The sequence below is a fragment of the Neoarius graeffei genome, chromosome 19 (assembly GCF_027579695.1).
Source record: "Neoarius graeffei isolate fNeoGra1 chromosome 19, fNeoGra1.pri, whole genome shotgun sequence".
Classification (NCBI taxonomy): Eukaryota; Metazoa; Chordata; class Actinopteri; order Siluriformes; family Ariidae; genus Neoarius; species Neoarius graeffei.
This window is the reverse complement of record NC_083587.1, coordinates 47,191,243-47,263,331: the sequence shown is the minus strand read 5'-3', so window position 1 is coordinate 47,263,331 and position 72,089 is coordinate 47,191,243. Positions and strand designations below refer to the sequence as shown.

The window sequence follows — 72,089 nt, the reverse complement described above, 5'->3', positions numbered from 1 at the left end:
ATACCCTTGGGCAAAGGCTTAGACGTATACAACCCACACTTCTCAATGCCGAAACCTGGCATTGAACCAGGGACCTTTAGATCTTCAGTCTAACGCTCTCCCTACTGAGCTATTTTGGCAAGCCCAAAGAAGACAATTATGCAAAATAATTTAACTTTTCCACATCACAATAATTAATCAAAACATTCAGCATTTCATTTAGTGAATAATAGTCAATAATTAGTACTGACCAGTGAGAAATCATATACTCAAGCGCACACTTTTTTTTTTTTTTGGCCTTTTTTCATTTGAGCTCTTTATAAACTTTGCAGTGTATGTTTGTCACACTTTATGAATCCTGGACTGGTCAGACATTCCATTCCGCTTAGTCAGCATCTTAACAAGGCTAACAAGGAGACTGTCACTACAAAATCAGTCCCAGCTGTTGCAAAGAGAGGCGCAGACAGGAATGAACAGAAGGAGTAGGGTTGGGGTTTTTGTTGGTTTTTTTGGTGGGACCAGGTCTCTGAGTAATTCAGTAAAAATTATTTTTATTATTTTTTTTAAAAACCTGTACTCTTACCCATTTGATCATAAGACGCCCAGGCTAGATTTTCTCCAAAGTTTCCTCTACTCGATTCAACACTGTGCTTTAAAATCCTGGTGCTCGCCAAACTCTCGGAATATCTAAAAGAACACAGTCCCAGTGGGTGGTGCAGAGCAAATTGATATGGAGCAAAAACAGATCAGGACATTATCATCAGTGCAGCAGACATGAATTTAACCTACTTGTCAGTCACTCACTCCCACCGTGTAAACATGTGTGAGCAGCCTTACCTCGCTGCCTCTCTGCAAAGTTTGTTGCAGAGCTTCAGTGGCGGTGCTTGATGCTTCTTTCTGTACTCATTATGAGATTTTAGCACCTCCTCACTGAATATCCTCGAGGCTAAGAGAGAGACATATAGCCAACAGTAAACGATACGGCTGCAGTGTATAAGATGGCACGAAACACTTGTATGATTAAGGGCACGTTTGTATTATAGAATACTGATTGTCCGTTTTGTCAAACAGACACCCAGTGTACGATTGACATCCCACCATTGAAAAAAAGAAAAAAAGTGAGCATTTTAACAGTATGTACACTGTAATAAGCACACACCCTTGTTATATACACTAGAAGAAATAACTTTATTTATAATAGCTTACAAATGATGTAGTTTTTTTTTCTTCTGCTAAACACACAACCTTATTCTTACCAGCTACAGGGACCACATTATATCAAGGCAGGACATTTCTAAGCCTTATTTTTGCCAGATTGGGTACTTAGCAAGATTCAGACATGAAGGATCTTTAAAACCTGGACCTTAGACTTGAAGTTAGCACCAAAAGTTTAAAAAATGCATCCTTATAATAACAATAATTGTGGCAATTGAAGGAGCCCATTTATAAAAAATCAATTGCATCATACTAAATGCTGAACAATGCAGGGACTATGCTCTCTCTCTCTCTCTCTCTCACGCACACACACACACCCACCAAACAAACAAATACACACACCAACCAGGCCTGTTTCTTATGGAAAATTACTGTTATTAAATATAAGAAAATGATGACATAGGCATCCAAAATTCAGTTCTCTTACCTGACTTGCCCATGACGAAGAGATATTCTTTTCCTGGCCTTGTGCTTTTTTACTGCTCTTGGCAGTCTCTCTCTCCTTCTCTTTCTGTGCATGAGAAGAGAGAAGGAAACCTCTTCTTTGATTACATCATCAGTGTGAGCCATGTGACCTTATATGGGACTGGCACGCCTGCCTTCACATGGAAACAGTGATCCAGAGCACAACTGTAGACACACAAATGTGAAGTGCTCAAGTGCAATGAGTGTATCTGATCAAACTAGGGTACAGAGTACCAACATGCTGTCATGAGAATGACTTTATGAGAATGTTTGTAATGGTTTGCAGTTTTCCCTCCTGCTCTTTTATATTTACACACATTTTTCCTCATCTGTTTTTTTTTTTTTTAATACAAGCACTTTCCAAGTCTGGAAGAAGAAAAAAATCAGGGGATTAAATCCAGACTGAAGAAACAGATCACTCATATTCTTAGTTGTCAACTGGGATATTATATAACAGAAAAGCAAGAAACGGTTTAAAAATAAAAATACATTTATAAAGGAGAAGATGGCAAGCAGGCGGCACGGTGGTGTAGTGGTTAGCGCTGTCACCTCACAGCAAGAAGGTCTGGGTTCGAGCCCAGTGGCCGGCGAGGGCCTTTCTGTATGGAGTTTGCATGTTCTGTCCGCGTGGGTTTCCTCTGGGTGCTCCGGTTTCCCCCACAGTCCAAAGACATGCAGGTTAGGTTAACTGGTGACTTTAAGGCTACGTTTACACTAGACCATATCTGTCTCGTTTTCTTCGCGGATGCACTGTCCGTTTACATTAAACCGCCTGGAAACGGGAATCCGCCAGCGTCCACGTATTCAATCCAGATCGTGTCAGCTCCGGTGCTGTGTAAACATTCAAAATACGCGGATACGCTGTGCTGAGCTCTAGCTGGCGTCTCATTGGACAACGTCACTGTGACATCCACCTTCCTGATTCGCTGGCGTTGGTCATGTGACGCGACTGCTGAAAAACCGCGCGGACTTCCGCCTTGTATCACCTTTCATTAAAGAGTATAAAAGTATGAAAATACTGCAAATACTGATGCAAATACTGCCCATTGTGTAGTTATGATTGTCTTTAGGCTTGCCATCCTTCCACTTGCAAGTAGTAAGTGATATGCACTGGGATCACACACACACAGCGGCTCAGTCCCGAATCGTGGCTTGTTCACTTCACTCGCGCGCTCTGTGAGCTGCGCAGGGCCGGAGTGCGCACCCTCCAGAGGGCACTCGCTGTTCAGGGCGGAGTGATTTGGAGCACAGGATGCCTGCGGAGCCGAGCGTATCCGCATATTGGCGTTGCTGTGTGCACGGCTAACGGTTTTAGTGTAAACGCGAATCGTTTTAAGAACGTTAATCTGATGATCCGCTGATTCGACGTAATGTAAACGTAGCCTTAATTGACCGTAGGTGTGAATGTGAGTGTGAATGGTTGTCTGTGTCTATGTGTCAGCCCTGTGATGACCTGGTGACTTGTCCAGGGTGTACCCCGCCTTTCGCCCGTAGTCAGCTGGGATAGGCTCCAGCTTGCCTGCGACCCTGTAGAACAGGATAAAGCGGCTAGAGATAATGAGATGAGATGAGATGAGATGAGATGAGAAGATGGCAAGCATTCAAATAAAGATATAATACATTGCTGCATGAAGAGTGTTAGTGGCAATTATTACATTCACCATCACAAATTTAGTTTAATTTAACAATCATATGGCTTCCATCCTCGTTATTTAGCATCACATCCTGTACTATTTGCAATGAAGTACAGAGCCTAGTATAGCCTAGTACGAGGGTAAGTCAAAAAATTCTAAGACAGATGTTATAATTTCAAAAGGAATTCAAAAGAATTCAAAAAAAGGAATACAAAGAAGGAATTCTCCGATAGAAACATCGCTTGCAGAAGCGTTTAGACTTAATTGGAGGATATGTAGAGAAATAGCTTTGCTATTTTCATAAATAAAGATTTTTTTCAGTTTGTCTTAGAACGTTTTGACTTACCCTCGTATTCTTCGTGCGCAACCATGTGACAAAATAGTGTGACGTATGCACCCACCGCCATGTTGGATGATATACAAATCCAAAATGCTATCTCATGCGAACAATAAGATGCATCTCCGACTTTCTTGAAATATGATGATTCTCTGGAGTTCTCTGCCAAGTCATGATTCAGAGAAAAAGCTGAAATTTGTGGCTTTGACCCGTATATGTTAAAGCAGTCCGATTATACAGAGGATTTAGCCTCCTTACCAGCGACTGAATACCCTGATATTGTGAACTATCTTGTTCTACAAACCTCGTGGACAACCAAGGCACAAATGAAGGCTTATAGACCTTGTGCATGTGACGTCATGGTCACGTGATTATCTGTTTACACCGCCATATTGGGGATCACGCTTTCGCAAGTTTGTTAGTGATACCCGCTGTCGCGATGTCATCTTCTCAAGTCTGCCTCTCGACTTATGCTGAGTCCCTGGATGCCACAGCAAAAAATCGCTATAGAGATAAGATTGCTGTCTTAGGGGTCGACCCATCATTAGTAAGAGTGAAACCAAATCTGCACTTGATTGTTCAAGTAATGAGCTGCCAGACGTAAGTTACCCCGATGTATATCACTATCTAATCAACATGCCAGGGGGTTACAGTGGTCAGTCACTAAAAGCCTACAAGTCACTAGAAGCTTACAGATATTTTTCCTCAGGATGGGTACGGAACGTGCTAGTTCATATGTGTGAAAAGCGTTTTGTTATTTCTTCACAGGTGCGTACCATACATTGACTTTTCAGAATAGATCTTATTTGCATATCGCTATTATCGAAGTTGAAACGAAACGTGATACAACGAATCATGTAGCATGATTCTGTTTTTTAATTAGTAGTAGTACTAACTATTATGTATAGATATTACTAGATCTATTACTAGTTTTAGTAATGGCAATGTAGAATGCCATGAGTCAGTGATATAGGAAACATAAAAATTGAAAATGCACAAGCGTATCATGTTTATTACAAAAATGTATATTATTTACGCATTATACTGAAACAGTTACAAAACAACATTACAGGGGTAGAAGCCACTTGTCTGACACGAAATGTTGGGCACACAATCTCAAGTGTTGGCTTGGTTCCCAGTCAACACGTTTAACGGCAGCAATCCACTTCTTCCTCCGCTCTTGATCAGCGGGGAACCGGTAAAACGATAAACCCTTCATGCTTTTTCTGTTAGAGCACCCTACTGCCACACAACAAGCCATTCTGACTGAAAATGTTAATCATTCTCCAAAAATTTCCGCGTGTGAAGTGAGCTGCGGCTTAATACCCAATATGGCGGATAAACAAACTTGACCTCTGACCTATGAAGTAGGTGCACAAGGTCTATTAGGTGGGGTTTACATTAGACCATATCAGCGGATCATCAGATTAACGTTTTTAAAACGATTCACGTGCACACAGCAACGCCAATACACGAATACGCTAATCACATGACTAATTAGACGGCACGCAAGTTGAAATGTGTAGTGCGGCTCAGCACTTCCTCCTCAGCGGCTCGGCTCCGCACAGGCATCTTGCGCTCCAAATCACTCCGCCCTGAACAGCGAGTGCCCTCTGGAGGGTGCACACTCCGGCCCTGCGCAGCTCACAGAGCGCGCGAGTGAAGCGCACGAGCAGTGATTCGGGACTGAGCCGCTGTGTGTGTGATCCCAGTGCATATCGGGCATGCGCAAGTCACTCACCACTTGCAAGTGGAAGGATGGCAAGCCTAAAGACAATCATAACTACACAATGGGCAGTATTTGCATCTTACCATGAACAACATTAAGAATGACAAAGCAAAGCATTATATTCATACTTTTATACTCTTTAATGAAGTGAAGTCCGCGCCGTTTTTCAGCAGTCGCGTCACATGACCAACGTGGCATGACCAACGCCAGCGAATCAGGAAGGTGGATGTCACAGTGACGTTGTCCAATGACGACGTCAGCTAGAGCTCAGCACTGCGTTTCCTCGTATCTCAATGTTTACACAGCACCGGATCAGATACGAACTGGGTTGAATACGTGGGCCCTGGCGGATTCAAGTTGTTCCGCCTGTGGAGTCGTTTCCCGGCGTTTTAATGTGAACGAACAGTGCATCCGCGACGAAAACGAGACAGATATGGTCTAATGTAAACACCACCTCAGAGCCTAGATTGGTGCCTGCAATTTCTTTGTGTCTGACTGGATTGGTAGTCTTCTCACCAAAGAATTAAAAGACGACAAGGTGCTTGTTCATGCTTGTGTAAACCATTCTCGACGATCTCAAGAAACACCGCTCAAAAATTCAATTTAATCAACAGAAAACATAGCTTTAATTAGCAATGAACTCTTATCAGATATAAAGTGGTCGCCACACACGCAGGTGTAATTAGCTTTTTCCTCAGTTAAGTCCTTACGATGTATGTGTTTCAACCTCGGCGCAAGGCTTTCTCTGGACAGTTCTTCATCTGTTTTGTCATCATTTTTAATTCTTTTGGGAATTCTGAAGAACTGTTTCTCTTTGTCATGAGTAGCATTATTACCGCAATTATATCCCACACACAAAGTCGGCATTGTCTTTCTTCAAAGGCAATGAAATCCAAAGAAAATCACAAAGTGTTGCAGCAGCTCTTATGTGAAGCGCCGCTATCTTGGTTGTTGTTATCATTCAACATGGTGGACTTCCGGTTTGGAAAATAAGCATGACGTCACGTGTACACGAAGAATAGCATCAAGTAAAATTCAACTCTAAAAAGCTAAGCTGTATTTGGCTGCTCTAACAAGGCAATTTATCTTAAAAGATCAAGGGTCTTAAAGAAGAAACTTCACTGATCAAGATGCAGTGTGTTTCAGTGGATATTATTTGGCTATAGTAGGAGACCCAAACTATTCCATCTCAAGCACAATGACATTCTCGATAACAGATGGAAAATGTCAGACTTCAAAAGACGTCAAAAATCATTGCTCAGTTGCAAATGGGTGTGGACATGTACGTTTATGGGCGGCAAGGCGGTGTAAGTGGTTAGCATGGTCGCCTCACAGCAAGAAGGTTCTGGGTTCGAACCCAGCGACCAGCGGGACCTTTCTGTGTGGAGTTTGCATGTTCTCCCTGTGTCTATGTGGGTTTCCTCTGAGTGTTCTGATTTCGTCCAAAGACATGCAGTTAGGTTAACATGGGACGGCCTTGAGCGAGGCACCTAACTCCCAACTGCTCCCTGAGTGCTGTTAGCATGGCTGCCCACTGCTCTGGGTATGTATGTGTGTGTGTTCACTGCTTCAGATGGGTTAAATGCAGAGAGGAATTTCACAAGCATGTGATGAATAAAAGTTGTTCTTCTTATCATTCCATACACCTTGTTATCAGTGCAAACACCTTTGCTCTAGGAAAAACTCCATGCATTGCTTTTATTGTAGCTTCTTGGCTGTGGGCAAGAAGGTTCTGGGTTCGAGTCCAGTGGCTGACGAGGGTCTTTCTGTGTGGAGTTTGCATGTTCTCCCCGTGTCTGCATAAGTTTCCTCCCACAGTCCAAAGATATGCAGGTTAGGCTAATTGGTGGCTCTAAATTGACCGTGAGTGTGAATGGTTGTTTGTGTCTCTATGTGTGTGTCAGCCCTGCAATGAGCTGGCAACTTGTCCAGGGTGTACCCTGCCTCTCGCCCATGGTCAGCTGGGATAGGCTCCAGCTTGCCCTGCGACCCCGCATGGGATAAGCGGTTACAGATAAAACAAACAAAACTTGGCTGTGGGAATGATGGGAGCATTCACTGTCATGAGACTAAACACATTTGAGAGATTTTGAAGCAATTTCTTAGACTGCTACTCTCATTTTTCAGTGGAACATCTTTTCATTTGCAGGTCTCAACCTGATACACAAATGCCCACACAGGTGAGACTCAGCATGCATTACTTGCTAGTTCTACCTACCTCCACTCTGGCCATAGCTGATGCCCGACCACACCCCCACTGCCACTCATATCCTTTGGAATAATGGTGTTCAGCCCACTAGTACAGTTGTGGTGACTTGTAGAATCTACATCACTGTTCTCTGAAACTGGTGGCCAAAGACCTTAATAAGATTCATTCTTTCATCCATCCATCTTCGGTAACTTCTTTTTTCTAGTCAGGGTTGTATAATATTTGTTTATTGTGGTTATTCCAGAGCACATTGATAGGAGAAATTTCTATTTTTTTCTTTTCTGAATTTGGGTTGACTAATAATTTACAGAATAACAATTTTAATGGAGACATTAAAATCTAAAATGTTTATTTTAGAATATTGGGCTCTGTATATATTGTGTTCAAATGTTTTTCATTTTTCAAAATGAAAACAAAAGGATGATCCAATGGTTAGCACTGCTGCCTTCCACAGTCCAAAGACATGCAGATTAGGTCAGGTAGGCTACTTTAAAACCCCTTTCAAACCAAATGGCCAACCAGGGTTATACTCACGTTGATTTGTGTTTGAAAGGGTCAACCTATGTTGTCTGACTCAGCTTTGAGACCCACATCTCAAAATGTGTTGGACAAGGGTCGATTTCAATGTGAATGGCATCACCTGGGTCACTAACAGCCAGGTCAGGACGAACGAATCTCATTTGCAAATGGGGGTGCACAGTGCTTTCAGTGTTTTGTTCTGCAGGCACTTACAAAACTTAACTTTCTGTCTCTCTCTCTCTCCCTCTGATCTGTGGGAAAATGAAATAAAGGTGCAGAACAATGCAGCCAAGAGGAAAGTAAGTGTGCATGAGGTGTGAGATATCTGCCCATTTCCTGCCTGAGTTAACTGACAAAAGAAGGGTTGAACACTGGTCAAATAGCCCAGGTCTGACCCTGGTCATTGGTTTGAATGAGGCATAAATTGCCCATAAGTGTGAATAGCTATTCATCTCTGTATTAGCCTCATGATAGACTGAAGACCTGTCCAGGGCGTACCTCGCTTCTCGCCTGAAGTGAGCTGTATAGACCCTTTTCAGTCACGTGACCTTCGTAAACGCGACCACCATTTTGGACATGTAGCGGACTTCGGCTCGAATTGGTTTGAATGCGAGGAAGGCGACAAACGGAGAACATACAAGAAAAAGGAGCGAGATGCAGAAAACACCTTCACTATCCAGTGACGTAGGGCATTTACAGGGCGAGCAGAGGGAGAAATAACAACAGTAACGACACATTAGCAACGCCATACAGAAATAACGGTTTATGGCACAGACCCTTTCGGTTCTCGCTCATCTAGCTGCTACAATGACTGCTTAGACTGCAACAATAATACCTAACACACATTTAAGTATCCATCGTAAAGACGTGAAACTCATCGAGTGACGAGTGTGTTCATTGCTAAGCTAATACAATCTAAAAGTAGACATACCATCACGCTGCCCTGGTGCTGTGTACAGTTTCCCTTCTATGGTTTGTGCACTCACTATTTGCCATTACTTTCTCCAACCGTTGTTACAGATTACAGGGAACGGCCTGGATTTAAGAGACAAATACATGTTCCTCTTATTTTGAACACTTATTTGGAGGCAGTGCTTAATTTGTAAAGTGGGAGGTCCCGGAGCGCAGAGGATGAGCGGCTCCGGTGCGGAAAAAAAGAGGGGGGCGCGGCGCTGCGCTTCTGGGCATGTTTTGTAATAACACTGCAAATTAAGTTCATCTGCAGATATTTTGTGGATGTCGTTTCATGAGAGAAATCACCAACAAGACAGATATCAAAATCAGACATTAACACTAAATAAACTTGCATTTTTTTATTTACTTATTTATTTTTTTTGTTTTGTTTTGTTACATAGTCAAAAGAGGTGTCGGATCACCGGATCCAGTGTAAATAGCTGCCGGAGCCAATGCCCGAGGTTCCGGAGCGCCCTCCGGCTTGCTCCCCCTCAAATTAAGCGCTGTTTGTAGGACACTGCCTCTGATCTGTCCTACAGTCTACCAACAGCAAAGGAACACAACGCTAGCTAATGTCGTTAGCTAATAGCTACTACAGAAGAACAAAGAGGTTACAATGGGTTATTTTAGCCTATTTGGTTACACACTCGCCGCCACAGAATGTTAACAGCAATGTAATGCCTTTTCTGGCTAATTTTATTCATCTTACCTCCAACAAAGTGGTCACTACACAAGCGTTGGTGTGCCGCTATCCATCTTCTCCGTCGGTCAGTATCTACCGGGATCCGATAAAATGATAACCCTTGCCTTGTTTGTTGATGGTTACTACATCCAGGTGCACAACAATATAGTGGCATGAAGGAAGTCTTGCTGAAAATAAACACTTTCTTTGCTGCCGTTCCTCAATGCTGGCTGTGGTAAACTACTGGTAGTACATGTCCAAAATGGCGGCCGCGTTTGTCGTGACGTCACGTGAAAAGGGTCTATAGATAAACAGTATAGATAATGGATGGATGGAAAACAAAACTGGCACAGACTAAAAGAAGAAATTAACTTTTTTTTTCCCAAAAAGTTAGTCATCTGCAAAGCACAAGCATAGCTATGGAGGTGGGCTTTGGATCTGCTCACCTAACCCCCTTTAATCCAACTTCAAATGTACATAGATAGCCATAAACCTAACTACAATATATAGCATGACATCACTGCCACTGCAAATGACAAATTTGCATGATTGTTGATAGTTTTCGACACTGATGGAACATGATTAGATGCTTTAAACTGAAATGTCAATAAAATTACATTGGGTGCCCATTCAATAGATACAGTGGTGCTTGAAAGTTTGTGAACCCTTTTGAATTTTCTATATTTCTGCATAAATATGTCCTAAAACATCATCAGATTTTCACACAAGTCCTAAAAGTAGATAAAGAGAACCCAGTTAAACAAATGAGATGAAAATATTCTACTTGGTCATTTATTTATTGAGGAAAATGATCCAATATTACATATCTGTGAATGGCAAAAGTATGTGAACCTCTAGGATTAGCAGTTAATTTGAAGGTGAAATTAAGGTCAGGTGTTTTCAATCAATGGGATGACAATCAGGTGTGAGTGGGCACCCTGTTTTATTTAAAGAACAGGGATCTATCAAAGTCTGATCTTCACAACACTTGTTTGTGGAAGTGTATCATGGCACGGACAAAGGAGATTTCTGAGGACCTCAGAAAAAGCGTTGTTGATGCTCATCAGGCTGGAAAAGGTTACAAAACCATCTCTAAAAAGTTTGGACTCCACCAATCCACAGTCAGACAGATTGTGTACAAATGGAGGAAATTCAAGACCATTGTTACCCTCCCCAGGAGTGGTTGACCAACAAAGATCACTCCAAGAGCAAGGCGTGTAATAGTCGGCGAGGTCACAAAGGACCCCAGGGTAACTTCTAAGCAACTGAAGGCCTCTCTCACATTGGCTAATGTTAATGTTCATGAGTCCACCATCAGGAGAACACTGAACAACAATGGTGTGCATGGCAGGGTTGCAAGGAGAAAGCCACTGCTCTCCAAAAAGAACATTGCTGCTCGTCTGCAGTTTGCTAAAGATCACGTGGACAAGCCAGAAGGCTTTTGGAAAAATGTTTTGTGGATGGACGAGACCAAAATAAAACTTTTTGGTTTAAATGAGAAGCGTCATGTTTGGAGAACGGAAAACACTGCATTCCAGCATAAGAACCTTATCCCATCTGTGAAACATGGTGATGGTAGTATCATGGTTTGGGCCTGTTTTGCTGCATCTGGGCCAGGATGGCTTGCCATCATTGATGGAACAATGAATTCTGAATTATACCAGTGAATTCTAAAGGAAAATATCAGGACATCCGTCCATGAACTGAATCTCAAGAGAAGGTGGGTCATGCAGCAAGACAACGACCATAAGCACACAAGTCGTTCTACCAAAGAATGGTTAAAGAAGAATAAAGTTAATGTTTTGGAATGGCCAAGTCAAAGTCCTGAACTTAATCCAATGGAAATGTTGTGGAAGGACCTGAAGCGAGCAGTTCATGTGAGGAAACCCACCAACATCCCAGAGTTGAAGCTGTTCTGTACGGAGGAATGGGCTAAAATTCCTCCAAGCCGGTGTGCAGGACTGATCAACAGTTACCGGAAATGTTTAGTTGCAGTTATTGCTGCACAAGGGGGTCACACCAGATACTGAAAGCAAAGGTTCACATACTTTTGCCACTCACAGATATGTAATATTGGATCATTTTCCTCAATAAATAAATGACCAAGTAGAATATTTTTGTCTCATTTGTTTAACTGGCTTCTCTTTATCTACTTTTAGGACTTGTGTGAAAATCTGATGATGTTTTAGGTCATATTTATGCAGAAATATAGAAAATTCTAAAGGGTTCACAAACTTTCAAGCACCACTGTATATAGCAAACAACCACTGGCTGGATGAGAGGAGCAATGATTTGTAATGAGTAGTTTGAAAGTCTAATTTAAAAAATATAAGGAGCAGACAGTATGTTATTTGTCTTAAAAATGTAAAGAAAGTTGAAGTTTTCCATTTTAATAATGCTCACTAAAGTTATAAGTATGAAAAATGAATACTTAAGAATATTAATGAAGTGCATTTTCTCAAGTATTTTCCACCCCTGACCATCACTTATACCGTTGTTCACCCAATATACAAGTGTGCACCATATTATCAATTTAATTGTCTAGATCAAACTGTAATCTAAATTTTTAAGATGGAGATGAAAATAAATAAAAGATTACTTTCATTACTTTTATTGAATTTTTGAGTAAATGGGCAAAAACAAACAGAGCAACACAACAGAACAAATGTACTTTTAAAGATGTTTTTTAAAAAAAAAACGTTATCAACAACAGTCCCAAATGAAATGTTAGCTGATATACTGTATATGTTATGAATATATATAAAAGCATTTGTAAAAAGTTAAATGAATATATGAAATACATATAGGAAAGGTTTTACATACAACCCCGATTCCAAAAAAGTTGGGACAAAGTATAAATTGTAAATAAAAATGGAATGCAATAATTTACAAATCTCAAAAACTGATATTGTATTCACAATAGAACATAGACAACATATCAAATGTCGAAAGTGAGACATTTTGAAATTTCATGCCAAATATTGGCTCATTTGAAATTTCATGACAGCAACACATCTCAAAAAAGTTGGGACAGGGGCAATAAGAGGCTGGAAAAGTTAAAGGTACAAAAAAGGAACAGCTGGAGGACCAAATTGCAACTCATTAGGTCAATTGGCAATAGGTCATTAACATGACTGGGTATAAAAAGAGCATCTTGGAGTGGCAGCGGCTCTCAGAAGTAAAGATGGGAAGAGGATCACCAATCCCCCTAATTCTGCACCGACAAATAGTGGAGCAATATCAGAAAGGAGTTCGACAGTGTAAAATTGCAAAGTTTGAACATATCATCATCTACAGTGCATAATATCATCAAAAGATTCAGAGAATCTGGAAGAATCTCTGTGCGTAAGGGTCAAGGCCAGAAAACCATACCGGGTGCCCGTGATCTTCGGGCCCTTAGACGGCACTGCATCACATACAGGCATGTGTCTGTATTGGAAATCACAAAATGGGCTCAGGAATATTTCCAGAGAACATTATCTGTGAACACAATTCACCGTGCCATCTGCTGTTGCCAGCTAAAACTCTATAGTTCAAAGAAGAAGCCGTATCTAAACATGATCCAGAAGCGCAGACGTCTTCTGTGGGCCAAGGCTCATTTAAAATGGACTGTGGCAAAGTGGAAAACTGTTCTGTGGTCAGACGAATCAGAATTTGAAGTTCTTTATAGAAATCAGGGACGCCGTGTCATTCGGACTAAAGAGGAGAAGGACGACCCAAGTTGTTATCGGTGCTCAGTTCAGAAGCCTGCATCTCTGATGGTATGGGGTTGCATTAGTGCATGTGGCATGGGCAGCTTACACATCTGGAAAGACACCATCAATGCTGAAAGGTATATCCAGGTTCTAGAGCAACATATGCTCCCATCCAGACAACGTCTCTTTCAGGGAAGACCTTGCATTTTCCAACATGACAATTCCAAACCACATACTGCATCAATTACAGCATCATGGCTGCGTAGAAGAAGGGTCCGGGTACTGAACTGGCCAGCCTGCAGTCCAGATCTTTCACCCATAGAAAACATTTGGCGCATCATAAAACGGAAGATACGACAAAAAAGACCCAAGAAAGTTGAGCAACTAGAATCCTACATTAGACAAGAATGGGTTAACATTCCTATCCCTAAACTTGAGCAACTTGTCTCCTCAGTCCCCAGACGTTTACAGACTGTTGTAAAGAGAAAAGGGGATGTCTCACAGTGGTAAACATGGCCTTGTCCCAACTTTTTTGAGATGTGTTGTTGTCATGAAATTTAAAATCACCTATTTTTTCTCTTTAAATGATGCATTTTCTCAGTTTAAACATTTGACATGTCATCTATGTTCTATTCTGAATAAAATATGGAATTTTGAAACTTCCACATCATTGCATTCCATTTTTATTTACAATTTGTACTTTGTCCCAACTTTTTTGGAATCGGGGTTGTATTCAATATAATAAAAGACAGAGGTTCAACAATAGGCTCCATGGTGTTTCACAACCATCTAGTGGACATCATTAGGAGATCAGACGGTCTTCTCTCATGTCATCTGGTGCAAGAAAGCTTACTAAATTTTAGAACATTATTACAGTGCTGACAGTGAAGACTCTTTCCATAAATGTTAAATGAACATCTTGCAGAACGTTTCATTATATCAACAATTTGATGTATGACAAGAACATATTACAAGAACCATATCATTAGAATTGTCAGAGTTGCTGTTATAGAAAATTAATCAGCACGGTCTGACCAATCAGAATTGAGAATATAACAGTGCTGTGGCATATTAGTTTCATTTAGACATACCTTCTGATTTTACTTAAGTAGTCTGAGTGTATTTGATAGAATTACAAAGCTTCCATGAAACTATAGAAGCAAGACCAATCACCTCTGATAGATATTTCAGGATAGATATTTATTTCTCAATTTCTCTACTTCTGCCTCAGCCTCTGAGAGAGACATTTCTGGATCATTTGACAGATCTGGCGAAGCTCTCTCACATACACTCAAGTTTTTGAATAGCCGGCTGTGACTTACAGGTAGTAACCAATTTTGCTCCATATGGAAAGCCACGGCTACATTATCCCATACAAAATATTCTGACTCTCTCAGAGGTATGGCAACCATATCACCTTCATCATTCTGCCCCAGGCAGTGTTTATAGTTATCTGAAGGAGACTGGCAGCGCCAGGACAGATTCCCAAACCTGTACCCACACAAACGTTTATCATTAAAGGGTAAGCGAGGGTATTTGCTATAGCGCGTCATATATCGTGGATGCACCAAAATTACATAGAGAACCTCTTGCTTGAAGAAGCGGGTGCCTAGCACACGCAGAATTGGAGCAGTTCTGTTACAGTACTCCTTGCTGTATATATTCAGAAGCGCTCTTAGATTAAAAGTAAAGCAAAAATTGCCATAACGAGATTTACTCTGGAATGCGGGTGAAGTGGTGAATTCTTTCAGTAAAGGCACCTGGTCCAACCTTTGCCAATGCTCAGAAAAATTTTGAATTTTCACAGCAGTGTCATCAGACACTGAAAGGCTCCACCACAGGAAGCTGTCCTTCCCTTGGAATCCTCCATCTTTGAGTATTCCCTCAAGACCACTCTGATTAGTTACATGGCAAACTTTGGGCGCCCTGAACACACACTCAGGATAACAGAGAATACTTTTCTTCTTCAGGTAGCGATGGTCAGGGAAGTCCTCTTCCAGTTGAGTTAAATTCACATGCTTCCCCTCACAATACTTGTAAGGTATGTCTCTGGAACTTTTACCTGAAATCCATTCTCTAAAAAGAAAACAGTACTGGTTTTAATTTTTCAGGTATTTTATCTATACATGTTTTACATAGCCTGTATGAATTGAGGATGTGAATTCACTGAATCGTGGGTAAAAGTATGAAATGGTAGGTTATCCTCAAAACAGTGATTACACATTACTGGTATTTAGCAGGCACTCTTATCTAGAGTGACGTACAACATACCCAGAGCAGTCTGGGGAGCAGTTGGGGTTTAGGTGCCTTGCTCAAGGGCACTTCAGCCACTCCTGCTGGTCCAGGGACTCAAACCAGCAACCTTTTGGTCCCAAAGCTGCTTCTCTAACCATTAGGCCATAGCCTCCCCTGAAGACCCCCCAACAACCAAAGTTGTTGCAACAATCAAAAATGTTACCTATTTACCTGCTTTTCTGCTGAAGACATTTTCCCGTAATACTTTCAGTATTGTTGTATAAGAGAACTATCAGTACAGTATGGCAGAACAGTTTGATAAGGTAAGACAAATTATTAGAACACCGATTCTCACTCAAACTACATAAGTGACTGCTTAGGGTCCCGAAACTACCAGGGGTCTCCTGAAAAAATGTTGGCATATAAATTTATGTTGTTAATAAAGATTAACTCATAGTTCTAGAGTTTGACTCATCAGGTTTGCATGTCATCATGGTAATATCCTGAACCTGTACTACATATTACTATATCACAATACCTATGGTGAAGCATTTTCAAAAGGCCTGTTTATAGTGTGAACAATTTAGATGTTATTCAGTTGAGTAGTGGGTCAAAATGTCTACATCTTTAAAATAATGCTGTAGTCATAGCTCATAATTTCCTCATATCATTTGGGATTGGCTCCAGCCTCCCCCATAACCCTGACAGATAAGCGGTATGGAAATTGAATAGCTTGATAAATAGTCAAAACTTACTTGAGAAAATGTGCAGAATCAAATCCAGCCATAAAGAACACTGGACATGGAAATGTTTCTTTTATACCCTATCCCCCCCAATTATTAATTTAAATTTTTTTTCTATGGGGATCACCAACAAACTTGAGTACCTCTTTCAATCAACAAACTTTCACTCCAGACATAAAATTCCAGACCTGCATCATCTCTTATCAGAGCGAGGGATCAGCCATGACCTGGGACCTCCTTCTGGAATGGAGATTATGGACCAAATGGCACACAGTGTGAAATTTATTGCCCTCAAAGAGCACTGAAGCTCACACAGTTTAATGTAACACCAGAACATATATTGGGACAGACTATATACCACATGACTGAGGTCTGATCCCCAGACTGAGTCCTGTGAAGGAAATGAAATGTAACAAGAGACTCTGGATAATGTTTCAACAAAACAAAACTCATTTATGGACGCTCAACCTGGAGTGGAGTGTGTGTCAAACCCATCCACTCACACTCACGCCACTAGTAATTTCCCCCCAAGGGGCTACACCCTTACAATCCTAAGATATTTTATTCTTGTCCCCTGGACTCAATCATTTCTTTACTGGTTCATAACTCTTCTCTATGTCTTTGGCAATGATTCAGAATCATTTCTCCTAATCATTATTGATGCAACACTCTGTATGTTCATCTCATAGTTATGTTTATGTAACCAATTAGAAACATTAATAGTTAAAGTTGGCCTATTGGTGTTTAGCTTCATTTTTATCATCTAGTTCCCAGGAGACCAAATCTGTTTATGATATAATCCAATACTGTACTGTTTCACAGTTCTGCAAATTGCTATGAAGTAGGGCTGCAATGACAATCTATTGCATTGATTATGTTAATACATCTATTTGCATGGAATGTGTTGATGTGTCACACTGTATACATTCATCCCCAATTAGCCTTTATTTATCACATGTACAGTCAAGCATAGACTTAAGCACAGTGATATGTCTTCTCTGCATTTAATGCATCTGAAGCAGTGAACACACACATCCACACACACAAGTGAGCAATGAACACACACACATACCCAGAGCAGTGGGCAGCTATGCTACAGCACCAGGGTTAGTTACCTTGCTCAAGGGCACTTCATGGCTGCTCCATGTTAATCTACCTGCATGTCTTTGGACTGTGGGGGAAACCGGAGCACCCAGAAGAAACCCCTGCAGACACGAGGAGAACATGCAAACTCCACATAGAAAGACCCCCTGTCGGCCACTGGACTCAAACCCAGAACCTTCTTGCTGTGAGGCAACAATGCTAACCACTACACTACCGTGCCTAACCATTACACCACCATACATGGGGTAGGCATAGCCATCAAGTCCATGCTTCTCAAGCAGCTCCCTGACCTCCCCACCTTTATCAGTGAGCATCTGATGAAGCTCCACTTCCCACTCAATGTCTTCCGTCATGTCACAGTCATCAGCGCCTATGCCCCTACTTTGACCAGCAACAACAAGGCAAAAGAAACCTTCTACGAGGACCTCAACAACCTCATAAAGGCCACAACTCCTGGAGACAAGCTCATCCTGCTGGGAGACTTCAATGCCAGAGTCAGCACAGAGTGCACTAACTGGAAAGGCGTGCTGGGGCCACATGGCATAGGCAAAATGAACTCTAATGGCCTACTGCTCTTGAGTCTCTATGCAGAAAATGACTTGACGATCACCAACACCCTGTTCAGACAAGCAGACAAGTATAAATCAACTTGGATGCACCCACAATCAAAACAGTGGCACCTCATTGACTTTGCAATCTGCTGCAGACGTGACACCAGAGACTTCAGGATCACTAGGACCATGCGAGGAGCTGAATGCTGGACCGACCACTGTCTTCTTAGGTCAGTCATCAAGCTGCACATCACCCCTACCCACCACAAAAAGACAAAGCTTGTCAGACTGTCGTTCAACATCATCAAACTTCAGAACCCATTATGTTGAGATAACTTCATGAGCTGTCTGGACGACAAGTTAACCTCCCATGGACCCCTCACTGGAACCCCAACTCAGCAGTGGGACCAGTTCAGCACGGTGGTGAAGGAGGTAGCCCAGTCAATACTTGGTCCAAAGAAGAGAGTCCACCAGGATTGGTTTGACGAAAACGATGTTACCATCGCCCAACTCCTGGACAACAAGCAGAAAGCATTCATAGCATGGCAGAATGACTTGTCCTCCAACCCCAAGCGTGACCACTTCAAGAACCTCCAGAGCCATGCCCAGGCCGCTCTCCTCCGTATGCAAGATGAGTGGTGGCAGAGAAAGGTGGACGAGGTCCAGCTGTGTGCTGACACAAAGAACTCTAAGATGTTCTTCAGTGCCATTAAAGCCATGTACGGACCATCCCGACCCAGCACTACCCCCCTCCTGTCCACTGATGGCACGCTGCTGAAGGAGAAGAGCGTCATCAATGAGAGGTGGAAGGAACACTTCAGCACTCTCCTCAACAGACCCTCCACTGTCAGCTGCCTCTATGGTTGTGAGACCTGGACCCTGTACAGTCGGCACATTCGACTGCTTGAGCGCTTTCACATGCGTAGCCTGCGTTCAATCCTGGGCATCAAGTGGCAGGACAAGATTACAAATCTTGAGGTCTTGGACCATGCTGAAATAACCAGCATCGAGGCCATGATCCTGAAAGCACAACTGAGAATGACAGGGCACGTCATTCGCATGGATGACCACTGGATCCCAGAACAGCTCCTCTATGGCGAACTTTGCCAAGGCAAAAGGAAACAAGGAAGGCTAGTGAAACACTTTAAAGACTGTGTCAAGGCTAACATTGCTCATGCTGGCATAGCTCCAAAGCAGCTGGCGGAGTGTGCACAGGATCGATCAAACTGGTGTGCCCTGACGCGCTTTGCCCAGGAAAACTTTGAAGACAACCAGCGAGACAAAATCACTGTGGCGCATGCTAAGGGAAAGGCAGCAGCCGAGATACCCAGTGACTCAGAACAGTTTTTCTGCCCTCACTGCGGACATAAATGGAGATCCCGCATTGAACTCCAGAGCCCTCTGCGAGTCTACACCCGCACATAGATGTCATCGTCGGATCCGATGGACCACCATTATTAGAACATTTAATGATTTATATATTATTGACAACATATTTGCATCTTTTCAGCAGTTAGCTAATAAATTCTCACTACCTCTGCATCACTTTTTAATTATTTATAAATTCATGACTTTTCTACAGGGCAGCATGGTGGTGTAGTGGTTAGCACTGTCGCCTCACAGCAAGAAGGTTCTGGGTTCAAGCCAAGTGGCTGACAGGGGCCTTTCTGTGTGGAGTTTGCATGTTCTCCCCGTGTCTGTGTGGGTTTCCTCCGGGTGCTCCGGTTTCCCCCACAGTCCAAAGACATGCAGGTTAGGCTAATTGATGGCTCTAAATTGACTGTAAGTGTGAATGGTTGTTTGTATCTATTGGCTCTTTTCCACTACCCTTTTTCAGCTCACTTCAGCTCACTTCAGCCCGACACGGCTCGCGTTTCGACTACCAAAAAACAGCACGACTCGGCTCACTTCAGCCCTGCTTAGCCCCTAAAACTCGCACCGTTTTGGAGTGGGGCTGAAGCGAGCCAAAGCGAGCCGAGTGAGGCTGGGGACGTGAGCAGACACTCCCCTGTGCACTGATTGGTGAGGAGGAGTGTCCTCACATGCCCACACACGCCCCGCGAGCACGCTGGGATCTGTAAACACCGCAAACCTGGAAGAAGAATAATTACGAATTACGAGAATTTCTGAAGCCTTATGCGCCTCGCCTCATCTATACGCGCTTGCCAGTATCTGTTGGCGTTGTCGGTGACAACAAGCCACAGCACCAAGACCAGCAACACTAACGACTCCATGTCCTCCATGTTTATTGTTTACTATTCGGGTCGTGAGACTACCGCTTAAAAGCTCACTGATGTCACTGTTTGCGCCGCTTAACGACATCACGTGACGTCCACCCACTTTCGCTAACTCCACCCAATGTGTCCACCCACTTCCAGCCAGCACGGTTCAGCGCAGTTGTAGTCGAAATGCAACGCCAACAGCCCCGCTCAGCTCGACTCAGCACGGCACGGCTCAGCCGCGTTTGTAGTGGAAAAGCGGCATATGTGTCAGCCCTGCGATGATCTGGCAACTTGTCCAGAGTGTACCCTGCCTCTCGGCCATAGACAGCTGGGATAGGCTCCAGCTTGCCCGCAACCCTGCACAGGATAAGCAGTTATGGATAATGGATGGAACTTTTCTACAATTAACCTGGAGATACTCTGTTGGACATGTTTCTTTGACCAGCACCCTGTATGAAGGGTTTAATCCAGGGGTCATCAAACTATGGCCCGTGGGCCGACTCCGGCCTGCCACCCCCCTTTGACCGGCCCCCAGGCCCTCTGCCCCCCACCACTTGAACTGGCCCTATGAGGCAATCCCCAAAAGTGGTCATGGCCTATTTTTTTTAATTGCTTTTTGGCAAATAATAACGTCTGCATCTTGTATTTTGTTGATTTCATCAATTAAAATTGATATTTAGTTATAAAATGAACTATTCATATTTTCCGAATTTTCGTCATATGCTCGCGATCAAGCAGTGACAGGCAGCGCACGCGCAGAGAACTGTCAGTGTTCAGGACAGCAAAATGGCTAGCGGTCAGCGAAAAGTTGACAGAGAGTGCAGAGTTTTTAAAGAACAGTGGACCACCGATTATTTTTTCGTTCAGTGTAAGGACCGTGCAGTTTGTCTTGTATGTAAAGAGTGTCGGTTTTCACAGAATATAATCTGCGTCGTCACTACAAAACCTGCCACAAAGAGTATGCTAGTTTGCGAGGGCAAACAAGAGAAGACAGGATTCGGAGGATGAAATGCGGACTGGCTGCACAACAGAATGTATTCCTTCGCCAAACCCAGATCAACCAGGCTGCTGTCCGAGCTAGCTATAAGGTAGCTCACCTACTAGCTACCCATGGAAAGCCGTTTACTGATGGGGACTTTGTTAAAGTATGCATGCTTGCTGTGGCCGAGGAGGTGTGTCCCGACAAGAAGGATGCGCTCAACGCAGTGAGTCTCTCCACACCTACTATGACCAGGCGAACCGAAGATTTGGGGGACAACGTGTATGACCAGCTGAATGAGAAAGCGTCAGAATTCAAGTTTTTTGCTTTGGCCATGGATGAGAGCAATGACGTGCAGGACACAGCACAACTGCTGTGATCTATTGATCTATTGCTCATATTATTTAAAAAAAACAGTGAAATTATAAATGTATTTATTTTATAGGCCTATTTATTTGACCTTTATTAAGTGCTGCACACAATTATTATTAATATTATTAATAATATCAACAGGCCTACATACAATTTATAATTTTCCACTCACCTTTGCCAGTGTCAATCACCTCAACTAGGCAGATGTTTCTTACCTTGACAGCTTTGATGTTATTTTTATTAGAAAATAAATAAATGGAATATCTGTGGTATTTCAAATTAAAACAAAGTGTGAAGACTCGATTACTACTTTTGCAAACCACTAGTAAAGATAAACAAATATGTGCCAGGAATCAAGTGTGGATATAGTAGTGTGGATATAGTAGTGTGGATATAGTAGTGTGGATATAGTAGTGTGGATATAGTAGTGGGGATGGCTGTGCCAGGCTAGTAATCTCTACTACACAATGAGGCCTGCTGGTGGTCATATTTGTCTGGGTCATACAATTCTATGTTATATAGCTGACCCGACCCCGGCCCCCCATCACAGTCAGGAACGACAATGTGGCCCCCAGAGAAAAAAGTTTGGTGACCCCTGGTTTAATCTAATAGCTTTATGAGCAGGTCCATTTTTTTATGTTTAGCTTCTCTTAATATTATTAAATCCCTCTGGGAGATGGAATTGGGTGAAGACAGTCCAGAGACACTTTGGGACTGGTACAGAGTTCTTCTGTTTGTGCTAAATATGGTCTAATACAATGTAAAACTTATACACTGGTTTTCATTTTGCTAGAGTCAGACAGATTTTACTAAAGTCAGATGTCACCAAAGTCTAGTGAACCATGTACACACAATTTGTTCCTGCCCCTCTTTGTATCCATATTTGTCAGTTATCCAAATCGCTAACAGAAATGAAAGAAAAGTCCATTAAGCCCAAATCCATTATTGCATTGTTTGGGGGTAATTCCCCTATCAGTCTCCCTTTCTTCTGAGGAAACTGATTTTGTACCTTAGTCAATCTTCTTGCTAGGTCATATAATGAATGGATCCATACCCTTTTATTCAGTGTTTACAGTTTTGTCGATATTAGTGTGCTCCACAGCGCCATCTACAGGCACGAGATCACAACTACTGGATCTTTTCAGATGTATTATTAATGTCAGTTAATTACATTGCATTTTAATTTTTTATTTTATTTTTAATTTTATGTTTTAGTGCTCTTTCAGTATGACTCCATACAAACGCATGACAGAAATGACTCAGCATGTAACTGATTTAGTCTGATTCACTCAATGGGTTGAACATGCAAACTCAGTGGATGTTGGTGTTTTTATGCATATGTAACTACACACATACAGTATACACTGATGTGATCACACACATACATTAATTTGTCTTATGATGTTTATATATTGCCTCAAAGCCAATTATGTTGATTTTCAGTAAAGAGTAAATGAAGTTGATTCTATTAAATGTAATCATAAATGGATTTATGAATGATTATAATTACAGTAAACAATTAAATACAGTAAAGAAACTGAGACTGATCTTACTCAAAGGTTGTTATTGCCAAATATTATTTTCTGCCAAGTCATTCTGAATTGTGTATTGTTCTTGTGTTAAGCTGCACACCTGCATCATCCATCCATCCATCCATCCATCCATCCATCCATCCATTATCTGTAGCTGCTTATCCTGTACAGGGTGGCAGGCAAGCTGGAGCCTATCCCAGCTGACTATGGGTGAGAGGCGGGGTACACCCTGGACAAGTCGCCAGGTCATCACAGGGCTTAGAGACAAACAACCGTTCACACTCACATTCACACCTACGGTCAATTTAGAGCCACCAATTAGCCTAACCTGCATGTCGTTGGACTGTGGGGGAAACCGGAGCACCCAGAAGAAACCCTGGCCAAAGTCATTTTGAATCATGTCTTGTACACTCTGAATAGTGTGTTGTGCATTCTCCACTAAGCATCACATTATTATGTGCTATGTTAGTTCTGCAGCAGCAGCCTGTATTAAGCTTTACCTTATGTTGATTTGACTCCAGTCATTTTGAATCATGTATTGTACACTCCTAATAGAAGCCCTCGCCACAGACCTGTGACAACTCCACGTCTCTGCTGAATCAGTTGAACGACTTCTTCGCTCACTTTGAGGCAGACAACAGCACCACGACACAGAAGACCCCACCACATCCCGGCGACCAGGTGTTGACGCTGTCCCCAGAAAGCATGAGGAGAGCTCTCAGGGCGACAAATGCACGAAAAGCTCCAGGTCCTGATAACATTCCTGGTTGTGTCCTGAGAGACTGTGCCGAGGAGCTCACAGATGTCTTTACAGACATCTTCAACATCTCGTTGAGCCAGGCTGTTGTCCCCACGTGCCTCAAAACCACCACCATCATCCCGGTCCCGAAGAAGCCGTCTCCCTCCTGCTTCAATGACTACAGCCCTGTCGCACTCACTCCCATCCTCATGAAGTGCTTCAAGCGGCTAGTCATGTGACATATCAAGTCTGCCCTCCCCCCCGCCCTGGATACTTTCCAGTTTGCATATCAGTCCAACCGTTCGACCGATGACGCCATCTCCACTGCCCTCCACTCAGCCCTCACCCACCTGGAGACAAAAGACTCGTATGTAAGAATGCTGTTCATAGACTTTAGCTCAGCGTTCAACACAATCATTCCTCAGCAGCTCATTCACAAACTGGACCAGCTGGGACTCAACACCTCCCTGTGCAACTGGCTGATGGACTTCCTGACGGGGAGAGCACAGACTGTACGGGTCGGCAGCAACTCCTCCAGCACCATCACACTGAACACGGGGGCCCCCCCAAGGATGTGTGCTAAGCCTCCTCCTCTTCACTCTGCTGACCCACGACTGCACACTAGGGCTGTCACGATTACCGGTGTACACGGTTACCACGCTAAAATATTTTGACGGTGACCATAACCTTCTGAGTGTCAAAACCGCGATAGCTTCCATTTTCGCGAGACTTTGAACTTTCGTGCGAGTTTTCCCGCCGACGCCACTCAAGTTCACTCACTCACTGTCCGAAGTTCAAGCATGGCGGAAGGAGGAGACTGTGGTGGTCATCAAGATGAAGACATCTATCCACCTTCCAAGCGGATAAAATCGGAAGTGTGGAAATATTTTGGATATTTCAAAAATTCGGAGGGACAACTTGTTGATGACGGTGCTCCTGCATGTAGAGTGTGCAGAAAAAAGGTGTCAGCGAAAGGCAGCAATACATCAAATCTAATGACTCATCTGCGAGACCATCATCAGCATCTGTACAGCAAGTGCAAGGTAGGTTAACGTGTATGTTTTAGCTGAAATGCGCAAAGTAACTTTTGACTTTTGACGAGGGAAGATGAAACAATTATTTCCGACTGTCAATAATGTTAGACCTTGATGATAATCTTTATTGTCAAAAGACGGCCACTGCTAGCAGTTTTAAAATGCATCTATCATCTGCGAGACCACCATCAGCATCTGTACAGCAACTGCAAGGTGGTTAACGTGTATGTTTTAGCTGAAATGCGCAAAGTAACTTTTGACTTTTGACGAGGGAAGATGAAACAATTATTTCCGACTGTCAATAATGTTAGACCTTGATGATAATCTTTATTGTCGAAAGACGGCCACTGCTAGCAGTTTTAAAATGCATCTAGCACTAGCTGTGGTTAGCGCTATTCTGAGGTAAACATCACCATTCTAAGCTAAGTTACACAGCTAAACTTTCATTCGCCACAAGACGGTGAAAATGGATCAGTGAAACACATGAAGTAACGTATGACTTCGGGTCGAGGGAAAATACAACAGTTGTATCCGACTGTCAATAATGTTAAACTTTGATAATGATCTTTATTGCAACGTGCGCCCACTGCTAGCATTTTAAAATGTGTCTAGCTGTGGTGTTTTGCGCTATTCGGAGGTAAACACCATTCTAACCTAAGTTAAACAGCTAAACTGTCATTCGCCACAAGACGGTAGAAATGGGTCAGTGAAACACACGAAGTAGCTTCCGACTGCTGGTCGAGGGTAAATGCAACGATTATATGATGTTGAAAACGGCAGTTTTCATTAGAATTTACTTATTTATATATATATATTTTACATTATATAATAAACACTGCACTTTTTAACCCATTGCTGCATGCTCCCTATTTCCACATACTGTACTTGCATCTCCAGGTCAGGATGCACTTGTCCACAGTCCAAACTTGAAAACCTGAACCACGCCCACTCAACCTGAGCCACGCCCACTCAAATAACCGTGATAATACCGTACACCGCGATAATTTTGGTCACAATAACCGTCATGTTAAATTTTCATACCGTGACACCCCTATTGCACACCAACATCCAGCTCAAATCTCTTCATTAAGTTTGCGGATGACACGACTGTGGTGGGTCTCATCAACAATGGCGATGAGACAATCTACAGGAGTGAGGTGAGCCGCTTGGCCATGTGGTGCAAGGACAACAATCTCCGTCTGAACGTGGAGAAGACGAAGGAGATTGTTGTGGACTTCAGGAGAGAGCACACCCAGCATGCTCCACTATCTATCGACGGTGCTGCAGTGGAGAGGGTGAGCAGCACCAAGTTTCTGGGTGTGCACATCTCTGAAGACCTGTCCTGGAGCAACAACACCGCATCACTGGCCAAAAAAGCCCAACAGCATCTGTACTTCCTCCGCAAACTGAGGAGAGCAAGAGCCCTGGCCCCCATCATGTACACTTTCTACAGAGGCACCATCGAGAAAATCCTGACCAGCTGCATCACCGTGTGGTACGGCGCCTGCACCGTGTCCTGCTGCAAGTCTCTGCAGCGCATCGTGAGAGCAGCTGAAAGAATCATTGGTGTCTCACTCCCTTCTCTAATGGATATTTATAACTCCCGCCTCACCCGCAAAGCCATCAGGATTGCAGGTGACCCCACCCACCCATCTCACAGCCTCTTCAGCCTGCTGCCGTCGGGGAGGAGACTGCAGAGTCTCCGGGCCAAAACCAGCAGGCTTAAGAACAGTTTCTTTCACCAGGCAGTCAGGAGGCTCAACTCCCTCCCTGTTCTGCCCCTCCTCCCCCCTCTGCCCCCTGCCACAGATTCTGCTCATACACCCCCCCTTCAGCATCTGACATGTCATCCTCACAGTTTCCCCCCCAACACACACACACCTCATCATTCATTAACACACTGAACTCAGGGGCCGCACATCTCACTTTACCTCGCTCATTTGCACTATTCCGCACTACCTCATCTTAACAGCTGCTAGTTTGTTTATACTGCTTATTTCATGTTTCATGTTTACCTGCTATACCTCAAGTGCCCTTGACTGTTTGGTTATTTGAACCAATTTATGTGTGTGTGTGTATATGTATGTATATACATATGAGTGTTTAGTCTACGTCTAGTTCATATCTAGAGTGTTTATACTGTTTATATTGTCTGTTTGAGTGTTTAGTCTGTGTGTAGTTCTTATCTAGTGTTTACACTGTTTGTGTTTAGTCTGTCTTGTTCTTTTCTAGTGTTTATACTGTTTTTTTTTTTTTTCGTTTCCATTTCCGGTTGAGAGTACGTCGTGTGCGTTCTGGCTGCCGCTTCTCACCGGAGCTCTTATTTTATTTCTTTTTCTATTTTTTTTTCTTTCCTGTGTGTTTGTGTAGTTTGGTGTTTGTTTGAGTGTCTTGTCCGCCGGTTGTGGTGTAGCTCCGGACCCAGTTTGGGGCGTCGGTTCCCTCCAGGCCTTGGTTCGCTGTGAGTGATGCCTGCGGTCCCAGCTATGGACTGCAGTGAGCCTGTTGCTCATTTTACATCGTGGTTGTCCAGCGCTCTGCGCTTTAACGCTTGGCGTGATGTTCCGAGCGATGTTGCTCGGTGGCGTCACGGCGGCTGTGCAGGCGGTTTGGGACACACCAGCGCTCTGCGTGGCGGAGCTTCTCTGCTCGCTGTGTGGATCCACGGCGTGGTGTTCGAGCGATGTTGCTGACGGCGTCACGGCGGCGGTGCTGGAGATGTGGGACTTGTTTTTGTGCGCCTTTTGGTGGGACTGTGGCTGCTACACCACGGGAATTACATCCTGACCCCTACTTGGTGGACTTTTTACTTTTTATTTTTTATTATATTTTTATTTATTTATTTTTTCTTTCCTTGTCTATAATTGTAAAGCGTCCTTGGGTTTTTTGAAAGGTGCTATATAAATTTAACTTATTATTATTATTATTATTATTATTATTTATACTGTTTATATTGTTTGAGTGTTTAGTCTATGTCTGGTTCCTATCTAGAGTGTTTATACTGTTTATATTGTTTGTTTTTTTCAATTATTTTATTTTTATTTATTGCATTGCCTGTTTGCACCGTGGGTCAGAGAGGACTGATATTTCATCTGTGCTGTATGTCGAGCATGTATAGCATATTTGACAATAAAGTTGACTTGACTTGACTTCTTATCATATGTTTTAACTCTTCCTGAATTGTGCATTCATGTACTGGAAAGTTTGGCCTGGTCGATACAAAATAAGAGAAGCATGAGATTTACTACCTGATGGAAAATGTTGATGAGGTTTGGTGAGACATGTTAACCAATGAGATTATTGAGCATAAACTGTTATTTTGGAACTGTATAAAATAAGAAACCCTGTGACTGGGGGTGTGGGATCACTCTGCAGACTGACTCGGCTTTTGTTATTTTAATAAAAGTCTATCTTTTCTGAAAACTCTTTGACCTTGGAGTATTCTTGCTTGAGAGAGTTTCCACAACATGGATCGAGCATATGAACAGATTCTCGACTCACTTAGTCGGAATGAATGTAAACCAATTCACTCTGATTCACTCAGTGAGTCGAGCATGTAAGCTGATTCACTCTGATTCACTTGGGTTAATTAGATAAAATTTAATTAACTGACATTTAGAAAAAAAGACATTTTAAAGATTTGTAAACTTAAGATCATTCACATGACATGCACCAACTTGGTAAACTAAGCCTCATCAAGTTAGGCTGGAAAAACACAAACACACAATTTACTTGTGTGAAATTATTATACTATACGTTTTTATAATTAGGCTGTGTGTATTATAATTGTCAATAAATTTTATAAATATTTGTTTCGTTACCTGCCGTTAGCCATTATCGGTTATTGTTTTCTCTCTTCAGTGTATAAACAGCAAATGTTCCAGCTTCTTCCTGTAAATTACACACACACACACACACACACACACACACACACACACACACACACACACACACACACACGTGTGTGAATGAGATAAGGCAATCTTATGTGTACACTAATATCACATTAGTAGTTATTTGATATATAACCCTACAGTATGATTGCTTTCTTGCCATGAATAAAAAAACCCACACATGATACATTTCTGAAACCCTTCAGATGTTGACTATTTACATGTGCTGGGAAAAAAAAATGTTTTTTGTCATATTCTAAACACTGTCAGAAATTGAGGTACAGGGATACCATTTCTGTCCCCCAATGTATAATCTACACTCATGTAGCACCTAGTGCTCATTATTGGATGTCAAGGTAACTATGTGTAACTTTTTAGGGCCAAATAGGTGCATATATGTTCCCAAGCAGTATGTAAAGGGTATAAATGAGTACCTTAGAGGGTACTGCCCCAGTGACAAACCCTTGTACCCCTAAAGGTACTTTATTTTCTGAGAGTGAAGAAGCATATCTTAACTGATTGTCATTAAAAACATGTTTAATGACATGTTAAATGGTCTGGGACATATTTTCACTGGTTAAAGCCTTTACTTTCATCCTCAATTACATGTTTAAAACCTTATTTATTAGTATCATACTTGTTTATGAGATCAACAAATCACATTTCAGCAACAGGACGACTTCTAAACTTCTCCAAATTCATCAACAACATATTCTATTATTATCCATACAGGACACTTTTTCCATGGAATAAAAAGTATTCTATACTCTTTTATTGGGTTTCATTCATTTGGTTTGATAGCATGCAATATTATTCACATATCACTTATCCTACGTGTATTACATCACTCTACCCAGTGAAGAATCATAATCAGAATCACTTTTATTGCCATGTATGTGAACACACACAAGGAATTTGACTCCGGTTTCACTTAGCTCTCTTAGTACAAACAGATAAAAAAAAGCGTAGACAAAAAACAAAACAAAAAGCTATGTACATGTAGAATCTTTTCGTGCAAAATGGTGCATAGTGCAAGGATGACTTAGTAAATATAAATATAAATATACAGTGTGCACAGAATGACGGTATGAGTGTGCAGATATTTCACAGTTAATGTTACTGATATTTGAGTCCGGTTTTAGCTGTTCATCACAGAGACAGCCTGAGGGAAAAAACTGTTCTTGTGTCTGGTTGTTTTTGCGTACAGTGATCTGTAGTGTCTTCCAGAGGGGAGAAGTTTAAACAATTTGTGACCAGAGTGTGATGGGTCTGCAGAGATGTTACCTGCCCGTTTCCTGACTCTGGACAGGTACAGGTCTTGGATGGAGGGCAGGCTGACCCCAATAATTTTCTCTGCAGACCTTATTGTCCGTTGCAGTCTGTTCTTCTCCTGCTTAGTGACCGATCCAAACCAAACAGTGATGGAAGAGCAAAGAACATACTGAATGATGGCAGAGTAGAATTGTGTCAGCAGCTCCTTAGACAGGTTGAGCTTCCTGAGCTGGCGCAGAAAGTACAACCTCTGCTGGGCCTTTTTGATGATGGTGACTGTGTTGGTCTCCCACTTCAGGTCCCGGGAGATTGTGGAGCCCAGAAACCTGAAGGTTTCAACAGCAGTCACTGTGTTGTTGGTGATGGTGATGGGTGGCGGGGGGGGCTCCTCCTAAAGTCCACTGTCATCTCCAGTTTTGAGCGTGTTCAGCTCCAGATTGTTCTGACCGCACCACCAGACCAGTCGTTCAACCTCCTGTCTATATGCAGACTCGTCACCATCTCGGATCTCGAATGAGCGTTGAATATGATTTACGATATTGCATGGTTGTCAAGACAACATGACTTCACATGTTGGAGATGTAAAACTTTTGTGCTAGCTAACAACTGTGATAATTTGTAAAAAAAAAATAAAAATACATGGCCATCAGGTTTGCTTCGTTAAATATGGAAGATTTTGAGAGAATTTTGAAAGAAGATGCATTGAACACCCGAAAGGAATGTGTATGTATGTATAATAATAATAATAATAATAATAATAATAATGGCTTTTTTCGTGGTATATCAGATATATTCCATTCAGCTAGCATGATATTGCTGTCATGCTCCCGGGCTCACCTAACACTCAGGACTCCACTTCCCACAATCCCCCTCACACACCCATCACTACCACGTGCACTCCATCAGCCAACCCAGAGCCACTTCCTAGGAGTGGCTCCCCCGAGTTCTAATTACCATCACCTGTACCTTTTTGTTTCCGTTTGTATTTATACCCTTTTGTTTGTTTTGTTCCTCGCACAGTATTGCCTCCACATTTCGTGAGCCTACTGAGCATTACTATCCTGATTCCTGTGTATGACCCTTTTTGCCTTCTGGTTTTCTCCCGTCTTGCCTAGCCCTTGTGTTTGTTTGCTCGTTTCTCTTGCTTCCTGGTTTCTCGATCCTCGTCTGTTTTCCAACCATGATTTGTCTAGCCCTCATTACTGTTTTGGATCTCTTGGCATTGACCTGGCCTGGCTGTTGTACATTGTCTTTTTCTATTGTGCTCATTAAAACCTTGAGTTCATTCAATATCCGTGAGTGTCTGGTTTGTTACAGCCGCATTACAGAACACTGTGCCATAATGCAGACGACGGATTACACGGAGCTACAGGTAGCGCTTAGCAGCCAAGGACAGATGCTTAGACAACATCACTAGCATTTTGACTCCATGACTCCGTCCATCCAGAATATTACATAGCAGCAAGGTGAGCAGCAAAAACAGTTGACGCAGATTGTTGAAAGCATGAAAGAAATCACCACCCAACTCCAACGACTCAGCTTCTCCGGCACGCCTATAGTTATTAATCAAGCTGCTCCCTCCATGGCTGATACCAGTTCGTTTGTCATCAGTAAACTGGATAAATTTGATGGCTCACCTAATCAGTGTAAAGGGTTTTTGTTACAATGTTTGATATTTTTTGCCAATCCCCCTCCGAGCTCTGACAAGGCTTGTATTTATTTTATGATTTCTTGCCTTACCATCACTCTGGCCAACGTACGCTCACTGGACAACAAGCTGGATTATGTCCGCCTACTCCGCTCATCTTCTAAGTCTGTGAGTGAGTGTTGTGTCCTTGTGTTTGTGGAAACATGGCTTAATGACAGCATCATGGACTGTGCCATTCAGCTAGCCCAGCTAACATGCTACCGGTCAGACAGAGTGCTAGTCGAGGGAGGGAAGACTCGCGGTGGAGGACTCTGTGTTACATCAGTGATGCCTGGTGCCGCGATGCTGTTGTGGTCTGCAAACACTGCTCACCACTGGTGGAGTTTATAATTAGTAAGTGCCGGCCCTTCTACCTGCCAAGGGAATTTACAGCCATATTGCTGGTAGCAATATACATCCCTCCTGGCTCCAATAGCAAGAGGAGTGAAGCACTGAATGAACTCTATCAGCACATCAGTGAGCAGCAGACAGCCCACCCAGATGCTTTCCTCATCCTGGCTGGGGATTTCAACCATGCAAACCCCAAGAGCGTGTTTCCAAAACTCTATGGACATATCAACTTTCCCACACGTGGAAACAATAGTCTGGGACAATGTTTACACTATGCATAGAGGCGCCTACAAAGCCCTCCCCCTCCCCCACCCTGGGGCCTCAGATCACTCCACTGTTATGCTAATGCCAGCATACAGGCCGCTGGTTAAAGTCACCAAACCAGCTACAAAGCAGGTACGTGTGTGGCCAGAGGGGTCCTCAGAGGCACTCCAGTACTGTTTTTCCACCACTGACTGGAGCATGTTCAGACAGGCGGCCACCTACAACAACACTACAGATCTCCAGGAGTACACGGAGACCGTCACTGCCTACATGAGGAAGTGCATGGACAATGTTACAGTCACCAGAACCATCTTCATTCAGGCACATCAGAAGCCATGGCTGACAGGGGAAGTCCACAGGCTCCTGAGGGCTCAGAATGCTGCCTTCAGAGCTGGGGACAAGGTGGGCCTGAGGACAGCTAGGGCCAACCTGTCACGAGGCATCAGAGTGGCCAAGAGACAGTATTCCAGGAACATTGCTGACATGGTATATCAGCTATATCGACCAGGTGTTGATGCTGTCCCCAGACAGCGTGAGAAGAGCTCTCAGGACGACAAATGCATGAAAAGCCCCAGGTCCTGATAACATTCCTGGTCGTGTCCTGAGAGACTGTGCCGAGGAGCTCACAGATGTCTTTACAGACATCTTTAACATCTTGTTGAGCCAGGCTGTTGTCCCCACGTGCCTCAAAGCCACCACCATCATCCCAGTCCCGAAGAAGCCGTCTCCCTCCTGCTTCAATGACTACCGCCCGGTTGCACTCACTCCCATCCTCATGAAGTGCTTCAAGCGGCTAGTCATGCGGCATATCAAGTCTGCCCTCCCCCCCACCCTGGACCCTTTCCAATTTGCATATCAGTCCAACCGTTCGACCAATGATGCCATCTCCACTGCCCTTCCCTTAGCCCTCACCCACCTGGAGACAAAAGACTCGTACGTCAGAATGCTGTTCATAGACTTTAGCTCAGCATTCAACACAATCATTCCTCAGCAGCTCATTCATAAACTGGACCAGCTGGGACTCAACACCTCCCTGTGCAACTGGCTGCTGGACTTCCTGACGGGGAGACCACAGGCTGTACGGGTCGGCAGCAACTCCTCCAGCACCATCACATTGAACACGGGGGCCCCCTAAGCATGTGTGCTGAGCCCCCTCCTCTTCACTCTGCTGACCCACGACTTCACACCAACATCCAGCTCCAACCACTTCATTAAGTTTGCGGACGACACGACTGTGGTGGGTCTCATCAACAATGGCGATGAGACAATCTACAGGAGTGAGGTGAGCTGCTTGGCCATGTGGTGCAAGGACAACAATCTCCGCCTGAACGTGGAGAAGACGAAGGAGATTGTTGTGGACTTCAGAAGAGCGCACACCCAGCATGCTGCACTAACTATCGATGGTGCTGCAGTGGAGAGGGTTAGCAGCACCAAGTTTCTGGGTGTGCACATCTCTGAAGACCTGTCCTGGAGCAACAACAACACATCACTGGCCAAAAAAGCCCAACAGCATCTGTACTTCCTCCGCAAACTGAGGAGAGCAAGAGCCCCAGCCCCCATCATGCACACATTCTACAGAGGCACCATCGAGAAAATCCTGATCTGCTGCATCACTGTGTGGTACGGCACCTGCACCGTGTCCTGCTGCAAGTCTCTGCAGCGCATCGTGAGAGCAGCTGAGAGGATCATTGGTGTCTGCCCCCTCTGCCCCCTGCCACAGATTCTGCCGGTACACCCCCCCCTTCAGCATCTGACATGTCACCCTCAGTTTCCCACCCCCCCAACACACACACACACTCTCAACATTCATTCGCACACTGAACTCAGAGACTGCACATTTCACTTTACCTCGCTCATTTGCACTATTCCGCACTACCTCACCTTAACAGCTATTAGTTTATTGTTTATACTGCTTATTTCATGTTTACCTGCTATACCTCAAGTGCCCTTGACTGTTTGTTTATGTCCTTTTGCTCCAATTTATATGTATGTGTATGTGTATATTATGTGTGTGTGTGTGTGTGTGTGTATATATATATATATATATATATATATATATATATATATATATATACACACACACACACCTGTGAGTGTTTAGTCTATGTCTATTTCTTATCTAGAGTGTATCTATACTGTTTGTATTGTTTATTTGTTATTCTGTTTTTATTTACTGTATTGCATTGCCTGTTTGCACCGTGGGTCAGAGAGGACTGAAATTTCATCTGTCCTGTACGTCGAGCATGTATAGCATATTTGACAATAAAGTTGACTTGACTTACAGGCAAGGCCTTAGATTGGGCTATCGCAGTTTGGCTCATAGTCCAGTCCAACACTTATGACAATTTCATTAAAGAATTTAAAGCAGTTTTCAATCACACCAATGAGGCCCACTCTCAAGGGGAATTACTCACCCGTTTACATCAAGGTAATTGCTCAGTTTCTGAGTATGCTTTGGAATTTTGCACTCTTGCGGCTGGGAGTGGTTGGAATGAGCCGGCTTTACTAGTGACATTTCACAACAGATTGAACCCCGACATACTAGTGGAAATGGCGTGTAAGGATGACGGTCTTTCACTAGAGAAGCTGATTTCGTTAGACATTCGCCTAGACCAACTGAAGTACGGGAGAGGTCTTCGTAAATCCCCTACGGTTCCAGCTGCTGCACTGACTCCTTGCTGCCCGTATCCACCTCTGACCCAGACTCATGAGGATCCAGAATCCCTAGAACCCATGCAGTGTGACTCATTCCATTTGTCTGCAGAGGAGAAGCAACGACGTCTCCATGATAGGCTGTGTCTCTATTGCGGAACTGTGGGTCACATTCTATGTGACTGTCAAGTCCAACGACGCAGTACTTCTGCACCGACCCCGGGAAAACATGTGGAGCCTGCTCTACGTGCTAATGTGGTGAGTGCACCTACTAAGGGGTTGGTCTCCAAGTCCTTCCTCCTACCTGTGACAGTTAACTGCCCTCAGTCTGTCTTTGTATTCTCAGCATTAATTGATTCTGTAGCTGAAGGGGACTTTATCCACACCGAGCTAGTGGAGCAACTCCAGATTCCTGTGGAGCCACTGGAGGAGTCGCTGAGATTGACTGCTGTCGATGGGGACCCTGTGGGAGAAGGACTTGTTAACTGGGTCACAAAACCCATTAATATGACTGTCAGTGCTTTACATTCTGAAGCGATTTGTTTTTTTGTATTGAATTGTTGTGAGTATGCTATTATTTTAGGTTTGCCCTGGCTTAGAAAATATAACCCCGTCATATGCTGGTCCAATAAAGAAATACTCTTGTGGTCCAGTTACTGCTATGACCATTGTCTAGCGCTTCCCACAGTTTCGGTATCATCAACAACTATCGAAAGCCCCCATGCCAATGTCGTAGTTTCCGTGCCCCCCAAATACAGTGACTTGTTAGAAGTATTTAGTAAGAAAAGTGCTACCAAACTACCCCCTCACAGAGAATATGATTGTTCCATTGAATTAATAGATGATGCTATTCCACCTGAGTCTAGAATTTACCCAGTCACTCAGGCAGAGGAGAGAGCTATGGAGGAGTATATTCAGGAGGCTTTAGAACAGGGTTTCAGCCATCTTTCTACTTCTCCCACAGCTGCAGGGTTCTTTTTCATCAACAAAAAAGATGGGGGACTTAGGCCCTGCATTGACTATCATGGGTTAAATCAGATCACTAAACCCTATTCTTACCCACTGCCTTTAGTCCCCGTAGCACTAGAACATCTTCGTGGAGCATTTATATTGACAAAACTCGACTTAAGAAGTGCATACAATTTAGTCCATGTAAAGGAAGGTGATGAATGGAAAACAGCATTTCTTTCCACTTGGGGGCAGTATGAGTAGTTAGTAATGCCCTTCGGGTTGCGTAATGCCCCGTCTGTATTTCAAGCATTTGTAAATGATGTCCTCAGGGATATGCTTGGCAAATATGTTATGCCTACATTGACGACATTTTGATTTACTCCCCTAATCTTGAGATTCATATTCGTCATGTCCGTTCTGTCCTTACGCGTCTGCTTGAGAACCAGCTCTATGTTAAAGGGAAGAAGTGTGAATTTCATCTCCCTGCTACCTCTTTCTAAGGCTACGTCATCAGTCCGGAGGGTGTCATTATGGACGATAAGAAAGTAGAAGCCATAACTAATTGGCCCGTCCCTACTTCCATAAAGGAGATCCAGTGATTTCTTGGGTTTGCTACTTTCTACCGTCATTTAATTTGCAATTTCAGTAGTCTAGCAGCTCCTCTTACCACCTTATTGAAAGGAAATGCCAAAAAACTCTTGTGGAATCCCCAGGCGCAAGAAGCATTCACATCCCTCAAGGTAGCCTTCACCTCTGCCCCCATTCTGAAGCATCCTGACCCCACTCAGCCTTTCATGGTGGAGGTGGACGCCTCTGAGGGAGGCACCAGAGCTGTGCTGTCCCAGCGTGTAGGTGATCTCTGCAAATTACATCCTATAGCCTTATACTCCCATAAACTGACCCCTGCTGAATGTAATTACAGTATCGGAGATAGAGAATTGCTGGCCGTGAAACTAGCTTTTGAAGAATAGCGCCATTAGCTAGAGGGAGCTATGCATCCCTTCCTCGTGTTAATGGATCATAAAAACCTTGAATATTTATGGTCAGCTAAACAGCTCAATCCCCGTCAGGCTCGGTGGTCTTTATTCTTTTCCCGATTTGATTTTTCCATCTCTTATTGTCCCGGTTCCCGTAATACTAAAGCAGATGCCCTGTCTTTTATATATCCCAGTCCTGAATCCTCCCCTGAGGTAGTTAATGTACCACTCCCATCAGTTGTGGTTGCCCCCATTAGATAGGAACTAGACGAAGAGATCGACCAAGAACTATCTGTCACTATTGCCCCGTAGGAAGGAAATATGTACCCACTCAATGCAGGGACAAGTTAATTGCGTTGTCACAGTCTGGTCCAGTCCATCCATGCCTGAGTTTGTGGGACTTCCATGCTGGCTCCAGGCTGGATCTGGGACAGGAATTCAGTCCTGCCTTGCTGAAGGCCATTTTCCCTGAAGCGGCACTCCCACACCTGCTACCACTCCTCTCCCATCAGCCAGGGCCTTTTTAAGAACTGTTTGGAGCTACTCCAGTTGCCAGACTGTCTCTTGTAGACTTTTCTCGCCTCGCTACCACCCTTTGGTATTGTGTCTTCTTGAGTCCCCCTGCCTGAATTGTTCCTTGTTTTTTGTCGAGTTTTCTGTCCAGTTTTTTGCCCCTGTTTTACTTGCCTGTTCTGATGGATTGTGTTTTTGCTTCCTCTGCCTGGATTTCCCTTGTCCCTGTGTTCTTCGGTTTACGTGAAGAGTTTTCTGTCCTGTTTTTGTCCCTGACAGTGCCTACCTGCTCCTCTGTGTTTTTGACCTCCTGGCCCATTCTTTGACCACTGATTTTTGCCTGAGCCCTACTGTATCTCTGCCTTCTACTTCATTAAAGAAGTTTTTCTCTGTACACTGCCTGTTTTGAGTCTGATCTTGGGTCCTCACTTCACCTCAGCTCGCCATTTCTGACATACATGGGTCCACTCCTCTTTGTCTTCTGGCCATCCGGGAGAGACAAGTATGCACCAGTTACTGTCTGGCAGATATTGGTGGGAAAATATGCTATCAGATATCCATAGGTTTGTCTCCTCATGCACCACCTGTTCAAAATGCAAAACATCCAAAACTCTCCCTGCCGGTAAACTCATGCCCTTGCCTGTCCCTTCTCGTCCATGGTCACATTTAGCAGTAGACTTTGTTATTGACTTGCCCCCCTCACAGAACTACATGGTCATTCTGACCATTGTTGATAAGTTCTCACGAGGAGTTAGATTTATTCCCTTCGTTAGCCTACCTACCACCTTTCAGACAGCTGAAACCCTTTTTAACTATGTGTTCCATATATTTGGTATTCCAGAAGATATAGTGTCTGATCAAGGGCCTCAATTCACCTCGCATGTATGGTCAGCTTTCTTTGAGAGACTGGGAGTTAACGTCAGTCTCACCTCCGGTTACCATCCCCAGTCTAATGGTCAATGTGAAAGGGTAAACCAAGAACTGGGAAAGTTTTTGAGAGTGTACTGTCATGAAAACCAAGCTGACTGGTCCAACTACTTGCCCTGGGCCAAAATGGCCCAAAACTCGTTAATTAGCTCTGCTATGGGTCTCACACCCTTTCAATGTATACTGGGTTACCAATCCCCCTTAATGCGATGGTCTGCCACACCCTCTGACAACCTGGCTGTTGACAGTTGGATGCAATGGAGCAAGCAGGTCTGGGAACAGACCCACCAGCGGATCGAGAACATCCTCTGCCGACACAAGAGGCTGGTGGATCATCATAGAGGTGACACACCTACCTACCTCCGTGGGGACTGAGTGTGGCTGTCGACCCAGGACTTCAGGTTTCCTGAGAGAGGTTTTTGCTTGTTTGTTTGTTTTTATTGTGTACAATTGTGAACAATAGTAAGATAGAATACAATTCCACTTAGCCAATCATCTGGTTCACTGTAGCTCTTCTGGTAGTGGGAGGAGTAGTCAGAAGATGCCTGTGGACCCTGCATTTAAAGGCCTGGGGGCCAGTGTCTACAGGTCCAACTACATGTTCTGGAAGGCTATTCCATACCCGGACAGCAGTGTGGAGGAAGGTTCTGTCCAGGGTGCGAGTATTAGAGGTTGGGAGGTCCAGGGCATGATCTGGCATAGCTGTGCATAGGCGGGTGGTTCGCCGTCTAAGGTATGGCGGGGGGAGCATATCCCAGAGATCCGTAGGGCAGTGGTGGGTGTGCATTTTGAACAGGACTGTAGCAGCAGCAACCTGTCTTCTGTGGCCAAGGCTGGGGATGGAGAGTTTTGTGCTGGCAGTGTCCTGGTCCACTCCTATAATCTTTAGGGCCTTCTTCTGGATGTTGTCGAGTAGGCCAAGATGTGTTGGTGAGGCACTCATCCAGCGGAGTGAGGCGTATTCCATGATGCTGCGTACCTGTAGCTTGTAGACAGTTGCTTGGCTCTCCGTGGAGAGTTTACTGGCCACTCTCCTCAGTGCTGCCAGTTTCTGACCTGCCCATATGGAGATTTTGGTCAGATGTTTCAACCAGGACAGCTTCTTGTCTATTGTGACCCCCAGGATGTCCAACTCATTGGCCAGTAAACCAGGTAGAAAATTATTACCCAAATACATAGGTCCGTTTAAAATTCTCCAGCGAATTAATGAAGTTACTTACAAACTAGATCTGCCTGTGCATTACCGTGTTTCTAACTCATTTCATGTATCTATCTTGAAACCTGTTGTCTCAGGTCCATAGTACAAGGCCACACCCAATGTCACATCCCCATCTCTGGTGTACGTCGAAGGTACCCCCGTGTATGCTGTCCGCCGGATGCTGGACTCCAGAAGTAGAGGAGGGACTCTGCAATACCTTGTGGACTGGGAGGGCTGTGGGCCCAAGGAGCATAGCTGGGTTCCCGCAAGAGATATCCTGGATCCAGGGTTGGTGGAGGAGTTCCATCAGCGTCATCCAGAGAAGCCCGCGCCTCTGCCTAGGTGCCGTCCCAGGTGCCATGGGTCCAACCCTCCTGGCAGTCTACGCAGTAGTGGTCCCAAAGGTCATCCGCGGTGACAGCTTTCTGTCCAGCACCGCAGCAGTTCTGATGGCTCGCTCAGGAGTGTTCCCGGCAGCGTGGGAGGTGGTCGTTGTGGTCGCCCTTGTCTCTCTGCTTCCTTGGACTCCTGGGGGGGGTACTGTCATGCTCCCGGGCTCACCTAACACTCAGGACTCCACTTCCCACAGTCCCCCTCACACATCCATCACTACCACGCGCACTCCATCAGCCAACCCAGAGCCACTTCCTAGGAGTGGCTCCCCTGAGTTCTAATTACCATCACCTGTACCTTTTTGTTTCCGTTTGTATTTATACCCCTTTGTTTGTTTTGTTCCTCGCACAGTATTTCCTCCACATTTCGTGAGCCTACTGAGCATTACTATCCTGATTCCTGTGTATGACCCTTTTTGCCTTCCGGTTTTCTCCCATCTTGCCTAGCCCTTGTGTTTGTTTGCTCGTTTCTCTTGCTTCCCGGTTTCTCGATCTTCGTCTGTTTTCCAACCATGATTTGTCCAGCCCTCATTACTGTTTTGGATCTCTCTGCATTGACCTGGCCTGGCTGTTGTACATTGTCTTTTTCTATTGTGCTCATTAAAACCTTGAGTTCATTCAATATCCATGAGCGTCTGGTTTGTTACAGCTGCGTTACAATTGTACTTGTTTTCGCCTTGCTCAGTATCATGCTAGCTGAGTGGAATATATCTGATATAATCACTCAATGCCAGCCAATATTATTTAAATATTGCATGAACAGAGAGACAGAGTAAAGTTGACTACATATTAAGAAACTGGGCGGCACGGTGGTGTAGTGGTTAGCACGGTCGCCTCACAGCAAAAAGGTTCCAGGTTCGAATCCAGCGGCAGGCGAGGGCCTTTCTGTGTGGAGTTTGCATGTTCTCCCCGTGTCTGTGTGGGTTTCCTCTGGGTGCTCCGGTTTCCCCCACAATCCAAAGACATGCAGTTAGGTTGACGTGGGGCGGCCTTGGGCTGAGGTGCCCTTGAGCAAGGTATCGAACCCCTGACTGCTCCCCGGGCGCTCTGGTGTGGCCGCCCACTGCTCTGAGTGTGTGTGTGTGTGTGTGTGTGTGTGTGTGTTCACTGCTTCAGATGGGTTAAATGAAGAGGATAAATTTCACTGTGCTTGAAGTGTGCATGTGACAAAAAGGTTTCTTCTTGAAATAAGATTTTACTAGTAATTAATTTATTACAGTGATAACAACTAGCAGGGATGAGCAAATGTTCAGTATTTTCCAAGTTAACAACCAATCTTCACACTGAATTTAAAACTCAATGTGACCAGATTAAGTAGTAATCATAGTAAAATACACCAGAAAAAGGAGTAACAATTTAAGATATTATTTTTCCTTGCAGTAAAAAAACAAACAAAAAATCTACAGCCATCTTTAAATAGATGAACAGAGTACACCTACACTGAGTATAATCTCTGCATACCAAGTATTAGGCCTGGAGTAAATGTTCTGTATTTCCTAGTCTACCTTACTCCTCTGCTTATTAAGATACTTCAAAAACAAACACCATTTAATGCACATAAAATCCATCAGTGCATCCTTTACATGAATGTACCCGTTTTGGGGTGTTTCATGCATCCATTCATGTATCCACTGTATCCCATAACTTTAAAATGAATAATTTTAAAGCAAATAAAAGATTTTTGCTGGAACATATAATATTTAAAAATCATATTTACAACTAGGGCGGCACGGTAGTGTAGTGGTTAGCGCTGTCACCTCACAGCAAGAAGGTCCTGGGTTCGAGCCCCGGGGCCGGCGAGGGCCTTTCTGTGCGGAGTTTGCATGTTCTCCCCGTGTCCGTGTGGGTTTCCTCCAGGTGCTCCGGTTTCCCCCACAGTCCAAAGACATGCAGGTTAGGTTAACTGGTGACTCTAAATTGACCGTAGGTGTGAATGTGAGTGTGAATGGTTGTCTGTGTCTATGTGTCAGCCCTGTGATGACCTGGCGACTTGTCCAGGGTGTACCCCGCCTTTCGCCCATAGTCAGCTGGGATAGGCTCCAGCTTGCCTGCGACCCTGTAGAAGGATAAAGCGGCTAGAGATAATGAGATGAGATATTTACAACTATCCTGCATCACTAAGAGCTCACACAAGTCCTCAGTGCTCAGAGAATGCTTTTCTCTTTCTTTCATTCTTCAAACTAAAAAAAAAAAATCAAAATCCTTTGGCATGTGGAAAGCCCCCATATAGCACTTCATGTCCTTTGTAGGCATGTAATAGTTACACCTTCTTGGAACACATATGTCATAGGGAAAATACTAGAGAAGCCTGTATTTCTTGAATAGTGGGCCATGAGTCACTCACTATTGCACCGTTATTAAACAACTCTGCTTTGAAACAGAGGTTCGTATCTGTGGTTGCTTTCTTACACAGAATTGGGTGCTGTAAGTGATCAAAAGTTGCTTTATAGAGACCATGAAAGTGAAGACAAGCCTCAAAGATATATGAAAGGTTGGAGAAGTGGTGAACCTCGCTATCAGAGACGGCTAAGCTCGACAAGCCTAAGCACTGGGGGTTTATGTGCCAGTACAAGGATTTTTGAATCACCCAATTTACAGGAAGCCCTAGAATTCATCCTCACAATTACAGTATCTTTACTGAGACTCATTTTAGGGTTGGCTATTAGAATCAGAACCATTTTATTCGCCAGATATATTTACACGTTAGGAATCTATCACAACATCGGTCATAATGTAATACATTCAGTACAGTTTCCAACACACAACACAAATACCATAGTAATATCCAAATATTTCACCTTAAGCAGAAATTGGAAAATTGAGTTGTAATTTGTACGTATTATATTGAAGATAGAAATAGCAGCTGAATGCAGTTCAGAGTATTTTCCACTCTGTTAATGCAAAGAAAAAGGAATTAATATAATATAAACCAGGGCGGCACGGTGGTGTAGTGGTTAACGCTGTTGCCTCACAGCAAGAAGGTCCTGGGTTCGAGCCCCGGGGCCGGCGAGGGCCTTTCTGTGTGGAGTTTGCATGTTCTCCCCGTGTCCGCGTGGGTTTCCTCCGGGTGCTCCGGTTTCCCCCACAGTCCAAAGACATGCAGGTTAGGTTAACTGGTGACTCTAAATTGACCGTAGGTGTGAATGTGAGTGTGAATGGTTGTCTGTGTCTATGTGTCAGCCCTGTGATGACCTGGCGACTTGTCCAGGATGTACCCCGCCTTTCGCCCGTAGTCAGCTGGGATAGGCTCCAGCTTGCCTGCGACCCTGTAGAAGGATAAAGCGGCTAGAGATAATGAGATGAGATAGAAATAGCAGCTGAATGCATTTCAGAGTATTTTCCACTCTGTTAATGCAAAGAAAAAGGAATTAATATAATATAATATAAACCAGGGCGACACGGTGGTGTAGTGGTTAGCGCTGTTGCCTCACAGCAAGAAGGTCCGGGTTCGAGCCCCGTGGCCGGCGAGGGCCTTTCTGTGTGGAGTTTGCATGTTCTCCCCGTGTCCGCGTGGGTTTCCTCTGGGTGCTCCGGTTTCCCAAACAGTCCAAAGACATGCAGGTTAGGTTAACTGGTGACTCTAATTTGACCGTAGGTGTGAATGTGAGTGTGAATGGTTGTCTGTGTCCATGTGTCAGCCCTGTGATGACCTGGCGACTTGTCCAGGGTGTACCCCGCCTTTCGCCCATAGTCAGCTGGGATAGGCTCCAGCTTGCCTGTGACCCTGTAGAAGGATAAAGCGGCTAGAGATAATGAGATGAGATGAGATATTTACAACTATCCTGCATCACTAAGAGCTCACACAAGTCCTCAGTGCTCAGAGAATGCTTTTCTCTTTCTTTCATTCTTCAAACTAAAAAAAAAAAAAAAAAATCAAAATCCTTTGGCATGTGGAAAGCCCCCATATAGCACTTCATGTCCTTTGTAGGCATGTAATAGTTACACCTTCTTGGAACACATATGTCATAGGGAAAATACTAGAGAAGCCTGTATTTCTTGAATAGTGGGCCATGAGTCACTCACTATTGCACCGTTATTAAACAACTCTGCTTTGAAACAGAGGTTCGTATCTGTGGTTGCTTTCTTACACAGAATTGGGTGCTGTAAGTGATCAAAAGTTCCTTTATAGAGACCATAAAAGTGAAGACAAGCCTCAAGGATATATGAAAGGTTGGAGAAGTGGTGAACCTCGCTATCAGAGACGGCTAAGCTCGACAAGCCTAAGCACTGGGGGTTTATGTGCCAGTACAAGGATTTTTGAATCACCCAATTTACAGGAAGCCCTAGAATTCATCCTCACAATTACAGTATCTTTACTGAGACTCATTTTAGGGTTGGCTATTAGAATCAGAACCATTTTATTCGCCAGATATATTTACACGTTAGGAATCTATCACAAGATCGGTCACAATGTAATACATTCAGTACAGTTTCCAACACACAACACAAATACCATAGTAATATCCAAATATTTCACCTTAAGCAGAAATTGGAAAATTGAGTTGTAATTTGTACGTATTATATTGAAGATAGAAATAGCAGCTGAATGCAGTTCAGAGTATTTTCCACTCTGTTAATGCAAAGAAAAAGGAATTAATATAATATAAACCAGGGCGGCACGGTGGTGTAGTGGTTAGCGCTGTCGCCTCACAGCAAGAAGGTCCTGGGTTCGAGCCCCGGGGCCAGCGAGGGCCTTTCTGTGTGGAGTTTGCATGTTCTCCCCGTGTCCGCGTGGGTTTCCTCCGGGTGCTCCGGTTTCCCCCACAGTCCAAAGACATGCAGGTTAGGTTAACTGGTGACTCTAAATTGACCGTAGGTGTGAATGTGAGTGTGAATGGTTGTCTGTGTCTATGTGTCAGCCCTGTGATGACCTGGCGACTTGTCCAGGGTGTACCCCGCCTTTCGCCCGTAGTCAGCTGGGATAGGCTCCAGCTTGCCTGCGACCCTGTAGAAGGATAAAGCGGCTAGAGATAATGAGATGAGATGAAATAATATAAACCATCAGCCTTCGGGGTTAGTATTTCTCTTATTCATGTTGATAATATGTGTAGTAATTAATAATAATTATAGTAATTTTGTAATTTGCAAAAAAAAAAAATCTAAAACTTTTTTTTTTTGCTTTGTCATTATGGAGCCTTGTGTGTAGATTAATGGCCAAAAAGTAAAATTAATCAATTTTAAAAAGATGACATATAACAATAACACAACAACGTGTATAAACACTGAAGCGGTCTGAATACTTTTCAAACCCACTGCATATAATAAATACATTTTCCTTCCATAGTCATTGGGGGGGGGGGGGGGGGGGGGGGACTGACAAATTCTACTTGCAATTGAAAAGGAAAATTTCAACTCTACAGACTTGTTTCTAAATAAAATACTTTGTATGTATTTTTTTTCATATAGTGTACTGACAATGTTTTGAGACAAAGGCAGACTTTTCACCCCCAAAAAAAACTATACAATAAATAATTCTGTTTTATTTTTACTATAGTATATAGCAAATAGTATATAGTAAATCGTACCTATTTTCTGTTGATTCTGCTTCAAGCCCGGACAACTTATCATTGACCACAGATCAACTTGAAGTAATTGGTCCGTGTTTCAAGAGAAATCCAGCAAAGTTGGATCTGGCAAGACCTTGGAGAAGCTTAGCTTAAGTAGAGAGAAGGAAAGAAATGGAAGGGCATTAGATAGGAGCAAGAGAAGGCCTTGGTGTGTTCTGTTACAGAAAACCACTGTACCAAAAACCAAAAAATAAGAAATACAACATGATCAGAGACAGCCATAGGTATATGCTACATCTTACCAAGTACCCATGCCTTGCAAATAGTCCCAGTTTGTCATACAAAAACAAACAAAATCCCCAGAGTCATCATTCCTTTAGTCCAGGGATCTTCAATTAAAAGTCACTGAGGTCCAGTTATTAAATTTTGTCCAAGTAGAAGGTCCGAACCGAAGTCCAGCTTGTGTCTTATAGTCTTCCCCTATGTCCACATTTTCATATGGGTTCAACAATATTTATTGTTAATTTCCAATGCAGGAAATGAACTGAGTGCACAACTATCTCTTTTACCATAAATAAAAGTCGTCCCAGGAAAATAAATTCAAGGCCTTTATTTCAGATTAAAGAAAACAGAAACCTCAGAATAAAATAAATAAAAAAGTCCAAACAGAGTGGAATAACTCCTTTTTCTCTTAAATTCAAGAGGTCCCAACCTGAAGAATTGAAGGCCTACACTTCAAGTAAAAAAAGTCAACTCAGAAAACATTAACTAAAAAGTGCAAACAGAGCGTTTACTTAACATTTTCTCTTCTTTGTTCTTAAAATAAGGAGGTCCCAGCCTAAAAAAATGAGGGCCTACTTTTCAAGAAAAAAAAAGTCCACATCTTCAGAAAACAAGTGGCTTTTTTTGGGGGGGGGGGGGGGGGGGGGAATGCAAACAGAACATTTTTCTTTGAACTTTTCTCTTTTAATTCTTCTTCTTTTACTTTTCTTAATGAGAAAAATGGGCATGTGGCTGACCTGCCAGTAATTTAAGTCTTGGTTGGAATGGAGTTAGTGCCATTCTCATGCAGTCATTGTTGAGCCTCAAATAATGTCTCAGCATCGGCGTTTAAGCACTCCTTCACAACTGTCCCATCACTAAATGTTTTTTTATGTTGCCCCAAAATCTACACAACTTTTAACCTCCTAAGGCCCAAGCTGTTTTTTTACATGCATTTTTTATTTCTCTTTGCTATTTGGGCTTATTAGAACCTGATTAGAATAAAAACTAAGCATCATCTTTTGATAAGATGTACTTTTAGAGAAAAAGTATGTCCACATATGTGGATTCTTGTTCCGAATTTCCATAAAGTGCTGTCCACGCATGTGACCGCTAAGCCCTAGGAGGTTAAGGAACATTCATTTGCACGTTGCTGGGCTGTAAATGTATGTGTGATGAGTCGGGTAGACCTGTCATACTGTGCTTGCAGTTGGGTTATTTTGCGGCCCTCAGCTCGGACTTCAGGGGATAACTTTGCTCAAAAGAGCTGTGCTTTGTTTCGTAGTGGCGCTTCACGTTGCCGCTTTTAATTAATGCCACGTTTTCAGAGCATATGAGGCACACTGGTTTTGAACTGCTCGCCGGAAGAATGAACATATATTTCTCCATCCATTCATCTTTAAAACAATTTTCCTTGTCTACTTTCCGCCGCCTTTTGGAGCAAGCCATGTTGTCTCGGTCGGTTGTCTCTGAACTTAACTCTCTTCCTCTCTGCTTGTTGCTCTGCTGTGGTGCGCTGGGTAAACTAACGATTTTATTGGCTCAACTGAGTGAAGCTATTGTCGTATTAACTGGAGTAGCAGTGCCCGCTGTCAATAGCCACGACTGTCCAAAATAATGCTTCATGAAAATTACTTAATCTCGTGAATTTACCATTGGTCACGGGTCCGGACAGAACCATCACTGGGTCCGGATCCAGACCGAGGTCCGCCATTTGGTGATGCCTGCTTTAGTCAGTGCAACATGTTTAAATAAATTTGCTACAAGTACTGACTCAGAATAAACAGTTACAGTAGTGAGCATATGATGAGGATCCTGGGAAAGTACCAAGAAAATACTAATTGTGAAATTCACAGAGCCAAAGATCAACAACTCAACGTAACACTTGGCAGGCACACAGTTGTCCTCTGGGCACAAGAAAAACTAGCACAGACAACCTGATAGTTTTCATAATCTCTCTGAGAGACATGATGCTAAAGAAAGATATAGTTTATTATTGGTATACAAAAAAATGGTCTACATTCTATAAAAGGGTCATTATTTTCCATTTATCACATTTACTTTTGTAGCAAATCCAATCACATACTTTTGTAAAATAATAATAATAATAATAATCATAATTATTATTATTATTATTATTATTATTATTAATAACAATAATAATAATAATAATAATAAAGCCACAGCATACATCCATTGGGCTATCTGTAAGCATTATAACATCAGAGTCAAAGACAAATATTATGAACATGAGCCGTTAACTGTAACAGAAAATGATGAAGCTACTATACTCTGGGACATGTCAATCCAAACTGATAAAGAAATTAAGGCCAACACATCAGATACAGTAGTAAAGGACAAGGAGGAAAGAGTTTGTCTACTCATTGATATGTCTGTCCCCAATGAAAGAAACACTTCTCTAAAAACTACAGAAAAACTCTCCAAATACAAAGATCTAGAAATAGAAACTGAAAGAATGTGGGGTATGAAGACCACAACCATACCAGTGGTAATAGGTGCCAGTCTGGTCAAGAAAGGGATTGAAAAATACACCAACAAAATCCCTGGTAACATCAAGATACAAGAAATTCAGAAGATCATCCTCCTCGGCACTGTTCACATATTAAGGAGGACCTTATCTATCAAGTAGATCCATCACACCCTCATGATAGCCTAAAGTCCAAGGGATGGACTCGGCCCCATGAGTGAACAGAACAGGACAGTAAGGAAAAACTAATAATAATAACAATAATTTGTGAATTTGAATTTATGTATGAGACCAGAAAACTCTGAGTCAGCCTAATGAGAAACAAAACTTCTCACTTGACATGCCTAAACGGAAATTCAAGAAGAATCATGCCAAAATGAAAACCAAAACCTGGTTAGGTTATCCATTCCCTGCTGACTAAATATGCATACTAACTGTATTACGTAAAATATCAGCTGAACCAGTCGGAGAATGTACTCACCAAATGAATGACTCAGATCTGACTTTCAGACCAGCATTACTGATGAAATGATTGATGGAAACAATGAAATTTAAACCAGTTCAAACTGCAAAGCTCCACCTCTTCTGCTGATTTATCGCTTCCTCATTTGCTTAGGCACCCTGCTGACATACCCGCCTCTTCCATCTTCTAGCGTCATGGAAACTCATTCACAGAAGAGAATGAAAGGTTGAAGAGTTACAGAAAATAGACTCTTATTAAAACAAATGATAAAAGCCGAATCAGTGGGCAGAGTGATTCAAATAACAATCATGGGCTTTCCCATTTTATACAGTAGAGCCCTGCACTCCCGCGGGACCCGACGCAAAGCAGTGCGGCAAGGGACAAATTTTGAAAGCTCATTGCGGGCGCGGACGGGAGGGGGACTGCTCATTGCGGGCGCGGGCGGGAGTGCTCACTGCGGGCGCGGACGGGAGTGCACATTGCGGGCGCGGACGGGAGTGCTCATTGCGGGTGAGGACGGGAGCACACATTGCGGGCGCGGACGGGAGAGGTGATAAGCTGCAGTCCCGCTAACTAAAAACGTGTTTAAAATAAAATGTATAAATTATTAATTTATGTCTATCATATATAATTTGTGCTGGATATTTTATTTGGCATTAATAAAAAACATTTTAAGATGCCGGCGGCACGGTGGTGTAGTGGTTAGCGCTGTCGCCTCACAGCAAGAAGGTCCGGGTTCGAGCCCCGTGGCCGGCGAGGGCCTTTCTGTGTGGAGTTTGCATGTTCTCCCCGTGTCCGCGTGGGTTTCCTCCGGGTGCTCCGGTTTCCCCCACAGTCCAAAGACATGCAGGTTAGGTTAACTGGTGACTCTAAATTGACCGTAGGTGTGAATGTGAGTGTGAATGGTTGTCTGTGTCTATGTGTCAGCCCTGTGATGACCTGGCGACTTGTCCAGGGTGTACCCCGCCTTTCACCCGTAGTCAGCTGGGATAGGCTCCAGCTTGCCTGCGACCCTGTAGAAGGATAAAGCGGCTAGAGATAATGAGATGAGATGAGATTTTAAGATGCCTAAGTTTGCGGATGTGGTCTAATCTCGCGTACGTTTCCGATTCCTTTCCGCTCTTCCGTGTTTGAGATCTCCGAACATGGCAGAAGAGCAGAGCTCAGGCCCGGCGCCATGGGGGGGCGAAAGGGGGCGTCGCCCCCTCGTGGCTACAGCCCCGCCCCCTCAACGGAGACTCAGATCACTTAATTGTTTTCTTATGAAAATATAATGTATTATAGACGTATTAATAATTTGCATTTTCAAATATGAAATATTAAGTGGTTGCACATTGCACAAAAATACATTTCACATAAATCACTACTAAAACTGGCACGGTAGAACAAATCTGATTGGTTGTTATGATTCTTACGTTGCAATCGTAGAATTAAACTGTATTAAGGTAGGATTATTTCAAAAAGCCTGAATTTAATATTAACCCTGTTTTAGACATATGTACCAATCCTAACTACTGGGGACTAGTTATTGTGGGTGTATGTGTGAAATGCTGACACAGCCGCGCACACACAGACCTGTGATAAGGACAAGGGTCGTGCAGGCGGGGGTTTTACATGTACACTTACAAGTGCACTGTCTCTGCAATATCCTGTAATATGCAGTCAGTTTACGGGAGTAGTCTTTCCCCTTCCGAATTAAACGAATTCAATCACAATATTGTGAATCCATTTTCTTTCTTTGTAGGCTAAGTTTATCTCCGTTTATGTTGGTGTATGTGTTCATATATGGTCCGCTTTGTGCAAATAGCGTAAGAATATGTGTCGTTGACGTCACCCCCCATGCAGCAGGGGTGAAAATTCATCACTTCAGAGTGTTTAGTCCCCTACACGCCTAAACTGGGATCGCGGATTAAGTGGTTAGCATTGGCTCGGTGCGAGTCAGGAAGGCTATTACTGGTGCAGCCGCGGGGTCTGTTGATTTTTTTAAAATTATGATTTTGGCCGCCGAGCCAAGTACCTTAGACTTGCATTGACGTTTTGTTTTCATGCCGCGGAGCTATTTGTATGTATTTTAAATGTAAAGGACTTGCCTGTAGGTTTGTGTGTGCTGTTTTATGTTTGGCATCTTTCCGGTTGTACCACGTCTCATCTCATCTCATTATCTGTAGCCGCTTTATCCTGTTCTACAGGGTCGCAGGCAAGCTGGACCCTATCCCAGCTGACTACGGGCGAAAGGCGGGGTACACCCTGGACAAGTCGCCAGGTCATCACAGGGCTGACACATAGACACAGACAACCATTCACACTCACATTCACACCTACGGTCAATTTAGAGTCACCAGTTAACCTAACCTGCATGTCTTTGGACTGTGGGGGAAACCGGAGCACCCCAAGGAAACCCACGCAGACACGGGGAGAACATGCAAACTCCGCACAGAAAGGCCCTCGCCAGCCCCGGGGCTCGAACCCAGGACCTTCTTGCTGTGAGGCGACAGCGCTAACCACTACACCACCGTGCCGCCCGCCCTGGTAATATGCCACATGATTTTCCCGTGGTTTTGTGGTTGGCGTAGTTAATTGTTTGAAACACGTTGTCAGACCGCCATCACTACTACACACTATATGAAAAAATATTTGCCCCCTTGCGATTTCTAATTGCCCCCTTAGTAAACTGTTCCTGGCGCCGGGCCTGGCTGGCAGAGCTCCTCTAGTGAAGCTCACAGTGCTTCAGAAGTAAGTGTTGCTTTAAAAAGAGGTACATTTGCGTGTTTGGGAAACACACCCCTGAACGTGAGCTGTAGATATTTATGCTCAAATCCACTCAAAGTAGGGGGCAGGGCACCATCACGTTGGGTCTTTAAATTATATTAATTTCTTATAGGCCTACTTGTATTTCCTAGAATGTAAATGTGAGGAGTGGCATATAAGCTATGTGCAATGTACAATATTCTTAATATCCACTGTAGATTTTGGTAGGTGTGTTGGGTATCTCTGTACAGCCTCAGCTGCGCATGCCGCCTGGCAACGCGCACCCTCGCTCCGTGCGCTAGGTGATGGAGGTGTACTTCTTGATCTCAATGTGAGCTGATTAATCTGCGAGCCAGATGCAGTCACCAAAAGAGCCACATCTGGCTCCCGAGCCATTGCAGACCCCTGCGTTAAGGCAACAACTGGATCAACTATTAACAAATCAAACACAGGTTACAATATATTGATGGCCATAATAAAACACAGCAGAGTAAAGACTTAATCTTGCTTGTGTATCTGACTGAGATTATAAAGAAAGTAAATAAATAAAACGGTCCTGGCACTTGCACCCACAACGCAGCCCCATAGACCGGAGAATGCATTTGAACAATAGACCTACCACGTGTTGACCGACCCGGCAGTGGCCCCGCTTGGCAAAAATAAATAAATAAATAAATAAAATAATATCAGACATTATGATCTTAGAAAACGCTTTAGTGACGAACAGTTACAGACAGTAATATGTCGTGATATTATGTTATAAAATATTATTTTTTATTAGGCTATATGGGTGATTCTTAGAATTTGTGCACTTTTAGAGTCTCTGGTCATATTTTTAAAAATAATAGCAATTTTGGACAAATTCCTCTTTCTATGTGAAAAAGATAATAAAAAACTCATCTCATCATCTCTAGCCGCTTTATCCTTCTACAGGGTCGCAGGCAAGCTGGAGCCTATCCCAGCTGACTATGGGCGAGAGGCGGGGTACACCCTGGACAAGTCGCCAGGTCATCACAGGGCTGACACACAGACACAGACAACCATTCACACTCACATTCACGGTCAATTTAGAGTCACCAGTTAACCTAACCTGCATGTCTTTGGACTGTGGGGGAAACCGGAGCACCCGGAGGAAACCCACGCGGACACGGGGAGAACATGCAAACTCCACACAGAAAGGCCCTCGCCGGCCCCGGGGCTCGAACCCAGGACCTTCTTGCTGTGAGGCGACAGCGCTAACCACTACACCACCGTGCCGCCTAATAAAAAAACTCTTATAAAAAATTTACCACCTCTTAAATACAATTTTTTAATACTTTTCACCCTCCTGGAAGTTGCAAAATCACTGTTTTTCCCTTGTCACACCCCCAGAGTTTCCAACCTCAACAATGCAAAAAAAGGTTAAAAGTATCAGTTATATGAGAAATGTTGATGCAGTTAAATTAAGAAAGACTAAAATAAATAAAATATAGTGTAATATTTCATTTAAGTCCACTGTCAATATTATATTTTATACAAAATGTACCTGTCAAACACCATTGGCGTCATTTCCACCACAACGCCTACTTTCCCTTTAAAAAAGTTCTTGTGAAAGATTGTTTGGGTAGTTTCCATGGAAATGTGAAGTGACATCAGAGCACATGTTGGACATGGAGGCCAGTTAAATTTCCACCCACAACTATTGAAGAAAAATCAAGGTAAATATTGCTTGATCAGCAAATATATTTATTGTATGTCATTTCCAAACATACTGTAGTTCCATTGTTGTTTTGAAAAAGATTGCAATTTTTGCATAAAAAGAATAATGTTGCATGCATGAAATGCTAACTATCAATTCAAAGCTAATCAATGAAGCCATCATCCATTTTTCATGAAAAAAATGTAGAAATGTCATTTCCACCACAGTCATTTCCACCACACTGCCATCTGTGGTGGAAAAGACAGTATGTGGTGGAAATGACATTTCAGATTATAAATGAGTGGTGTAGATTTTGAAAGTGAATATATTCCTTTAATAGGCCCTTACCTTTACTATATAATATACTACTATATACTACTATACTCTCAAAATGTACTTAAATCAATTTATTTTCATCTTTTTTAAGATGCCTCCAAAGACAACAAAAGAAAGATCACAAGCCTGTCGAGACAAAATAAAAGCCGATCCTATAAAATATGAGGAGAAACTTAAACAAGACAGAGAGAGATATTTGAGGAAAAAGGAGTTGTCAAGCCAATCACAGACATGCTCTGCGCCAGTTAGTTGCCAGTGCTTCCAACCTGAAATGGTGGTCTTCCCTACATGGGATGAAAGCATTCCCTCTGCCAGTACATCACATCCCGTCGCATCCCATCACATGCAGCGCATTGCTGATCTTAACGAGGGCCTTGTTGGTCAGTGGTGTGCCGTCAGTTATGATGGCGATGCCTATCCTGGCATCATTCAAGAAGTTGATGCGTATGGTGGCGCTCTAGTGAAAACTATGAGCCGAATTGGTGAAAATCGATTCTTTTGGCCCCTACGTGATGATATCATTTGGTATGAAACCATGAATGTCCTAGGCCTTATCCCTGAGCCTGTACCGGTCACTAAAAGGCACAAGGAAATTATTGTGCCCGTTTGGAAAGAAATCTGTGAGGCACTTCATAAAATGGACCTCTGAACAGAGATAAAACACACTCTCTCTCTCTCTCTCTCTCTCCCTGTCTCACACAGACACTCACTCTCAAACACACACATACTCATACACACAGTTGCAAAATACAGTAGTTTATACTGCAGTTAAAAGTTTTTTGTATTGTTAAGAATTAAGGTCAAGAGTTCATTGATTTCCTCAGTACACACACACACACACACACAGATTGAGAACAAAAAACAGTTGTCTATGACACTAAAGTTACTGAAATAATCTTTTATTTGAAGTACTGTTGCCAACCCCCTGTTTTTGGGTTATTTACAGCATGTACTGTTACGGTTCTGTGAAAGTTTGAAGATTTTTTTGAACAAGCCATAATTTAAATGTTAACCGCAACACTGAAGTGGACAGGTGTGCTCAGTTTTTTCACATGGTGTTGTAAAACGAAGTTGAATGATTGACATTTTTTTCTAATAAATAAATCTACGTGTTCTCTATGTGTTAAGTCATTGTCATTTCCACAACACCATGTCATTTCCATCACAGCTTGTCATTTCCATCACCACACATATTTTTCAGAAAATTTCCAAAAACTAGTCAGTTCATATTAAAATCACATATACATTTCTTGATGGTTTGCCTTACTTTATGTAACAAGACAGATTATTCATTATTTACAAGGACCTCCTCAAAGTAATATTGAATTTCACGCTGTGGAAAATGTACCTTTCAGCATTTGATCCTTAGAACTGTTAATTTACATCATTCAGAAATTAATGATTGTTGTAAATACTGGTAACTGGTACAACTAGTTAAACTAATGGTCCTAGAAGGATCCTGGGATGTTTAAATTATTGCACTGTTTATTTATTTCTGTTAATTGAAATGTGGTAGAAATGACAGTTGTTTATTCCGGGTCAGGTAAAATGTGAAAAATAACAATTATTCTTGTAAATTTAGTTTGAAATCTTATGGATCTCAATACTATAATGGTTATTTAAACATATGAATCTGTGTGAGTTCAAATTGGATAGTCATTTTTTCACTCAACTTCACAAGGCCAAAGGTGCACATAATCTAAGAATCACCCATATATTAAATTATATCTCATCTCATTATCTGTAGCCGCTTTATCCTTCTACAGGGTCGCAGGCAAGCTGGAGCCTATCCCAGCTGACTACGGGCGAAAGGCGGGGTACACCCTGGACAAGTCGCCAGGTCATCACAGGGCTGACACATAGACACAGACAACCATTCACACTCACATTCACACCTACGGTCAATTTAGAGTCACCAGTTAACCTAACCTGCATGTCTTTGGACTGTGGGGGAAACCGGAGCACCCGGAGGAAACCCACGCGGACACGGGGAGAACATGCAAACTCCACACAGAAAGGCCCTCGCCGGCCACGGGGCTCGAACCCAGGACCTTCTTGCTGTGAGGCGACAGCGCTAACCACTACACCACCGTGCCGCCTTATTAAATTATATATTAAATTTATCTTCTAAAATAACAGACTGTACTCATATCACAACCGGTTTATTTCACCATTGGAGATCAGATCACACAACACATGAGTTAAATGACTCATTTTAAGGATTTAAGTAGGGTATTTAAAAGCATAGCCTAGGATTTCAAGCATATTTCAAGTTTAAAAGCAGTGCCAGCAAACATAAGTGCAATCAATTCAAGTTAAGAAATAAAGGGTTTACAAAACAAGTTGGAGAATTCATTTTAAGGATTCAAGTAGCAGCCACAACTGCAATCGATTCAAGTAATGGGTAAAAATTTTAGTAAGCTTTCTTGTTTTTTTGCCATTTTTTCCACAGCGCAAGCTAACGGCTACAAAAAACCCGGTGTTCTATTGAGCGGAAGTATACACCCCATGCCCCCCCCTTCCCCTTTCGCATAGATTTTGTGGATGTCATAGAGAGAAATCAACAACAGATATCAAAATCAAAACCGAACACTAAACAAATTTCATTATCTGTAGCCGCTTTATCCTGTTCTACAGGGTCGCAGGCAAGCTGGAGCCTATCCCAGCTGACTACGGGCGAAAGGCGGGGTACACCCTGGACAAGTCGCCAGGTCATCACAGGATAGGCTCCAGTTTGCCTGCGACCCTGTAGAACAGGATAAAGCGGCTAGAGATAATGAGAGAGATGAGAAATACATCATGGATCTGAGTAACATATTCCCCGATATTTCACTCCAATGATGTCATTCCCAGTGTTTTCCCACTGACTTGACGTGCATTGTCAAAATGGCAAACCAGTTCAAAATTAAAATTCTTTTGATTAATTTATATATTTTGTGTGTGTGGATGTGTCCATTTAATATAAAGAACATTACACAGTGGCGCAAAGATATGAAGTTTATCTTATGTCAAGGCGGCACGGTGGTGTAGTGGTTAGCGCTGTTGCCTCACAGCAAGAAGGTCCTGGGTTCGAGCCCCGGGGCCGGCGAGGGCCTTTCTGTGTGGAGTTTGCATGTTCTCCGCGTGGGTTTCCTCCGGGTGCTCCGGTTTCCCCCACAGTCCAAAGACATGCAGGTTAGGTTAACTGGTGACTCTAAATTGACCGTAGGTGTGAATGTGAGTGTGAATGGTTGTCTGTGTCTATGTGTCAGCCCTGCAATGACCTGGCGACTTGTCCAGGGTGTACCCCGCCTTTCACCCGTAGTCAGCTGGGATAGGCTCCAGCTTGCCTGCGACCCTGTAGAAGGATAAAGCGGCTAGAGATAATGAGATGAGATGAGATCTTATGTCAAAAAATATACATTCACCACTGGAAGATAAACTTCATATCTTTGCACAGCCATGTAATATCCTCTATATATTTAGTATCAGTGTCACACACACTGTGCTGGAAATAATTAACCTCTCAAATAATACAGTATATGATCAGTGATTGACAGGGTAGATGGTTCCTTTGGACAAATTTTCCACAAAAATAGATGGCACAGACCGAGACTAATAACAGTTAGAGACTGTATACTTGTGTATGTACAGTGGCATACCAAAGTTTGGGCACCCTTACTGAAAATGTCTGTTACTGTGAATAGAATAAAGTGAGCAGAAGATGAACTGATCACCAAAAGGCATAAAGGTAAAGACGATACATTTCTTTTCAGCGTTTTCTGCAAGATTTGTGTATTATTTTTGATTTGTACAATTGGAGAGTGAAAAAAGAAAAGGAACACCATGCGAAAGTTTGGGCACCCCAATACAAAACACCTTAAAACCCATCTCTTCATGGAGGCCTTTGGCTCCTAGTTTCCACAAGCACACACGCACACACTTATATGCACCCACACACACACTTCTACACTGACACCTTGTTAAGCGACCTTGGGTATTTTGAAAGGCGCTATATAAAACCAAACTATTATTATTATTATTATTATTACATTTGAGTTCTCAGGTAACTTTTACCAAGGTTCCAGACCTTAATTAGCTTATTGAGCTGTTGCTTGTTCTTTCAGAAAAGTGTGTGTGTAAATCTTGCCGTATGCCAAACTGAACTAAAAAGTAGTACTCTGTACTGACACGCATATGTTGAGAAATGCAAATTATTCATAAGAAATTGCCAAGCCTGTTCACAAAACAGCTAATTTGCTATTATTGATGCTCACAAAACTCCATAAAGAGTAAAGCTCACAGAGAGCTGAAGACAAAATGCTTCAGCATGATGGCCAGTCACTCTGACTGTTCAATAAAAAGGGGATACAATACATAATCCAGACAGTCATGGAGTGGTGATAACAAGCACTCAGATTTCAACAATGCTGTGCCAGAAGGAGCCAATAAGCCCTTTTAGTCATCTTGAAACTATTCGCTTACTACTTTGCGGCTTTGACAAGACTGTGTTGGATGTAAATGTTCAAAAAAATCGAAACTTGAGGCAGTTTAATGAGAAATGAAACTTTGAGGCATGCCCCAACATGCTTAAACAAAATTTACCATGGAGGGAAAAAAAATCCCACAAACCAAAACTTGCATAACTTTCAATTCACTGTTGAATACATATTTAGATTGCATTTAGCCTCACGTGTATGTCACTTTGGATACAAGTTTCTGCCAAATATAAATATAAATGTAAGCTTTCACTTGGTAGATGATCAAACGTACAGTAAATATCAGATCAGTTGAACCAGTTGTCAAACAAATGATTGAATCAATTCTGGCTTTAAGAGCAGTTTCACTGCAGAATCAATGAACGAAAACAATGAAGTTCAAACCAGGTCAAGAAAACGCAATAACTCCACCTCTTATGCTGACTTATTGCTTCATCGTTTGCTTGTTCACCCTGCTGACATACCGTTTTCAGACATTTTCAAATAAATAGATATACAATCACTGGTCACTTTTTATTAGGAACATCCATATATGATGTAAAACCTGTCGTTTTATACAGTTCTCTAAATCAGCCGATCCTTTGACAGCAGCACAATGCATTAAATCATGCAGATACAAATCAAGAGCTTCAGTTAATGTTCACTTGTGATCTCAAAGTGTGACTTTCACTGTGGCATGGATGTTGGTTTGAGCCTGATGGGCTGGTTTGAGTATTTCATGAGCTGCTGATCTCCTGGGGTTTTCACACACAACAGTCTCTCGAGTTTACACAGAATGGTGCAAAAAAAAAAAAAAACATTGAGTGAGCGACAGTTCTGTGGGTGGAAACTAACACCTTGTTGATAAGAAAGATCAGGAAAATGGCCAGATTGGTGCGAGCTGCCAGGAAGGATATAGTAACTCATAGCAACTCTTTACAACTGTGATGAGCAGAAAAACATCTCAGCACGCAACAGCAGAAGACCACACTGGGTTCCAGTCCTGTAGCCAAGAACAGAACTCTTAGAATCAATAACAAATTCCTATTAAAATAGCCGGTGAGTGTATTTTTCCATTAAAAATAAGTCCATGTTAATTTCAATATTTTATTCCGAGCAATTTATTTCTTTTAGCCATTCTCATGTTCCTTTTTCTTCTTTACCCTCGATTTTTGGTTGAGAATCACCAAAAACTGACACTGATGAAGATTTAAAGAATGATCATCACAAACTATGGATGAAACCAGAATACACTTCATACACTTGTACTAGTGTTACACATACAGTCTCGCACTACCATGTCAGTTTTACTGCTGTGCTGAGAATGATCATCCTCCCAAATAATATCTGCTCAGTGGATCATTTCCTACTGACTGACGATTTAAAGGTGGTGGTGCTGGTGGAGGGGTTAAGGTGACAAAATGTACGCAGCAATAGATGGGATACAGTCAGAGATTGTGTACTTGTTGTGTTCTTATAAGGCCAATGGGCCTCATTTAAGAATATTTCAGTAAAGTTCTCTATGTTAGGTGAAGATTACATGTAAGCAGTTACCAAGCCCTTTCACAAACAGCTGATTTGGATTTAATGGTCCCACAAAATGCTAATTCTTTTGGCCTAATTTAATAGCTAGTCTTATCTTAATTTCTGGATTTGTGTTGAATTTCTTTCTTCTCATCTCATCTCATTATCTCTAGCCGCTTTATCCTTCTACAGGGTCGCAGGCAAGCCGGAGCCTATCCCAGCTGACTACGGGCGAAAGGCGGGGTACACCCTGGACAAGTCGCCAGGTCATCACAGGGCTGACACTCAGGCTACGTTTACATTAGACCGTATCTGTCTTGTTTTCTTCGCGGATGCACTGTCCGTTTACATTAAACCACCTGGAAACGCCGGGAAACGGGAATCCGCCAGCGTCCACGTATTCAATCCAGATCGTGTCTGGTCCGGTGCTGTGTAAACATTGAGATACGCGAATACGCTGTGCTGAGCTCTAGCTGGCGTCCTCATTGGACAACGTCACTGTGACATCCACCTTCCTGATTCGCTGGCGTTGGTCATGTGACGCGACTGCTGAAAAACGGCGCGGACTTCCGCCTTGTATCACCTTTCATTAAAGAGTATAAAAGTATGAAAATACTGCAAATACTGATGCAAATACTGCCCATTGTGTAGTTATGATTGTCTTTAGGCTTGCCATCCTTCCACTTGCAAGTGGTAAGTGATATGCGCTGGGATCACACACACAGCGGCTCAGTCCCAAAAACACTGCTAGTGCGCTTCACTCGCGCGCTCTGTGAGCTGCGCAGGGCCGGAGTGCGCACCCTCCAGAGGGCACTCGCTGTTCAGGGCGGAGTGATTTGGAGCACAGGATGCCTGCGGAGCCGAGCGTATCCGTGTATTGGTATTGTTGTGTGCACGCGAATCGTGTATTGGCGTTGCTGTGTGCACACTAATCGTTTTAAAAACGTTAATCTGATGATCCGCTGATACGGTCTAATGTAAACATGGGCATAGACACAGACAACCATTCACACTCACACCTGCGGTCAATTTAGAGTCACCAGTTAACCTAACCTGCATGTCTTTGGACTGTGGGGGAAACCGGAGCACCCGGAGGAAACCCACGCGGACAGCATGCAAACTCCGCACAGAAAGGCCTTCGCCGGCCACAGGGCTCGAACCTGGACCTTCTTGCTGTGAGGCGACAGCGCTAACCACTACACCACCGTGCTGCCCTCAAGTCATTAATATGAAAACTAAATTAAGAAAAACATTAAATTTATTTGCTATATATATATATATGAAATAACTAAATAATTAATGAATTGGAAAAAAATAAATAAGCAAGCGAATTAAACTCAACAGCTTAACCAATATTGAAAAATTGCAGTAAGTCATGCCAATTATATTTTAAGCTGATGAATTGGGATTCACACAAATGAGTCTCCTTATCTGCAAATGTACACAAGCTCAGGAGCTCGAGTAAGATTTTTTTTTTTGATGGATTTTCATGATAATTTCATGATTATTTCATGTAAAAACTCCTACAAATAATTTATGAATTAATTTGATTTCTGATTAAACACCGAAAAAGATGACTTATTAACCTTTCAACTGGGACACTGACTGGTCAGAAAACCAGCTCAAAATACCAGTATTGTGTGTTAAGAAGATTTCATCTCATCTCATTATCTCTAGCCGCTTTATCCTGTCCTACAGGGTCGCAGGCAAGCTGGAGCCTATCCCAGCTGACTATGGGTGAAAGGCGGGGTACACCCTGGACAAGTCGCCAGGTCATCACAGGGCTGACACATAGACACAGACAACCATTCACACTCACATTCACACCTACGGTCAATTTAGAGTCACCAGTTAACCTAACCTGCATGTCTTTGGACTGTGGGGGAAACCGGAGCACCCAGAGGAAACCCACGCGGACACGGGGAGAACATGCAAACTCCGCACAGAAAGGCCCTCGCCGGCCACGGGGCTCGAACCCGGACCTTCTTGCTGTGAGGCGACAGCGCTAACCACTACACCACCGTGCCGCCCTGTTAAGAAGATAATGAGTATAATTTTAAAAGGGAGCAGTAGTTTATCTTGCCGTTTCTAATGACGAAGTGCTTTAGACCAAATCCTTGAATTACTTTATGGACAGTATTTGGTGAATTTTTCTTTTTTTTAATACCTATATCTTGTTCCAAAGGCCTGTTGTGTTATAATGTATGCATATGTAAAATCAAACAGATTGCAACCTTTAACATTCTGAAAATCATGGCCAGAAATGTGTATAAAATACTGTACATCGTGATTAAATAATGAAGCAAATAACACCTGCATTAACCCCTAATTATTCCATCTACGAAAACAAGTCCACAGTAACAAATATGAACTAATTTGTTTGCTGTGATTAAAAACCGATAAGAGCTGATATTAAAACTGAAAGATATTTAAAGTGAAACATAATGTAGTTGAACTTAATGAATACAAACAAACCAATTAATTTTTATGTTTATGTTTACTAACGTAGTAAATAACGTTAGTTATTTGAATGAATTGGTACATTAGTTTTATTATTGGTTTTGCTAATCATAAATTATTAAATTACACCATATTCAGTTTAGCTGACTTGAAGTAAAATTGGGTGGGACAGTGGTGAAGCAGATAGCATTGCCACTTACTGTATTATTTAAGTAAAATTAGATAGATAATGCAATCTAATACTAATGCTAGCTGTGGGAAATGTAAGCCTTTCTTCCCTGTCTGATTGATTATTAAATCTTTTTTTTTTTTTTAAATAAAAAAGGCAGAAGTATAGGAATGTCCATTTCAGTCATCATTAGTCCTGTTCATCTTATTATTGTGCCCTTGGATTTCATAGTTCATGCCTCTGCTTGGCCTTAAAGTGCATATCACGGGTAAATTCAGGGGCAAGATCAATGTAATTCTCCTATTTTATATTAAACTTTGGTCAAATATCTGTCACATTTTGCATTTTGTGAAATTTTTTTACCTTGCGCAATACCAGAAAAATTCAGTTGAAGTCAAGCCATTTGAGGTGAATTGGTCCACCTCTGAAAAAACTTGGCATTTGGATTTCCCGGCAAACATTGATTTTCGTGACATCACGTGCGGGACGCCTCCTTCTGAATCCTACGTCAGCGCTGGTTTGTTTATGAGAAAACGACTGTATTATTCACATCCCCAGTGTTGTCTCCGTCATCTTCACTACTCAAATTATCATCAAATCCAAACAAGATGAAGCCCCAATTCTGACATCTCATTATATTCTTCATCCAAAGGTGAAGTAACATTGCGCTCAGGTGACAATTCCATATTTCAATGCAAAATCGCTAGCTGCTAAACTTGGTCTACACAGGCTGTGCACTGAAACCATGCAAAGCTCTCGCAGCCTGCTGGCGCTTCCGCAGGTGACGTCACGAATCTGGCTCCAGACTCCCTTGGGATTTTTCCAGACACGTTTTGTTATTTTATTTTTTTCTGCTGTAGACAGATGGCCTTGTGCAAAATTACCCTTCTGGAAGAGTGTGTAAAGGGACATACTTTCATCTAAAAAACCCCACTAAATTGGTCCAGGATATGCACTTTAACTGTCTGGGTTCTGTGGCAAAGCAGATAGCACTGCCACTAGTTACTGTATTATTTAAGTAAAATTACAGAGATAATTTGTTTGCCTACTCTACTACTAGGCTATCAGCTCATCTTAAAACAAAGCATCTAGTGAACAGTCCGAGGAATGTGAAAGCCATGAGAATGAGCTCTCATTTATTTGAAACAGCTGGATAAGAATGGGGTAAAATGTAATCTCAGGCTACGTTTACATTACGTCGAATCAGCAGATCATCAGATTAACGTTCTTAAAACGATTCGCGTTTACACTAAAACCGTTAGCCGTGCACACAGCAACACCAATACACGGATACGCTCGGCTCCGCAGGCATCCTGCGCTCCAAATCACTCCACCCTGAACAGCGAGTGCTCTCTGGAGGGTGCGCACTCCGGCCCTGCGCAGCTCACACAGCGCGTGAGTGAAGTGCACAAGCCACGATTCGGGACTGAGCTGGTGTGTGTGTAATCCCAGCGCATATCACTTACTATTTGCAAGTGGAAGGATGGCAAGCCTAAAGACAATCATAACTACACAATGGGCAGTATTTGCATCAGTATTTGCAGTATTTTCATACTTTTATACTCTTTAATGAAAGGTGATACAAGGCGGAAGTCCGCGCCGTTTTTCAGCAGTCGCGTCACATGACCAACGGCAGCGAATCAGGAAGTTGGATGTCACAGTGACGTTGTCCAATGAGGACGCCAGCTAGAGCTCAGCACAGCGTATCCGCGTATCTCAATGTTTACACAGCACCGGACCAGATACGATCTAGATTGAATACGTGGACGCTGGCGGATTCCCGTTTCCCGGCTTTTCCAGGTGGTTTAATGTAAACGGACAGTGCATCCGCGAAGAAAACGAGACAGATACGGTCTAATGTAAACGTAGCCTCAGACAGTGACTATGACCATGACATGGTTGTTGGGGCCAGATGGGCAGGTTTTAGTATATTAGTTATCCTCTCATAGATGAAAAGCAATCCCTAAGGTGTCGTTGAGTCATCCTGTTGGTGTGGGTCGCTGGGGGCTGGGTGTGAACGGCCTAGAGAGTCGTTGGGGTGATCAATGGGTTGTTGGATCTCGTGTCCCCCTGTGGTTCTCTGTGTCCTCCAACAACCCATTGATCACCCCAACGACTCTCTAGGCCGTTTACACCCAGCCCCCAATGACCCACACCAACAGGATGACTCAACAACACCTTAGGATTGCTTTTCATCCATGAGAAGATAAATACCTGATACTCCCTATTAGTCAGACAAAACCGAAGAAGCCTTTTGGATGAGAGGTGAAACGTCTTCAAGAATCTTCAAGCAAGTCCAGTTGCTCTCTTTTACCACCCACAGTTTACTATGACCTGGATGACTGAGAATCTTCACAGACATCTAGTGAACAGTAGTTTTGTGGCTGGAAATGAGAGGGCAGAGGTGAACGACCAAACTGGTTCCAACTGACAGCAAGTCTACGCTAACTCAAATAACCGCTCTGTATAACTGTGGTGAGCAGAAAAGCATCTCAGACTGCACAACATATTGAAACTTGAGGTGGATGGGCTACAACAGCAGCCTTCAACTGTGCAGGTTCAGGAAGTCTCTACGCCCTGTAGTCTCAGACTCCTGCCCTTGGTTGACAGCATGCTGTGTAAACAGCCTAGAGACTGTTGTGTGTTCAAGTCCCAGGAGATCAGTGGTTTCTGTTATACTCAAACCAGCATGTTGGGGACCGACAACCACCAAAGTCACAGAGATCAAATTTTGCCCTATTCTGATGTTTGATGTGAACATTAACAGAAGCTCCACCTGTATCTTCATGGTTGTTACTTCTATATCCTGTACAACAGCCACACAATCAATCAACACAGTCATTAATGCTGTAGAAAAATACTGAAATTGATGTACACGCCACAAGAAATAAACTATAAACTATACAAATAAAAAACAAGAAAGTCTAGTCCAAACTATTAAAACATAAAGGCATCGAAACACAACTTGCTTTGAGAATTAAAACTGGCAAAGTCAGAACTACAATAAAACTGGCAATAAGGCAAAATGAAAATGATTTAAAAAATAAATAAATTAGATGAGGAATCTCTTGTCAATCAGAGTTTTTCTGGCCAGGTTCCTGCGACCGGAGACATTTCGAATCAGCCTGAAGATCTGCAAGAAAACACAGAAGTAGATTCTGATGATCATCTGAATGACTTCAAATATCCATAGCCTTTCGAATTTGCAACGCATACAGGCCTAATTAAAACATTTGGCTGAAAATACAATGTAACAATTCAATTATGTGCAAATATAAACTGTATTTAAAGAAACGGACCTATGAAAAATTAAGCTGAGCCAGGCAAATCACGTGTCATGTTGGGAGGGAAAAAATTAAGTTACCTGGATATTGTAAATAATTTAAATGGGCCATTTTAGTGTAAGCAGAAAATTCACTTTTGGGATTATTGTCTTAATATCGGTTAAACATAATGATCCATTATTCTATCCACATTCACTGGATATGAGTCATCATGTGCTCTGATTACTCTACTACTACTAGGCTATCAGCTCATATACTGTGAGTAGAAAAAACAAAATGGCGGAGCATTTTGCTGAACCAACCAAGGACGAAATAAAAACTCTACTCAAAAACAACCCCCCCCCCAAAAAAAGGCAAACATATTTGATGGTAAGAGTGTATCTTTTTTAAATTTTCAAGAATTATTATTATAGCATTTTTTACAAACTGCGACGGTCATTTTGCCAGGTTGTTTACATTCTTCATCTTTAAGCATTAAAATTTGTTGAATTTTTTTTTAGACTGGTTTAAAAGCTCAAAGAAGTTTGAAAATTACAATCACTAAAATGTCCAAGGAAAAATTAAATAAATGTCTAAAGCTATTCTATACCTTGGCATGACAGCAAGACAGCACTTTCTACAAAAAATAACAACAACACTAAAGTCAATTCGTGCAGCCATTGATAGGTTTTGAAGAAGTGGAAATGATTTAGCGGAAATTGTTTTGTCGGATGTTTTGTATCAAGTTTTTATTTATCAAATTTGCAAAAAATAAAAACAAAAATGCTCTGTTTCTCAAAATCCAGTGAATGTGGATAGAATAAAACGGTTAGTCCACTCAGTCTCATTGTACATGGCTTATAGCCGACTCAGCTCTACGCGCCTCGTTGGCGATCAGCTCATGTACGACTCAATTTCGTGGAATTACTGTTAATTATACATTAAACACACTCAGAAACTACACACACAGACATTAAGTGGCCCATGCCACTGGCTTGGATCAGCACAGAAAGAAAGTAGTCTCTTTTGACAGTGCTATCTATTCTTCTCTTTTTCATCTCTCCGTGGCCAGAGAAGGAGACGCGCATCTGAGGTCATGAAAAGGGCGTGAGGGACACAATGTCAACTACACAATGGACTAAAAACTCTGTATACTCAAAAAAGAAATGATCCAACTCTAAATGTAAATGTTTCATGTGACTCTTGAATATCTAGGACTATATGATGGGAACGGTCAGTAAAATCACTTCACTTAGCTTTACATCTGAAATAAGTTGTTCCTGAGTCACTATTAGTTGAAACTCCAAAAGGGGATGTGCTGGGTGGTTGGGGTCCAAGACACTCACAGGAGTTGTATAGAGGGCTACCGCATGACGTCACCGCGCCGCGAGATTTTGTTAGGCGCCATATTGGAAGACCAAGTACATGCACTCACAATATAAAACAAAGTACGAGCGAGAGTAAAGTGACACGATGGATGATAATTCTGGTTATGTGAGTACATTACCAGCTGCAGAAAGGGCACGGTATGTGGAGAAACTGGCTGTGATTGATGGGTTTGACCCATATGATAAGACTCGGGGCAAGGGAGAATGGAAACATAAGGAGGACCGGACACCAATTCTGCCATCTGTTTGCTACCCAGACATTGTAAACTATTTGTTGTTTACACCCAGTGCCTACACTGCTGATGACTTGAAAGCCTACAAAGGGCTACAGGCTTACAATTATGTTGTTAGTGGCTTGGTTCGTGATATTACAGCTGTTATTAAGAATAACCTACACATAGTTATGGCCAAGGTAATCTTGTTGATATTTATCTTTTAATAATATATCTTTTCAGTTGAAAAATTAATACTTTTTGTTCCTATTAAGGTATCCATAATTTAGGTTAATTTATCCAAATTATACATATGTATTTATGATATATGCCTACACAACAACTATGCTTTATTTATATAATAGGAGGGAGAGCAAGCCCCAAACCAACCTAAATTATTATTATTATTAAATTGTAGAAGTCTGGGAGGCTTGCTCCTCATCCAGTTATCAACTTGGGGCCAATTTAGCATGTTTTAAATCTGAATTTCTTGCGTTTGCTTACCTCAAAGTGTCCGCAGATCATGCACAGACTTATCCATTATATCCACAGTTTTTTGCCAAGTCTCACACGGGTTTCTTTCAAGTCTACTGTTGGACCAATAAATCATAAATAAAACAGCTCAGATTTGTTTGTTTAAGTCGTTTGCCACTGCATTTTATTCTCGTGGGTTCACATACCGCTGCCGTTATTTCCCCCTAATCACGAGTTTGTTGGTCTTCCAAAATGGCGCAGGGTCTGTTTACTTCCAGTTTCGGGTGACGTCAGTGAAATCCCTCTATATGATAGTTTGTCTCATAGGAGTACCTGCTGTGTATAAGATGTTCAAGATGGAACATTCACCTGATGAGCTCTGCCATGTTTTGGTGTGGTAACTGTAAGCAGGATTGCGTAAAATCTACCGACTCAGGCCAAGTTTACATTAGACCGTATCTGTCTCGTTTTCTTCGCGGATGCACTGTCCGTTTACATTAAACCGCCTGGAAACGCCGGGAAACGGGAATCCGTCAGGGTCCACGTATTCAATCCAGATCGTGTCAGCTCCGGTGCTGTGTAAACATTGAGATACGCGGATACGCTGTGCTGAGCTCTAGCTGGCGTCGTCATTGGACAACGTCACTGTGACATCCACCTTCCTGATTCGCTGACGTTGGTCATGTGACGCGACTGCTGAAAAACGGCGCGGACTTCCGCCTTGTATCACCTTTCATTAAAGAGTATAAAAGTATGAAAATACTGCAAATACTGATGCAAATACTGCCCATTGTGTAGTTATGATTGTCTTTAGGCTTGCCATCCTTCCACTTGCAAGTGGTAAGTGATATGCACTGGGATCACACACACAGCGACTCAGGCCCTGTCCACACGGCAACGGATTCAGGTGACTCCGATACAATTGCTTATCGTTTAGGCCTGGCGTCCACACGGCACCGGCGTTTTGGGTGCCCAAAACGCAATCTTTTTGAGAACGGGTTCCAGAGTGGAAAGATCTGGCAACGTTGCCGTTGTGAAGTCGTCTGGATGAGTAAAACGGATTTGTTTACGATGACGTCACAACCACATGACTGTGAGTGCTTCACGCCGGGTAGAAGTGTAACGAATATCACCAGGAAAAAGCCTTACAGAGCACTAATGAGAGTGAAACACGAGCTTGGATATTATTATTATTATTATTATGTTCAGTGTTCGTTCACAGTAGTAATGCAAGAAGCAGAATAGTGACAGTAATAGTGAAGCAAAAACATGCAATTGTACAAACACTGCAGCTCTACAGCAAAATATTCATTTATGAAATGGTCTGAGTCTTAACACCAGTAGTGCCAATGATCTCATTGCGATGCGATGCGAGTTGTCAACAAATCCTATAACTTGGTTCATGAAACGCGCTTACAAAATATTTTCACTGTGAATATTTATTGTGTAATGGTGCAAAGTGAGAGAGAGAGAGAGAGAATAGCCCTTAGGGCAGAGTCAATCCCACCAGCAAAACTAGGGGGAAAAAAGAGCGATCTCACCTCTTCAGATGATGGTTTAAGTCCTAGAATACATTCCTCAAAAAAGCAAATTAATCCATCAACGTGTATCATTCAATTTATTCCGGACCATTAAAGACACCGCCTTCCGCGTACGTCATCCTCGCCGCCATATTGGAAAGGTCAAAGCGGAGAATAAAGATTAGCTGCGTTTAACTGTACCAACAGATTTACCGTCCAAACAAGATCACATGGGATTGCCTTTCACAGGTGAGAAACAACAAATTAATCCATCAACGTGTAGTATTCAATTTTTTCCGGACCATTAAAGACGCCGCCTTCCGCGTACGTCATCCTCGCCGCCATATTGGAAAGGTCAAAGCGGAGAATAAAGATTGGCTGCGTTTAACTGTACCAACAGGTTTACCGTCCAAACGAGATCACATGGGATTACCTTTCACAGGTGAGACTGGAAAAATACTTTTCATTGTATTTGGTCATTATAATGTAATTTTCCGAACAGATTTTCCTGACTTTGTGGCTAATATGAAGTCTCGCGCATAATAGTTTATGCGCATGCGTCCTTACTTCTTCTATTCCCATACGAAAAAGAACAGTAAAGAACTTATAAGAATTTACCACTGTCTTAGTAGTAAATCCTTATAAATATAAGGATAAATCCTTATAAGGATTTATAAATAAATATATATGCCATGTATGATTTACTCCTGAAAGTGGCCCATTTTGCATTTTCCTCATACAAATTTTTTATGAAAATCTAGTATGTATGAAGTGAACATTGTGCATGGTTTTTACAGATAATGTGTATGATGAATTACACCGTCTTTGTATGCTTCACGTAATGTTTGTAGTTTTAAATTATATTTTACAGTTTAAAATGTATCTGCCTTTTATATGTAAATCCACATATGTTTGTGTTGGATTTACATATAAAAAGCATATACATTTTAAACTGTAAAATATAATTTAAAACTACAAACATTACGTGAAGCATACAAAGACGGTGTAATTCATCATACACATTATCTGTAAAAACCATGCACAATGTTCATACATACTAGATTTTCGTAAAAAATTTGTATGAGGAAAATGCAAAATGGGCCACTTTCAGGAGTAAATCATACATGGCATATATATTTATAAATCCTTATAAGGATTTACTACTAAGACAGTGGTAAACTCTTAAGTTCTTTACTGTTCTTTTTCGTATGGGTTGTTCTGGTGTCTCCGAAGGGACCGTCTTACAGCGCCCCTAGAGGTGTGGCATGTGTATTGCATCGTTTTCAGCAAGCGTTGCGTTGCCATATGGACCTGATATTTTACTGATTGTTGCCCATTTGGACGCGATATATTTTTAAATAACATCTCGTTGCCGTTGTCGTGTGGATGTAGCCTCAGTCCCGAATCACAGCTTGTGCACTTCACTCGCGCGCTATGTGAGCTGCGCAAGGCCGGAGTGCGCACCCTCCAGAGGGCACTCGCTGTTCAGGGCGGAGTGATTCGGAGCGCAGGATGCCTGCGGAGCCGAGCGTATCCGTGTATTGGTGTTGCTGTGTGCACGCAAATCGTGTATTGGTGTTGCTGTGTGCACGCTAATCGTTTTAAAAACGTTAATCTGATGATCCGCTGATACGGTCTAATGTAAACATGGGCTCAATTTCCATGAAACTTAGTGGAAGGATGTACAGTGGTGCTTGAAAGTTTCTGAATCCTTTAGAATTTTCTATATTTCTGCATAAATATGGCCTAAAACATCATCAGATTTTCACACAAGTCCTAACAGTACAGGGAGTGCAGAATTATTAGGCAAATGAGTATGTTGACCACATTACCCTCTCTATGCATGTTGGCCTACTCCAAGCTGCATAGGCTTGAAAGCCTCCTACCAATTAAGCATACCAGGTGATGTGCATCTCTGTAATGAAAAGGGGTGTGGTCTAATGACATCAACACCCTATATCAGGTGTGCAAAATTATTAGGCAACTTCCTTTCCTTTGGCAAAATGGGTCAGAAGAGGGATTTGACGGACTCAGAAAAGTCAAAAATAGTGACATATATTGCAAAGGGATGGAGCACTCTTAAAATTGCCCAGCTTTTGAAGCGTGACCATCGAACAATCAAGCGCTTCATTCAAAATAGTCAACAGGGTCGCAAGAAGCGCGTTGAAAAAAAAAGGCGCAAACTAACTGCCCGTGAACTGAGGAAAGTCAAGCATGAAGCTGCCAAGATGCCACTCGCCACCAGTTTTGCCATATTTCAGAGCTGCAACATCACTGGAGTGTCAAAAAGCACAAGGTGTGCAATACTCAGGGACACGGCCAAGGTAACAAAGGCTGAAAAACGACCACCACTGAACAAGACACACAAGATGAAACGTCAAGACTGGGCCAAGAAGTATCACAAGACTGATTTTTCTAAGGTCTTATGGACAGATGAAATGAGAGTGAGTCTTGATGGGCCAGATGGATGGGCTCGTGGCTGGATCAGCAAAGGGCAGAGAGCTCCAGTCCGACTCAAACGCCAGCAAGGTGGAGGTGGGGTACTGGTATGGGCTGGTATCATCAAAGATGAGCTTGTGGGACCTTTTCGGGTTGAGGATGGCGTCAAGCTCAACTCCCAGTCCTATTGTCAGTTTTTGGAAGACACCTTCTTCAAGCAGTGGTACAGGAAGAAGTCAGCATCCTTCAAGAAAAACATGATTTTCATGCAGGACAATGCTCCATCACACGCATCCAAGTACTCCACAGCATGGCTGGCCAGAAAGGGTCTAAAGGAAGAAAGATTAATGACGTGGCCTCCTTGTTCACCTGATCTGAACCCCATAGAAAACCTGTGGTCCCTCATCAAATGTGAGATCTACAAGGAGGGGAAACAGTACACATCTCTGAACAGTGTCTGGGAGGCTGTGGTTGCTGCTGCACGCAATGTTGATCGCAAACAGATCAAAACACTGACTGAATCCATGGATGGCAGGCTTTTGAGTGTCCTTGTAAAGAAAGGCGGCTATATTAGTCACTGATTTTTTTTTTTGAATGCCAGCAATGTATATTAGTGAATGTTGAGTTGTTATATTGGTTTCCCTGGTGAAAATAAATGAGTGAAATGGGTATATGTTTGTTTTTTGTTAAGTTGCC

General features: G+C 42.7%; 3 protein-coding genes and 1 non-coding gene across 9 annotated transcripts in view; all 4 read right to left on the bottom strand.

Annotated features, from left to right (window-relative positions):
* The window catches only part of glipr2l (GLI pathogenesis-related 2, like), a 7,879-nt gene extending 6,104 nt beyond the window's left edge, over positions 1–1,775 (bottom strand). Inside the window, exons 1-3 of the mRNA XM_060900195.1 lie at positions 1,622–1,775; positions 817–925; positions 563–666 (exon numbers count right to left, since the gene is read on the bottom strand). Coding sequence (XP_060756178.1) covers positions 563–666; positions 817–925; positions 1,622–1,634 — 226 coding nt within the window. The 5' untranslated portion in view covers positions 1,635–1,775. The remainder of the gene's footprint in view (positions 1–562; positions 667–816; positions 926–1,621) is intronic.
* trnaf-gaa (transfer RNA phenylalanine (anticodon GAA)) lies at positions 47–119 on the bottom strand. The gene has a single exon. It is a non-coding gene; the product is annotated as a tRNA-Phe (tRNA).
* A 12,365-nt stretch (positions 1,776–14,140) lies between the features above and the next one.
* Positions 14,141–48,823, bottom strand: LOC132867340 (uncharacterized). 3 transcript variants are annotated; one of them, XM_060900194.1, is made up of 5 exons: positions 48,744–48,823; positions 45,532–45,661; positions 35,353–35,511; positions 28,751–28,820; positions 14,141–15,494 (listed from the first exon to the last, which is right to left on the bottom strand). In XM_060900194.1, the coding sequence occupies exons 4-5, from the start codon at positions 28,762–28,764 to the stop codon at positions 14,606–14,608; spliced, it is 903 nt and encodes a 300-aa protein (XP_060756177.1). In that variant the 5' UTR covers positions 28,765–28,820; positions 35,353–35,511; positions 45,532–45,661; positions 48,744–48,823; the 3' UTR covers positions 14,141–14,605. The 3 variants fall into 3 exon arrangements, with proteins under 3 accessions (XP_060756177.1, XP_060756175.1, XP_060756176.1); XM_060900192.1 differs by lacking the exon at positions 35,353–35,511; XM_060900193.1 differs by lacking the exons at positions 35,353–35,511; positions 48,744–48,823 and adding an exon at positions 48,279–48,407.
* Positions 48,824–64,272: 15,449 nt separating this feature from the next.
* The window catches only part of tmem67 (transmembrane protein 67), a 110,807-nt gene continuing 102,990 nt past the window's right edge, over positions 64,273–72,089 (bottom strand). For all 4 annotated transcript variants that reach the window (XM_060900187.1, XM_060900188.1, XM_060900190.1 and 1 more), the window contains one exon: positions 64,273–65,230. In XM_060900187.1, the coding sequence (XP_060756170.1) occupies positions 65,150–65,230 (81 nt within the window). In that variant the 3' untranslated portion in view covers positions 64,273–65,149. The remainder of the gene's footprint in view (positions 65,231–72,089) is intronic.